Source organism: Brachionichthys hirsutus, chromosome 4 (genome assembly GCF_040956055.1).
Source record: "Brachionichthys hirsutus isolate HB-005 chromosome 4, CSIRO-AGI_Bhir_v1, whole genome shotgun sequence".
NCBI classification, from domain to species: domain Eukaryota; kingdom Metazoa; phylum Chordata; class Actinopteri; order Lophiiformes; family Brachionichthyidae; genus Brachionichthys; species Brachionichthys hirsutus.
The window spans coordinates 14,837,156-14,900,358 of record NC_090900.1 but is presented as its reverse complement, the minus strand read 5'-3'; the positions used below and the strand labels follow the sequence as shown (position 1 = coordinate 14,900,358).

General features: G+C 49.7%; 3 protein-coding genes across 5 annotated transcripts in view; 1 reads left to right on the top strand and 2 right to left on the bottom strand.

The window, feature by feature from the left end:
• The first annotated feature begins 44,135 nt into the window (after nt 1-44,135).
• On the top strand, nt 44,136-45,063 carry zgc:153044 (uncharacterized protein LOC751678 homolog). Its single transcript, XM_068738385.1, has one exon. It carries the CDS (start codon nt 44,243-44,245, stop codon nt 44,786-44,788), a length of 546 nt encoding a protein of 181 aa, XP_068594486.1. The 5' UTR covers nt 44,136-44,242; the 3' UTR covers nt 44,789-45,063.
• Nucleotides 45,064-45,375: 312 nt separating this feature from the next.
• tgoln2 (trans-golgi network protein 2) lies at nt 45,376-50,122 on the bottom strand. Of its 3 annotated transcripts, XM_068738366.1 has the most exons (6): nt 49,961-50,122; nt 48,418-48,489; nt 47,648-47,674; nt 46,974-47,614; nt 46,366-46,449; nt 45,376-46,277 (listed from the first exon to the last, which is right to left on the bottom strand). In XM_068738366.1, exons 1-6 carry the CDS (start codon nt 50,013-50,015, stop codon nt 46,272-46,274), a joined length of 885 nt encoding a protein of 294 aa, XP_068594467.1. In that variant the 5' UTR covers nt 50,016-50,122; the 3' UTR covers nt 45,376-46,271. The 3 variants fall into 3 exon arrangements, with proteins under 3 accessions (XP_068594467.1, XP_068594465.1, XP_068594466.1); XM_068738364.1 differs by having other exon boundaries at nt 46,974-47,674; XM_068738365.1 differs by having other exon boundaries at nt 45,376-46,274; nt 46,974-47,674.
• A 3,641-nt stretch (nt 50,123-53,763) lies between these two features.
• The window catches only part of tcf7l1b (transcription factor 7 like 1b), a 16,398-nt gene continuing 6,958 nt past the window's right edge, over nt 53,764-63,203 (bottom strand). The window contains 14 exon segments of the mRNA XM_068760604.1: nt 53,764-54,481; nt 54,484-54,534; nt 54,537-54,659; nt 55,083-55,134; nt 55,234-55,287; nt 55,290-55,343; nt 55,426-55,542; nt 55,544-55,586; nt 55,688-55,769; nt 55,772-55,827; nt 56,891-56,974; nt 57,372-57,475; nt 57,570-57,701; nt 61,595-61,678. Of these exon segments, the coding sequence (XP_068616705.1) occupies nt 54,222-54,481; nt 54,484-54,534; nt 54,537-54,659; nt 55,083-55,134; nt 55,234-55,287; nt 55,290-55,343; nt 55,426-55,542; nt 55,544-55,586; nt 55,688-55,769; nt 55,772-55,827; nt 56,891-56,974; nt 57,372-57,475; nt 57,570-57,701; nt 61,595-61,678 (1,296 nt within the window). The 3' untranslated portion in view covers nt 53,764-54,221.

Genomic DNA, 63,203 nt, shown 5'->3' with positions numbered 1-63,203 from the left:
GAGAATGCTGAAATAAAATTAAAAAAAAAGAATACAGTATATCACATCCCTTTTGTAGATTTGCAGCTCCTCCTCTTAGCGCTCACATTTAGGATGAATGGGAAGCGCCGACACGGAACGGGCCTCTCCGGAGCGGGCCTCTCCGGAACATCCTGAAATGACTCCTCTTAATGTCAGAACCTCACCTTACACCCGTCGGGATGCAGAACAAGCAGGCAGTTATCTGCCATTTTTTCCGCGGCGCTTTACAGCGACTCCATTTTGCCGTCCGGCGCTTCTTGAAGATCCACCGTAATTGTGCTAAAGTTCGGGCCGATGCTCGCCGAACTCAGCGGGACTCTAATTGGCTTAATCTTTTGGCTTAACATTTTGCCGCCTCGTCCCGGGAGCTCCGGCCAAAAAGCGGCGCCGCAGTCGCATCTTCTTTCACAGCGCCGGATGATTAGAAATCATCGTGCGCCTCCGCAGAACTTTTTATCCGGATTCCGTTTCTCCGCCGCTCTCAAAAAGAGGAGAGGAAAAAAATATCTGCTGCAATCATCGGCCTCCATCAGATTTTTGCTTCTCAGGTGAAAGGGTGCGCTTCTTTTATCCTTCAAAGGAATGCAAATGCTGCCCGACTGTCTCCCGCCCTGATTCCAATAAAGCGGCCTTATTAAATGCATTAGGGGGAATCAAAGTCGAGCCGCGCTTCGAATGCATTCAAAGGAGGTTTGTGATTGGAGCTTGAAAGGGGGAGACGACGGGGTCCCCTCTTTGCGCAGCTTTATTTAGCTCCAATTAGATTTTCAGCTCCCCCTCCCACTGCCGACGGAGGGTCCGCGCAAAATTAGGCACTAGATCTCCATTTCGAGCTGCAAACCAATTGATTTGGCCCCTTAATCAATTTATTTCATTAGTTATACATTCCTCATTTTTTGCTTCTCCGCCGTCTCGCCGTGAGGAGTGACCTCTCTGGGGCGCGTGACACGGAGGAGAGCGATTTGAATGATAACCGAATAGCCGGCGCGGCGGCCTCGCCGGCGTTTAAAGATCATATGTAAATCAAATGTCGTGGAGGGGGGGGGAGGGGGGGGGGGGAGAGAAATTGCTTGGTGGGATTCTGTCAGAAAACAATTTAGTGATCGTTAAAAGGAAGGCTCGCCGTCGTGCAAACCTCCGCAAATTAAATCAATTCAGCCGCCGGTCTCTGCCCCCCGCCCCCGCCGCCGCCATCTTCTCCCGCTTCCATCGGGAAAGACAGGAAGTGTGAGCCAAACCCTTAAAGATGGCCCACGAAAGGAATTTTGCCACAGTGTAAATAACACAAAGGGACAAAGCGTGGCACATGCGTGGTGACAGGCGTGATAATGGGGTTGAAAGGAGATTGAAACAGGCCCCGCCCCACGATGACGTCACCGCTGAGAGGCGGCTTCTTCGTCACGACATCACAGGGAAATAAAAACGTGGAAAAACGACTGTTTATCGGCGTGTGGTTTTTTTCTTCGTACCACAGATATGTTTTCACCTGTGAAATGAGGATGTGGCGGGGGGGGGGGGGGGGGGCATGTCCACGCTCTTAACGCACACTGCGAGGCAGAACAGGACTGCCCCGTGTTTTGTCTCTGAGGCTTGCAACTGCCCCTTTTGTTGAGGATAACCCACGCAGACACACAAGCAGAGGCTGCCCCCCCCCCCCCCCCCCCCCAGCTTGTCAAACGGCACCTGATATCCGCCAGCGCCTGAGAATCAAATTAAGTCAGCGAGGCCTCCTACTTTTTTTTTTTCCATCCGCCATGCCTGAGCATAATTAATTTTATCATCAGCGTCATTATTATTGTTAAATTGTTTTTCATATTTCTTCTTTTCTACCCCCCCCCCCGCCCCAACCCCTCCCCCTCCCTGATTCGCCTGCCCGGAATACCAATTGTATGCTAATGTGTTTTGGAGATTGCCAACGCCGCGCGGTGATAGAGAGCCGTAGAGATGAATGAGAATGAGCGAGAGAGAGAGAGAGAGTGAGATGAAGAGGAGAGGAAGGGAGATGGAGGGGGGGGGGGGGGGCATTAAGTATTCCACCGGCGTATTTGGAACCCAATTAATCAAGCGGAGGAGAGGAGAGATGCAGAAAGGATGAGATCGCCCTTCACGTTGATGAGGCCTGGCCGGGGCAAACGCTCAAACACCTGAGCTCCTAACAGCCGCGCCGACACGCAGGAATTATGGCAACACCTCCCCTCCTCCTCCTGGAACACACACACCTCCCTCCCCTCCTCTTTTCCCTCATCCCTCGCTTCGTGATAATGCAAGTCTTCAGGGGGAGGAGGAAGGTATTTACATACTTTTCACCCGGTGGTGCAAAAAATGTTAAAAAGTTTCTAATGTTTGAAGTCTTTGAATGAAGGGATCATTTTCAGGTTCTTTTTCAGGGGGGGGGGGGCACCTGTTCAGATACCAGAGATCGTTGGGGCCGGGATGGAGGCCGACGGATCCGGGATCTGCATCGCGCTCTCCTCCGGGTCTATAAATATTGACGCTCCGCTTCCCGTGTGTGGCGTTAATGAAGCATTTGGTATATGGAGGACCGACGTAAAGCCCCCCCCCCCCCCCCCCCTCCCTCGGTCGGTCAATGCCCCCCCCCCACAGGAAGACACCGTGCAACAGATACGGCTTCTTAGCCATGACCAATTTTATTTACTGGCCTTCAAAACAAAAACCTGTTGCTTCCTGCTGCTGTGAAATTAAATGTCATGTCGGTGGACGAGGCAAATATCTGCAATCAAAGACGTGACGCATGTAAAATCGACCACTAAAAAACGACAACAACAACATTTAGCCCACTACAAACAGGCGCCGGATCAATTCCCAGTGGAAGCCTGAATGCATCACCAAACAGGAAGTAGATCAAATGCACGTGACATGTGAGAACTTGTTTTAAGAAGTTGGATGAATGGATGGATGAACTACAAAGGTTTTTGGCAGAGTGAGACATCTTGTTTCACCGGGGGGGGGGGGCATGCTCGCCTTTTGCCCCCCCCCCCCAGCAGAGATTCCCATTGGCCTCTATTCCATCGCTCCGGCGTGAAGGACAGTTTCCTGAAAATGTCCTCCTGGAGTTTTCTCTCCATCGCATCGCCTTCCACATCTCTGCTACCCCTCCGTCTATCACCCCCACGTCTCACCTGTCACCCCCCCCCCCCCCCGACTCACAACCAAAACACCCTCCATCCTTTTATTTTTTTTTGAGGGGGGGGGGGGTGAAATTATTTTGTTGTGGGTCCCCGGGCGGTTTTGTAATTTCATGCCTGTGTATGATAATTTTATGCTGTCCTGCGTCGCGTAACTCAGGGCTGCCAAACGCTGACAGGTGATAAATACGATCTTTTCCGCCCCGTGTGCAACAGACCTGAAAAAAGAAACGACAGACATGAGGGGGGGGGGTCTGGGGTTTGGGAGCTGAGGAGGGGAGGGACTCCTATTGCAGGAGGCCTTGGTGAACGCCGGGTGCTCAGTGGCGTCGCCGATGTCGGAGCAATTTCACGGCTTGCCCACCCGACGTCCCTCACCCACACACTTTCATTCACTTACAACCTGCCTCCCCACATCTCCCTTATCTCCCCCTCTCTCTCCCACCATCTCTCCCCTCCCTCCATCCGTCACAGGAGAGGACAAAAAAAACCTTCAGGTAGCCTTGAACGCCCGGGATAGCGATCAGCGCTACTCTCAGGAATAAACATGCAGAGGGGCAGTTTTCCACCCAATCATGGAGGCATTTATGTGGTGAAGGGGCAGAAGAATACAGGGGGGGGGGGGGTAGAAGGGGGTGGCCCAAGCGTGGAGGACTGATGGTTTTCTGAGTGACGTAATTATTCGCCTCCTTAGAATGAGGACATCAGGAGGAAGGAGCGAGTCCGGGTGCACGTGTCGCCGGCGACCTTCACGCCACGCCTGCGTTGGCGCTCACGTGCGCAGGCGGACGCGGACGCGGTCTGAAACTCACCGGAACATATTAATTATCTTCAATGCTTTTTAAACTGGCAGTAACAGCAGAGCCGAGTCTCATCCCTGCTCCCAAGCACATCCGTGAATTCTGCACCACGTCCGTGAAATCCACTCAATCAATCCATGGATGTGGGCGAGGGGGGAGGGGCTTCTGCACCGCCGCCGCCGTTCCGAGTCATTAAGCAACCAGAAATTAATTGACTTCACGGTGCTCATGTGGCTGAGCGTGGGTTTAACCCAGCCGCTATTAGCATTGTAGCGCATGAGCGTGGAGCTGCAGAATTGAAAGGACGCGACGCAGTCCCAGTCAGCAGAAATCCAGTCCTGGTGTCCCATACAGAGTGATAGATCGCCATGGCGATGGACTGTAGACGGAAGGCTAATAGTACACACGTATGCAGATGATCTGAGCCGTTACGTCACAGAAAGACAGACGTCACGGGAAATATAACGAGGTTTGTCATCAGCATTCTTTTGCCAGGAGGATTGACCGGAAGCTTGTGGTCACACACGCATGCACACACACACAACGAGGAGCGTCCTCGAGGCTTTCTCTGACCTCTGTGTTCGATCTCTCTTTCAGAATCCAATCAAGCTGGAGTCTCCAGGGGGAGAACAAAGTAGAAGAGGAGGAGGAGGAGGAGGAGGTGAGGTTAGGAGCACAGCAGCAACAGGAGCATAACGCATGTTCATGCATGTCATTAGAGCTGGGTGGATGAGTGAAGGGTGGTCAGTGTGTGTGTGTGCGTGCGCGCTTCATGCCTCTTTGTGAATGGGGCCTCGACGGCAGCTCAACTCAACTGGAGTCGACATTTATGAATGAACGGGAGGATGAAGAGAAAACAGACGGATGGAGCGGCATTTAAAAAAAGAAACGGCTTCAATATCGGCGGAGGTGTTGCCGAATCGTGTTCAGGCTAAAATAGGCCGACAGTCAGAGGTGAGCGGATGAATACGGGGTGCAGGCGGATCACAGGCATGACTTTTTTTTTTTTATCCAATCACAAGCAGGAAAATTGTCCTTTAGCCAATCATTTGTAAGCTGTCAAATTTGGTCAATGTCATTCCAGCACAAACCTTGAGCTCTGCTAACCCCAAACCGGGCTCGTTGTTAAAACGGTAGCACGAACGGCTAGCTCGCCTCCAGCTGCTGCTCTGCATGGAAAACTCATTTATTAGTAGATAATCAATCTGTTCAGCTGTTTAGGTGTGAAGACGTGCTGCAAATAGAATGAAATAATAGCACACGATGCATCTATACGGCACGAAGAAGAAAAACAGACGATCAGTCGAATGGATTCCGTGCGAGGAAGATCTGGCTCTACGCCGGGACCCATGGAGGACGGCGTTTCAACGGCGCTGGCAGGCCGGAGAAATCATGAAAACGATGTCGAGGAAACGTCCCAGCGAGCGTAATAAAGCAGTACGATTAAAATTCAAGCAAGGATGGCGGTGGCTCCACCCACAATGGCGGCCTCGGGTCCGGTCTTCCACGCCTCGGCGCTTGAGAGAACAAGGTTCTTTTTTTTTTTTTTACATTCAACTTTGACAAAACAAGCTGCTCCACGCTTCTACACGCACCTGAACGCATCACGCCTTTTCTTCCGGCGCCACTCTCTCTCCATCCTCTTGCTGTATTCGTTCACTTTTTTCACCAGGGGAGGGTTTCGCTCTCAAAAACAAACCAAATTTAAATGAGCTTGGATGTCAAGGCGAGCAGCGGCCTCTCGCTCCACCAACTCGTTTTTGCTTTCCATAAATACGAACGTGCGAGCACCTCCAGCTCCGCCCGGCTGTAAATCAGAGGCGATTTGAAAGGCGAACTGGGGGATCTCTTTTCACCAGGGGGGGGGGGTTGATGGAGGCTTTGTGAGGTGTCTGTCCAAGTGTGTGTGCGCACACACGCACACACCGGCGCGAGGGAACTCCTCAACGCATCGGGTCGCTGCTGATCACATGGCAGAGATAATGGGCCAAACAACCTTGACGAGAGTGAAAGAGGTCTCTCTATTTAATTAGAAACTTTAATATTTCATTCTCTTCCATGCCTCATTAGAGCCCCTCCATCACGCCCCCCCCAACACATTCCTCCGAGGGCTCTCGTTGGCCGGATTTTCTGTTCCCGTGGTGACAAAATCAAACTGAATTCGGAAGCGATGCGCTCCTTTGAATCCTGCGCATCGGTGTTAGCTTAGCTGCAGTGTTTGTGATGTCATAAACACACGCAGCTGATTGGCTGGCTGCCTTGCCTGCGTCACAATTAGATGATGCTGAAAAGGTGCCGCAGAAGTACGGTTTAACATTTGCAACTCGGGAATTGAGTCAAACCAAAAAGAAGCGGGACGCTGGCCGGGGTTTTGATGCTGCTGGATTGCTACCGTGCTAATAAAGCTAACAGCGCCGTTAGCTTGCCTTGAATGCAGGTTTTCCTGGGCGCAACTCATCTCATTCACAACCAGGTTCACTAAAATGTGTCTCCTAAAGATTAAACCCACAGTGGGTGTCGTTTTTGAGACGACGTTACAGCTCAGTTGGACGCGATGGCCACGCTAGCTGATTAGCATGCTAACGGCAGCGCAGCTGACCCTCCTCCGTTCCGTGCCGTTCAGGTTTCTCCGTTGCAGGAAAAGCCTCGGCAGTTTTTGAATATTCGCTCTTCTCCAGAGGCTCAGACGCTCGGCCGCCGCCGCTCAAGTATTCCACTCAGCTCGGAATTCTATAACCGCCTCCGCCACGGGACCAATAAGACCTCATCTATTCGTCCTCCTGTTTCATCCGTCTGGCATCGCAGGGCGCCCGAGCCCGGTTAGGAGAGGGAAGGCTCTTGCCCCGTCGCTCTCTGTTGTCCCGGCGGTCCTGGTAATGGGAGGCAGGAATGTGATGACAGGACGCTTTAAGGGCGATTCCGTTCAAGGACGTGTCACTCCATCGCTGACAACACTTTAATCCCGATCAAGGTGTTGGAGCGGCCGTCGTGCAAATGATGCGCACAAAAGCGCACGACGGGCACAGTCGTGCGTCGGGAGGAGGCGACGCAAATGAAGATTTAATCGGCCGGGATCAGGATTAGATTATGATAAATAAATAAAAAACAATTCCTGAATAATGAACGTTTTTACCAAGTAGTATTCCTACTGTGTTTTCATTAGATTCTCTTTTGCATGGAAATGTCGCTTCCAGTGGATGGACATGTGTGTGCGTGTGGGGGGGGGGCATAAATATGAAGGATAATTACCAGGAAGTGGTTGGGATTCAGATGAAAGGCCTCGTATTGATTCTTGAAAGGACCTGACAGCTCGCCTGAATGTTTCATTTCCTCCGCATTGTTTGTTTTGCATATAAAGGATTCCATTTTCCTGTGAATTTTGATTGCAGTGGAGACGGCTCACCTTTTGTTTTGGGGGGGCGGGGGTAGGTAGCTGTTTAAAAGGCAGGAAAAAGGGGGACGTACGTGACCCCTCCAACGGGCCCTCTACCTGTCAAACCACCAGCCACCGGAGGGAGACGACGAGACAGGCAGGGATGTATGAAAGTGGCTCAAAACAAAGGGAGGAGGAGGAGGCGGAGGAGGCGCAGACACCGGGACCTGATGTGTTCTCCAGAGTTCAGAATCCTGCAGCATTTACACATGTTTAGGTAATGAAAAGTCAAGCGTGAAAACGTGGATCTGGATCCGGCGAGCCCACCGTGAGCGCTGGAATGAATCGGCGTGTAGCGTCCCGGCCCAGAATAAACAGCCGGCACACGTGTGTCCGATTCCCAGCCCGGAGCCGGGGGCCCTCCGGCCCAGCGTTCCTCGCCGTTAGCAGGCGGAGCGGATTCCATCATTCATTCCTGTCTTCAATTAACGGAAAGAGACGAATCCACGTCTCATCTCATGCAGGTTTAGATTTATTTGTGGGTTTTTGCTGCTTTTTTCTCAAAAATCTGCCTCAATAGCGACGTTTTTCGCTCCTTATTGGACCCTAAATGTTTAATCACCCTCTTCTGTCCCGGCAGCGAAACGGCTGACGGCATAAAACTACAGCCACGAAAACCAAATGAAAACGTCAGTTTACCAAACGCACAATAAACAGAATTTACAGCTTAACGCTCGGCCCCTGGCGCAGTATCCGTCAAACTTTTTCCCCATTTTGAGGTTTTTTTTTCCCCCGTCTGATTACAAAAGAGCTGGAAAGGAAAGTCGTTTGAATTTTGAAAGAAAAACAGAGGAAATATTTCCCTCCAGGTAAATAACAACAGAAGTAAATCTGAATGATTCAATTAGCACGTTTTGCAGGCTGCTAGCTCAGCTAGCCTTCCTTCACCCGGTTTACAACGAACTGCCGTTTGATTTGCATCCCGTCCCCTCACTTCCTAATTATTTCCAGGTTGGATTTACAGCTCTTTGTTTCTCCGTGTTTCCGCATCGATCTTTAAAAGGAAATTCTGCTTTTCGCTGATGCAGCAGGGACAAAGGTCCGGGGTCGGGCCGCCTCCCGGGCTGATGAGGACTCGGCTTCTTCCTCAGAGGAACGGCGTCACGTGTAACGCGTGTACCCGGAAACCTGAACCAAACGTTGATTAAAATAACCTGCTTGTGCACAAATAGCAGGCAGTTTGCAGGGAGCAAAAGTCATTCCAGGCTTCTGTTATCAAAAGTTCTGGAATATAAGAAGTTCTCCAGCCTTCATTTCCATATTTAAAAAAAAGAAATGCATGTTATTTAAATTTGTAAACGATTTACAAACTATTAATTTCTCATCCATGCTAGAAAATAATATATATATATGATAATTATCATCAGGAATTACATGAAGCAAAAAAAAGATGACAAGAATAAACAGCTGACGGGAAAACAAGTGGGATGAAAGTGATTCGGGAGACAACGGATGTTCTAACTCTTCCTGATCCTGATCCCCGCCTGAAGGAGCCTCGGATCACGCTTCTTCTACTTTTCCAAACCCCCTGATTTTGCTTAAATTCCCAACAAAGCTCCCACCATTCACAAAATGTCACTCCTCAACCTTTTGTGTCCCCCCCCCCCCCCCCCCACGGAGCCATTTTGCTCCTGGGCTCAGAATCGAATCGAAACAATTTTCTTGCAGGGAATTATTGTCCTAAATTGCGATGGACACATTTTCCCGTCATTCCTTGAGGTTTTTTTCTTTCCACCCCCTCCCTGGGTGGAAACGTCGCCGAGCGTGGGTTCGTCTGAAAGGGGTCGTAATTACATCCTTCAGCGTGCTCGCCGTCGGCAAGGATTTTACGCCTCCTAATTATTAAAAGGCAGATTCACTCACTCTCCGTGCGAGTGTGTGGATTGTCTCTTAAAACGAGGGGAGAAAAGAGTTTGAGCCTAAAAAGGAAGAGAGACATTTTGTTTACCGGGCAAACAATCGGCAAAAGTGACGAGACGTTCAAAGAAAGTCGGTTTGATTCCAAATAATCCATCGGAAAAGCCGGCAAAGTGTGATTTGGTACGGATCCGATTTATGATGTTGCAGAAGAAATAGTGAAACGTTTTCCACAACTGATACGGAGACACGATCGATGCTGGCGAAGGAAGCCAGCGAGCCATCCCAACAGGATCCCAACAGGATAAGCGCCGCTCGGCTCAGCTTCCCCTTCGGAATCATTTCCCGATCATAATTATATTGTCTCATTTACAGCTAGATAACAATTCCTCCCCCTTCTCTCCCCCCTCGCCGTTCCACAAGCTGAAGACCAGGAAGAGACTGGTCATCTTTTACAGTGATGTCACCCTGCCCCCCCGCCCGTCTGTCTGTCTGCTGCTGATAGGAAATCCTGCCGGAAAACCAATCAGCCAAACAAATACTTTACATTTTTGTAAATTGCAAAATACTTAATACCTTTTAATCTTATATATATACACATATATATAATATAATTAAATATATTAATCCATGTGTGTTTTCTTTTTCGAATCTGCCTTCATGAATATTTATGATTTATTAGTAAATAAATAAGTGACATTTTGATGCAGTTTAAAGCTTCTTCTGTTCGCGTGACCTGAAACGATACGATCGACGATAACTGACCGCCTCTCATCTCAGGCCGGGTTCATCCCCCCCCCACACACACACACAAAGCCCCCCCGCAGCCCCGCCAAGACTTCATTATGCAGAGATAACACTTTACGTTATTATTCTAGCCAACATGAGAGCCAATAATTAGACTGCACCATTAGACCCCCACTCCTGCTAATTGTTTTACTGCACAAACTCTCCCTACGTCTTTAGCTTCGTGCTCCGTGGCAGTTCCCACGCACACGGCTAACTACTCCCGCTCCGTTTACATGCTCCCCAGCCCGAGTCCTCAAGAACTCAGGAAAAATAATAATAATCATAAAGCCGTTATATTTCTGCACATTTAAGTTCGATCATCTTTCTACATGTTTTACAACTATGGAAAGAATTTGAAGGTAAAACTTAATATCTGAATTCTAAATTTCTTGAAATCTTGTGAAAGCAAACTATTTTACTTCTGTTGGAACTTTTTCCACTGATCAAAGCTGTTTCATGGACGCTGTAAAAAATCTATTGATCTTTTAAACTTCTTAAAATGGATGATTATGTCATAATTTTTGACCCGATGTCTTGCCCCCCCCACCAGAGTCAAATATTATCTTCTGAGAATTTGAGCTCCTCCACATTCCTGGAACATTTTAACCACGTTTCTATCACAAAAGTGAAGCATTAGAAAACGCACTCTTAAAGTTTTTATAACTGCCTCATTTTGCAGGCAGGAACAGAATGTGTGCATTACTTAACACCTCGTAAAAACACAGACGGGATAAACCGACGTCTTTGTTTCGGGCCTTAATAATAATCCTCGTATCCCCTTTAAACAGCCTGTGGCTGCTGAAGAGGAATAATTAATCAAATAAAAGAATTAACTAAAACATCGTCAAGGTTTGTTTCAGTAATTCAAAAGAAGGTAAAAGAATGAAGTGTTTTCGTCATAAAAACTATCGAGTTGTTATTTTTAACTTTTCCCACAAGCAGGTTTTTAATCACAATTGTTAGCTTTAGCTTTTAGCTAACCTTTGTTTTCAACTAAATATTCAAACCGTAAACCCAATAAAAGCGTCTTTCAGGTCACGGCCTGACGTCGCCTGCAGCTCCAGTGGCCTTAAGAGTCGCGGATGACGCCGCCGCCGTGTCTGAGCTCACCTTCATAATAAACCATTAAACCTGCAAAAAGTGTGAATGATTCCATCGTTTTAATGAAAACTCCTGCGTCTCTGGGGAGAACCGAACACCTGCAGCAAAAAAACAACAACTTTGGCTCTCTTCTGCGGAGCGCTAGTCAAAAACGCAGTGTTTAGTCGTGTTCTATTTACTTCACAAATGTGCATTTTTCCAGAAAAAAAAAAACACAATAAAAGCAGGAGGAATCAAGACTTTTCAGTCAACACCCGAGTTGGAAAGTGGGAGAGAAGTTGAGGCGTTAGATCTCGGTAGCATGCGCTCCCCAGGGGAACGCTGCAGCTCGGGGTACTCATCCTTCGCTGCTGTGGAGCCATCTTAAAATACTGTTGTCACGTAGCGATCACAGGCTCCCACTGATGGTACACAAATAGTCCCCTCGCGAAGCTCTTAAAAGCCCATTAGACGTCACCGCGTGCCGCGCCGGAGACGCCGGCGCTAAGTGCTCCTGATGCCGAGGGGAAGGCATGAAGGCAGACCTGATGCGCGCAGAATTCCTGTTTTCCCTCCCGTCTGAACATGTTTGTTGACTTTTTAAGCTCGCTTTATGTGGTAAATATCAGAGTGGCAGCAGGATGTGACATCTCGCCGCGTTCACAGCGTGATGGCTGCGCCGGTGGATTTCTCCGCCGGTGTTCCACTCTCCGCTGTCAGCTCACGCCTCCCCCACGTGCGACGCTGCGGAGCCCAGCGTGATGCAGCAGAGGTCGAGGTCAATCGCGACCGCTGAGGAAGCTTTCTGCAGGAGAGGAAGCGGCCCGTTAGCGCCAGCTCTTTATGCAGCGTGTGAAAGCTAAACAGTGCCATCTGGTGACTTTAAAGAATCGGGGTGCCGAAGCCAAAAGAGGACGGCGGGTAGCAAACACGCCATTTCAAGTTAAGACGGGTGTTGGGTCTGATTAACACGAGTTTCAAACGTTCGCCTCGCATCTCGGCGCGTTTTAACGGCTTTTGCAAACACGGGCTCGTCGGCTCTGGAGGAGGGAGATGCTCAGGTGAAGATATGAGAAGCAGGAGGAAGAGGAGAAGGAGGAGGAGGAGGAGGGCGAACGGCGTGTGCACTCTGCGTGGAGAGCTAGGTGAGAATAAATGGAGAGCAGAACTCCGAGTGTGAGAATGCTTTGGCAGCCTCGGGAGCTTCGGTGATCACTCCTCCAAACGGTTGCCGTGGGGATTGTGGCTCCTGGAAGTGGAAAAACTAACAGGTTCTAAAGAGGCGCGAAGCCGGAGGGAGGGAAGCGGTGCTTCCAGCCGAGCATCGGCCCAGTCGGCGCCTCTAATTGCACTTCATTATCTCATATTGATTTAATTAGCAGCTGCCTTGCCTTGTGCTCTCAGGGTTATGGTATGCCTTCAAACGAAAGACGCGTGTAACCCGCCGCACCGGAAAACCGGCCCGGAAAAGCGCGTCACGTGACAACACTTAGCCGTGTCACTATAATTAGCCCTGTGCGATCGTGCACGCACGGACACACAAAAAAGAAACGCGTTTCGACCACAGGCCGCGAAGCCGGGTCAAAGAGTTGAAACGCAGCAAACCAACCTTCTCCACCTCACCCCGTCCTTTGCATCGTCGTCACCCACAGTAACCCGATATCCACCAGCGCCCTGTGGGTTAGCAACGCTAACGGCGGCCGTTGTAAGCCCGGGCCTCAACTGATCCGGTATGACTTTCATATTTAAGGTTGTTTGGATATGCAAAGTTCTACGCCGGATGCCAATCCGGCCTTTAGAAGGGGACCTCTTTCTGACGCCTCCTCCACTCCTCGACTCCTTCGAACGCTCCAGAGGGAAGGAGCGACAGCTCAAATCAGTAACAGGTTCGGTTGGCGGTTGGCTCCAGTCCCGTCCTCGACCGACTCCTTCAGGGAAACCAAACCTGCGGCCCTTTGACCTCCGACCTCTCCAGCATACCGTTCCTTCCTTCTTATATTTGATCCTCGCCTGCCTTTTGCTTGAATTCTTGACGCACAGAATCGTGTGAGGTTCTGGTACCAGTAGTGTGTGTGTGTGTGTGTGTGGGGGGGGGGGGGGCAAATAAAAGCAGCGTTAGTTAAGGAGTGGGAAAAAAGCCCCGGCAGCAATCTGCTAGCATTTACAGCAAAAGCAACCCGGGGTCAATTTCTAAAGCCAAAGACTTACTTTTACAGACAATTTCATCCACTTTGACTCGTTAAACAAATAACGGTCGTTTCTAAAGGACTGGGGAAGGTAAGATTCTCTCTTTTTTCTTTGCATTCTTTTCTCCCTGGCGCTCCACGCCCTCCGCCTCCTCCTCCATTTGGCATAAATTCCCAGAGTGCGTTCCTGTCTTCTGCCTCTCTCTCTCTCTTGGCACGCCGAGGCAGGGATAGATGGATGGAGTTGGCAGGCGCTCTTAGCCAGCCTGGTAATGTGAGAAAATCTGATGCCAATACAGCGATGGTACAGATGGACGTGACATGTTGCTGTTTTCCGTTCGCGTCCAATATTGCCGTATTCCTTTCCGCGTCTTTCTCCTCGCATGTGTTTAAACGCGCACTCGCTTCGTTCTCGGCTCATATAGGCGGAGGCTGGTCACTAGGGTGTACGTTCAAAAAGGACAAATCATCAACGGCTAATTAACAATTATTAACTGTTCTGCCGCAAAAGAAGACAAATTATCATAAATGACCGCCTAATTAAAATGTGATTGCTGGCTCAAAAGTTATAAATCATTAATTTTTAACACCCTTATCACATGCGAACGGAACCGATTCAACAAAAAGGTCTATTAGACAAAAATGAATTTGCTGGTTTCTTTCAACACACCCCACTTCCTGCTCCCCTCCCACTGCAATCATTAGCCATAATTACTCGACGTAACACACTGAACTGAATCCATAGATATGCAAGAACAATTATACCACATCCTAATTGCATCATGTGAAGTCTTGTGTGGTGACCTGACGTTAAACAATAAATGCATGGAGATGTGCGAGTACATGGTAACCAACCAGAAGAGAGCAGTATGCAAATAATCCGACACGCAGCAGTGAAAAAAAAGTTATTCAATCCTCGGGTCGAGCCAGAACTCGGCTGAAATGTGGATCTGATACTGTTGTTAGAAATAAATTACGCCAAGAGATGAGGTCAGAACCAAATGCAGAGAGAATGAGCTCAGCTGATGTGTTAAGAAAGGTTGAAAAGTCTTTTCACAACATCGCAGAGGCTGCGTTCAATGCAACGTCGAAATCCTGCCAACGACTAAACCGTCAATGTCTTCGCTGCGTAAACAAGTATGATCGCTTTCAAGCACGACGAAGACATGGACGATGTTGGAGTTACTTGATGTAAAAGTGAAGATAGAAAGGTTTATCGCTTTCATTAAAAAAAACAAGATGATACAACAGTAGCAGCATAACCCATATAGCAGCAGAGATGCTAGCATAGTCCAGCATGAAGCATTACAGCAGCAGATATGTTAGCACATTCCAGCATGAAGCATACAGCAGCAGAGATGTTACCATAGCATAGCATGAAGCATATACCAGCAGAGATGTTAGCATAGTCCAGCATCAAACATATAGCAGCAGAGATGTTAGCATAGTCCAGCATGAAGCATTACAGCAGCAGATATGTTAGCATATTCCAGCATGAAGCATACAGCAGCAGAGATGTTACCATAGCATAGCATGAAGCATACAGCAGCAGAGATGTTACCATAGCATAGCATGAAGCATATAGCAGCAGAGATGTTAGCATAGTCCAGCATCAAACATATAGCAGCAGATATGTTAGCATAGTCCAGCATCAAACATATACCAGCAGAGATGTTAGCATAGTCCAGCATCAAACATATAGCAGCAGAGATGTTACCATAGCATAGCATGAAGCATACAGCAGCAGATATGTTAGCATAGTCCAGCATCAAACATATAGCAGCAGAGACGTTAGCATAATCCAGTATGAAGCATACAGCAGCAGTTTGTTAGCAAGAAGCTATAGTGCAACAGGAAGCATACAGTAGCAGACATGCTAGCAGCTACTTACATTCAGGAGTAAAGGAACAGGAGCAGCTACACTTCGCTGTGAGAGAAATCGGACCAGCTTGACTCCTGTTGAAGATACAGTGTGAAACCAGATCCGGCTGTTGTTCACACCGACTCTGGATTTGAACCCTTTCATTCCATTCCATGGACTTCCTGTGGATTCTCTACTACAGCCTGCAGAGCTCACATGTGTGACCACACCCACACACACACACTTAAAGTGTGGTACATACTTTGGTTTATAATTGACCACTAGCTTTAAAAGGTTTTGGGATTCGTCCACCAGGCTGTGCCACTCAACACGTGTGTGCGTGTGTGTGTGCTTGTTTTTGTTTTTTTAAGTGATCTGACATTAGCTCTCATATACTTTTAAAAACACTCGCAGCTGAAACTCATAAAAAACAATTAAAACTCTTCTTGGCTCATCTTCCCCTCGGTCTGGAAATTACCGGTTCTTTTTGGTGTAAATCATCCCTTAATTCACCGTGGAAGCGTCCTGGATAAACAGCGGCCTCTGGCCCGACTAGGACTGATAATGAAATAAAATCCGTCCAAATGGGATGGAACCCGGCCGTAAGGAACGGAGCAAATAAAGCATCTCCCAGTGTCGTGTTGACTAAACTCGCTGTTCAAACAACATTAGTGTGCTGGCTCCGGACTAAGATATACATCCGTTACGCTTCTGTTTCGTGTCTGACATAGAATCAAGTCTGAAATTATTCAAATTGGGGTTGCACTTTTAAACTTTTTTTGTTGGTTTAAATATTGTTGATAAATAAAGGTTGAGATCTGTTGGTTTAAATATCGTTGATATATAAATGTTGGGATCTGTTTGTTTAAATATCATAAAATAAATAAAGGTTAAGATCTGGGTTTAAATATTGTTGATAAACAAACGTGGAGATCTGTTGGTTTAAATATTGTTGATAAATAAAGGTTGATATATGTTTGCTTAAATATTGTTGATAAATAAAGGTTGAGATATGTTGGTTTAAATATTAATGATAAATAAAGATTAAGCTCTACTAGTTTAATCATTATTATTGTTTAAGTCTGTTTCATTAAAATATAAAGGTTGAGCATTTCTAGGCAGCAAGAAACTATATTATATTTCATTGAATAAAAAGCATCAGGTTCTTTCTGTAGCTGCGAAAATGTGAATAATTGTCCTATAATCTGTAATTTGTACATTTTTGTCCAGACATAAGGAATCACCCGAGTCCACCTTCGCATGTGTTGTATTTATATTTGTTATCCCAACGCTCCTGTTTGTGGGATTTTCCCGTCTACTTTCCTTCGCCTTCGATCCCTCTTCCTTCTCTCCGTAACGAGCCAGCTCCGGGCCGGGTGAGGTGAGCAGAGGTGAGCTCGCGGGGGGAGGGGGGGGCGTGAGGTGTGTTGTTTAGACCTTCTTCCTGCTGACATCCAGGTAAATGGATAAATGTGCACCCTCATCCATATTCCAGCAACCCTGGCAGAGGCTTTTGGCCAGAGCGTGGTCGGGGCCAGGATATGAAATATTAAAAGGATAAAGTGAAAGATGGAGCACCCGGAGGGCTTCTGGACAGTTAAACAGCTTTGTGTAGATGCGCCTTCACCTCGTGTATCCCCACCTGGCATCCACCTGAGTGGGAGGCAGGGATTTCAGTAAGACTACATTGTGTGCTTCGGCCAAGGTCAGCGCTCAGCACGCCAAGCTGGAATCAAACTGAGCCCTATGATCAGGTCTTACCGTTCTCCTGCACCACAATGATGGACCGCGTTCACAGCGCCCCGGCAGATCAATACCGGTGGACTGAAAAAGAGAGTGAGCCCGGGAAGATGTAAAAAAAAAAAAAAAAGTGAGTGATGGAGCTCTTTCCAGTTTTTTTTCTTCCAGCTTTACTTGGCAGGATGAAAGCCATCCTGCTGTTGGACGGTTGGACGCCAAGTAGGGACTCAAATATATCAGATTTCAATTAACCACAGTTCACGAGGGCCGTGCACGAGGGGGTGACACGGCCCTCACGCTCCCTATGCCCTCCTCAGCTTCAGCCCCAGGGAGCAGGTAATGAGATGGCGTTCTATCTGGTTCTCCATCTCCTCTCCATTACTGCACTCGGGGGCCGACGGCGCCGGTTGACACCTGGAGCAGGTGCTTGGCCTATTTGGCTCTGGCCTGCAGCCTCAAAGCGTTTATGCAGTGGCCACACAGTTTGCCCCTCTGGACCGCTGTAGGGGGGTAGATAACGAATCACCTGAATGCAGGTTTTTGCAGGTTGGAGCTCATCTAGGTTCTCTCTCTCTCTCTCTCTCCCTCTATGAATTATAAATAGGTAAGGAAAACCTTTATTTATTTATTTTACATTACAAACTGCTTCCACAGGCTCTTCTCTCTAATAATTTCACTATTCGGTAAATCTCAACAACATTTCCGGTGGATGTTGGAAAACAAAGGAAGATCCCGGCGGTGGCATCCGTCACCGGCGGGAGACAAGAGGCCTCCAAACCCGCAGTTCACTGCTCAATCACTTGAGCCTAATTTGTATGCCGATCCAATCACAGGAAAGAAAACAAAGCAAGGTGCAGAAAAATGACAGCCAATCACTCAGACGGTGAGAAGAGGAATCTGTGGCAATCCTTCAAGCTCGCAGCAGAAGATTCATTTAGAGTTATCTGTTGCTGATGCCTGTCGATTGTGGGCATGTTGCGATGTCCCCATGGTAACCCAGCAGGATGTGAGGGGGAAACAGAAGTAAAGGCGAGGGAGCCGTTTCTAATGCCTTTATTTTGCCATTTAAACACAATTCAGACATAACGACGGGTGAACAGTGAAACAGATATTAGGGTAAAAAAAAAGGAGGCGGTGAGGCCGGCCATGATGGACGGCTTAGAGACAGTGGCTCTGAGGAAAAGACAGGAGGCGGAGCTAAAAGTGGTGGAGATCAAGATGCTGAGGTTCTCCTTCCAGGTTGGACAGGATTAGAAATGAGACAATAAGGGGGACAGTGAAGGTTAGACGTTTTGGAGACAAGGTCAGAGAGACCAGACTTCGATGGTTTGGACATGTCCAGAGGAGAGACGGGGACTATATCGGTAGAAGGATGCTGAGGATGGAGCTGCCAGGGAACAGGGCTAGAGGTCGGCCCAGGAGAAGATACATGGACGTAGTGAGGGAGGACATGAGAGTGGCTGGTGATGGGGAGGACGATGCAAAGGACAGGGTGAAGTGGAGAACGTTGGTTCTCCACTTCGGAAGAAGAAAGTACAGCAGTAGTTGCGTTCTTCTTGCTTTGTTCAGCGTAAACAAATAAAGCCGTCAGGCAGGGATCTTTTCAAAGGTTTTTAAAAACCTAATTTGATGTCCTGTTTTTGATGCTTCCAAGTTGAATGTTTTTTTTTTTTTTTTTAATGGTTTAAGCCAGAATTCCGCCCTAAACAGAAGCCAGCAGAGAGAATAAGACCTGTCCCAGCAGTTCCCCTCTACGCCGGCAACATTCCTAATCTGATTGGAGCAGAGAGTTGGGAGGATGCAGCAGTACATCCGTCACCAAGAGGAATGGCGGTGTCATCGCCGACTGTGGTGTGGAATCACAGGCAGTCGCTCTGCGATACACTTTTTTTATGGAGGCACTTTTTACATTCTGCTGAGTAGCCCTGGAAAAATAAACGCTAAATCTCGGCTGTCACCATCGCACTTCTCCGCACTATAACACTGCCCGGCGCCGGAGCACCAAACACAGACATTCAACCGATGCTGCATGCATCGCACAAGAAAATGAAAAGGCTGCTGTGTGTGTGTGTGTGTGTGTGTGTTGGACAATAATAAGGATGAGAGGGACTCAGCATGGCTGCACGGCCGTTTCGGAAAATCAAATGGCTGAACAGTCGTTAATGAGGCAGACAACAGAAAGTCGGCCAGACCCAAAAGATTTGAAGGGCAGACGGAGGAGAGAGGGAGGGGGAGATGAAGGGATGACAAAGGGAGGAGAAAATTATTGAATTAGTCAGACAGTAACAGCAGAAAGAGAGGAGAATCATTTGAACATGTAGTGTTTGTGGGGGGGGGTATCTAAAACATGAAAACATGCTAAGAACTAACATCTTTACTGGAATGTCGCCATTTCCCAGTGAACAGACATACAATGTGCAAGAAATAACGTAATTCCTGTTAAGTGCGACTTTAGTTCTTCATATCGGGGGGGGGGGATAATACAGCGAGCTGCAGACCACCTTGAAGCTACGCTAGCGGGAAGACGTAGCTCGACATATTATGATGCTTCCTGTCTTCCGTCTCCCCGGGAGCCCGGCTCTCCGGTATTCCTGGAAGGTGGTGATGCGGTGTCAGATTGTCGCTTCCTCTGATCTGCAGTCACATGGCGGATTCCCAGGGAGCGTGTCACCGAAGACGGGGTAGCGGGGGCTCAAATGCTCTGCTCGTTACTCTAAACGCTGCCTAATTAATAATGTATCAGAGGACACGCTGAGACACGCTCACGCACACACACACGCACACACAAGCCTCCCCCCTTACCTCACCCGACGCTCCTCTCAATATTCAGATTCAGAAGCAGGAGAGAGAGAGGAGGTGGAAATAGACACCAGGATCTGAATGCATGCATGTGGCGTGTTGTTGGCGTGTGCTGAAGCCCTGTACCTGCACAGGAAGCTAACCAGCTAACAGGAAGTGACCTCAACCTTGTTTGGGATTCATCTCCGCTGCACCAATTATAATGATCTGTGATCTAATAGGGGGGGGGGGGGACTTGTGCAGGGAGGAGTTGGGCGAGGTGATGGAGGTTGGTTCCATCCCCTCCCACTCACATCCAGCCTGGGTGGAGAGACCCCGGCAGGTGGCGCTGTAACGGCGCCGTCCGTCCAGGTGAGTCTCTGTTCAGGTTTTCACATTTATACATCTATTTCTTTTGTTTTTTTAATCCAATCTTCACCAAAAGCTCTCAAGCCGGCTGCCATCTGGCGTCATCACGGAGCAGTTTGGCTTTAAGCAGCTGCAGTTTGTCTAAAGTCTCACAAATAAATAATAAATAGTCTTATTATTATGATAGATAAAGACACGACTAAGCACTGGAGCCTGTCGAGGAACATTTCATCATTACGGCATCCATATATTCCCGGATGGTCGGGATGGCTGCAGTGTTTTAGACACATAAATGTTCCGAGGCCGATAAATATCCCAGTTTCTTCCTGCCATTTGATTTATTTGCTTCTTTGTTTGTGTTTGTCGTACGGAGAGATGTAAATTTAGACACCCCAAGGGAGAGCATCGGCAGGAGTGACACAAAAGAAAGACTGGAAAATAAATTGGAATAACATAAGCCACAAAAGTGGGGGGGGGGGGGGGGGGGTTGTGGATGAGAGACAGGGGAGGAGGGCGGGCAGGGAACAAGGAATGGAGGCTTGAGATGCGCAGGACTCCGTAACCAGTCGACGCGTGGGCTGGAAAATTAGCGCTGCATACATTGTGCCAAGCGTGTCCTATTTTCTCTCCCTCTTTTCCTCGGCGCCCTCCTTTAAAAAAAAAAAAAAAGGTTTCCGGATGCAGGCCTGTCAGCCGAACGCCACACAGGCGTTTTTTCCGACTACGTTTGATCCCGGTCTTTTTCTTTTAAACACTTCCCCGTTGACAGAGGGCGAGGCAGAAAGGAGGTCGCGGTGGTGAGCGAGAGACGAGCAGACAGGAGACACGTGTAGACAGACGCTCGCAGTCATCGCGTCGCCGTTGACGGCGCCTTCGCAGACCTGCAACCGGCACGTCTTCCTGGGATTTTAGCGCCTGAGAGCCGCGTCAGCACCTCGGCGGCGCATCCTGATCCGTGTTAGGAACGACACGGCTCGACGCCGGGTAGCACGGGTCAAAAACACCGGAACACAGACGTTAAAGCTCTTCCGGTGTGGGGGGGGGGGGGGGGGGCATAATGAAGCGCGTTCCGGCGTGATCACGTGTCCTCAGGGGAGAAACTTCAGTGGGGCGGAAATGAGATGAACGTCACTTCTTACAGCGGAAGAAACGAAATGACTCGTCATCCGGGGTGGGAAAAGACAGATCTCCGAAGAACATCAGAAGAGCATTCCGGGTTTGTGCGCCGGTCGATCGGATCTTTCGACTCTCTCGTGAATTACTTCTTTTCTTCCTCCCGCGTGAGACGGTCCCATTTTTTTATGTTTGATCCATCCCAGACAATAATCCTAACGTGTTTCTCTCTCTGCTGCCATAAACTTCCTCCTGAGTGTCAAACTGCATCTTCCTCCGCTCGCTTCACCGGCTAATGAATTCCAAACAGTATGAAGAGCTGGGGGGGGGGGGGGGGGGAGAGAAAAGAAACGCCGTTCTTCTCTCGTTGCTCTTTCTTTCTCTCCCGATCACAACAACAACATTTCCATTTCTAATTTCGATTGTTAATTTGCATGAGAAAAATTAGTTGGGTGACATCCGTGATGTCTCCCCCCCCCCAAGCTTAATTTTCTCACTAATTATAAGCAGCAATGGCACATTATTTACATAAATAATTGTTGTTCCTTCTGCTGCTCCTTTCTGTCTTTGTCGGGAGTTGTTTTGGCTTTTGTCGTCCGCAGGGGCGATTCTCCTCCGAGATCGTGTTCACATCTCTCCCGCCTGAAATATCTCGGCGCCGGAGTTTTCGCCGGGTGTTTGTTGTGGTGTTTTGCCGTCCTTTGTTCAATAAATAGATTCATCCCACATTACTACTTGCCCTCCAAACTTCTGAGCGCTCATAAATAAATATGTCAGACGTCTCGACTATTTTTACATCAAGACGGATCACTTGATTGATTTTTTTTTTTTACACGGGAGGCTGCGTCGCCATTTTGCAAGGATATGGAAGAGGGGTGAGAATTTGTATGATTGAATACGATTCCAGTGCGGGTCCCGTTTTACATGTTAGGAACGCGTCACACAGAAAACATCGCAATCAATTCCATGAATCGTCCTATTTAATCGTAACTTCGTTAAGGAACCCTTAAAATAAAAATCCGTCTGCCTGAGAGGAGCGGAATTCCTAAGAGGAAATTCAGCAGGAATTTTGATGCTTTTAACATTTCTTCTAAGTACCTCAAAGGTTATCGTAGCGCGAAAAACATTGTTGACATTTGCGAGGAACGATAAGGAACGTCCTGGAGTGGCTGAAGAGCAGGAAGTGACTTGGAACCAAAGCCTGGACCCGGTACCAGGAGAGAACTGGAGGCACGGGCAAACGAGGGGGGGGGGGGGTACAGGTTTAAACGTCTGGCATGTCTGTCCAGTTTAATGAAAGTGCTGACATTGTGGTTTTCGCTCCGACGTCGGGTTGGTTTTAATTTTTCGGTCGACCCAACTGAGCCAAAACCAACGTTTGTGTTCTGCTGGTCTCATTTCACAGGAGATTTCTCTTCTCATTATCTGATGAAACTGGCTGAATGATGAAGAACGCAGCTTCGCAGAAACTTTCCGATGATGTCAATTTAAGGAATGCTTCCCGACTTGGAACACGGTCCGATTTGCGTATTTATTTTGGTCTGCGACTCGCTCCGAGCCGACGAGTCGGGCTTCTCGCCCGTCTGGAGTTGGAGGATAGGTTGAGACGATTTTAGCCCCGAGACCTCGTTCGAAAAGGAACCGTGAATCAGCGCCAAAATAAACTCCCTTCCCCGTGACCTCCTCGTTTGTCCGCCTCGGTGTTCCATAAAGTTTAGCAGGACCATCAACGCTGTTCCTGTTCCCCGGCATTCCCAGGCAGCGCTCTTCTTCCGCGCTAGTTCTTCCTGTCTTGTGCTTCGGAGTTTTCGCAACGTGGAAGAAACTGACACCTTCACGGAATTCATCGCTGGAATTTCAGGGCGGAAAAAACGCGCAACAGGCCCGGAATGGGCTTCCTGAGTGCCGACGATCCCGAGGGAACCTTCAGGTTTACTGTTGTCACGTCCTTGGAAAAGAGCGAAACCACAAAGTGTGAGTCTGACCTCCGACTGGCGAGGATGGGTTAAGAATCCCAGTCAGGAATTCATCCTGTTTGTTTGCACGTTATGATTCTGTGCGGACAACGACAACGAAATCATTAATTCAGCCGCCGCCTCTGACTCCGCCTCCGACTCCTTGCGTGCTGGCACCACTTCTCCATAGACCCTCGCCACTCCTCCTATTGGCACCCGGAAACACAGATTCCCACTCGCATCCAACATGAAATCACCCGCAGATACTTTCCCCTGCATCCTCGCTCCTCCAGGAGCAACCCCCGCAAGGCTCTCCTCCTCTGACGTGGAATGGCCGGAGTGCAGCCCCCCCCCCCCCCCCCCGATTCCCGGATTTGATCCCTGCTCCCTTCAGAGAACACTCACAGAGGGAATTGAACCATCGGTTCGATCGCTTCCTCTTCGATCCGGCGTCAGAAATCCTTAATTCCTTAACGATGCAGACATTTTGGATTTGTGTGCCGGGGTCAGAGCGAGCGCTCCTGACTCCTTATAGCTCCGGACACATACGTTTCGGCTAGCCCCCCCCCCCGCTGGAATTTAAAACAGAGCCTCCCAAACTCATGATGAATGCAGAGCCCTTGTGAGGGTGAAGGTCTGAATGAGAACGGAACAAAGAGGAGAGTCGTGATAAGAAAGGAGATAAGGACGGCTTACGAAGGAGGAGAAACCTAATTGTGCAGGAGCGACAGCTCCTCCGTGAGACGGTTCGTTTACAAGACCGGTGGAGGGAGCAACGTGACCGGCCGAGTTTGAACCAGTTCCATCTCCTTCTCCCTCTCTCCTCCTCTTCCCTCCTGGACACCTCCTTCATCCACATCCCCTGCAGGAGTGATTCAATCCGGGAAGCAACTGGAGGAGTTCCACCTGGATGCTCCGAGCGACACCTCGGCATTTAGGAAGAAAGATCCCGTTATTGTTTTCAACGTTTTCATTTTCCATTGAACCCCATTTTTACCCCCCCCCCCCACCATCACCTCTCCGTTCCTCATTGCCGATGCAGGGAGCATCGCTGCAGCTGCGTGGAAACACCCAGCAGACAAGAAAAATGACGGCCAGCGCAATCTCATCTTCTGAGGCTGCAAGTCAGGCAGGAGGCGGCCATTATTCCATCGGCATTATTCCACTGTCGGCATTAAGTTATTTCCTTCTCTAAATACGAGAATGTTCATGAATATCTATCGAGTTCCAGGTGCGAGCGCTGGAGGTTTCGTCTCCGCGCAGCGGGATGATTGCGGCCCTATATTCTGCCCGCTGCCCCCCCCCCCCCCCCCCCCCCTCACTTCTGAGATTGAAGTGAAAGACAATGGTAGTGGAAATTGGCTAATAAATCCAGAGGAGGCAAAGGGCTGCTTGAGCAGCACCGCCAGCTCATGCATGCTTTTTAAGAGGAGTAAAACCTCCTGGCGCTCCTCACCAGCTCCTCACGCTCTTCTAAAAAGGAGGTGGCCAGGTTAAATCTCCTTTGCCAAAAAAAACCCGGGGCGACGCTCTCGCCGACTTCGATTAGGCTTGTCGCGTCGGGACAATCGGGACGGACGCAGCGGCCATATTTCTCAGCGATCGGATTGGACGTTTCTGCCTCTAAGCGTGACGGGAAGGATGAGACGGGAGCACGGCGAGGGAAGGGGAAGAAGGCATCTGCGTTTGTCCTGCGTGCTCCTTCGCTCCGTTTATCACCAATCAGAGGCGTGAAGAGCGAAAATCCGGAGGAGGAAGTCAAGAGAGGAGGACAGGAAACGACGAGCGGTTACCTCCCACCGCACGGCGCCGGCGTCGGGCCGCTTCCGTGTGTCCAGTCGGAGGCGGTCCATCGCGGCGAGGAGACGGGGCCAGAATTGATTGAAGGCGGTGGACCGTAAATGAAGGTATCGATTTCAGGGTCAGAGTCTCAGGATGAGGTCTTGAAATAAATTGAAATAAACATATCAATAAATCACGTGTATTACGGCGAGGACGAACGTCCTCTCGCGGGTTTGCTGCAGCAGACGGTTGATTAATGCACATCTAATCGCTTCTATGGATAACTGGCCGAGGCCGTCGCTCCCGATTAGGATCGGATCACATGCCAGCAGATTTAAGTGCATTTGGGATTATGGGATTTAATGAGGAGAGATTTTTAATCTCTTGCAGTAATGCAGGCGACACAATGCGGAACGCGTTTCTTCATACGCTCGTATTATTGTCTGTTTGAAATAGATTAGCCTTTTGTGAGCGAATTAACATCCATTTACGATGTTCTCTCCTCACAAGTCGAAACCGGTTCGGCGACGAAGACGGTCGAAGGAGACGCAGGTGGGAGCGACACCGGTCACTTCTTTTTTTTTTTTATGTTAAAATCCGTCTCATTTGCATGATGAAGGAATAAAAAGAGCGCTATAAAGTGAGCGCTCAGGAAAGGTTAAAGCACTTCCAATTTATGGGTCAGGGGGAGACGCTTTAGCTGGGGGGGGGGGGGGGGTAGAAATGACTTGGCTGGGAGACCAACAGGATCTCAGTGTGAAGACGCGGCAGCCAATTAAAAGAAAGGTCAGAACATAAAAGAGGAAGCAGCGCGGGAAAGGCTGCGGCGGCCGCCGTCTCCTCTTCTCCTTCTCTCTGCTGCTCGCAAAACGTCTTGATGTCTTTTTACAATGATCATTTGGGGGGGGGGGGGATCCAGCCTGGACGTTCCTGATCTCTAAGAAAAAACACACCGTCTGTACTTTGTTCAGGTATGAATATTTGAAAGGAAGACTAGTCAGAAAATCATCCGTTCGTTCAAGCCGCTTCGTCCGTTACCGGGTCGCGCTGGAGCCCCTCCCAGCAGTCAAGAGGCGGGGTTACACCCTGGACAAGCCGCCAGTTTATCGCAGGGCCACACACACAGGCACAAACGCCTACGGGTAATATACTGTAACCAATTCACCTCATTTGCATGTTTTTGGTGTCGGGAGGAAGCCGGAGAACCCGGAGAGAACCCGAGCAGACACGGGGAGAACATGGAAACCGTAAAATGTGACCTTCTTACTGTGAGGCAACAGCGCTACCGCTGCGCCTGTTCGAAACGTAAATAAATAAGGGGACAACACGCGTCCTGATTGGTTCAATCTGTGGTTTCGTCTTGACCGACACTGGACCGGATTCTTTCCGGTCTCTTGCTGGTGAACGTGTATGTTTGTGTTCATGCATCACCTCCACCTCCAGCGTCAATCCTCTGAGCTTCAGCGACAGGAAGTGACATCATAACGGTCTCGTTTGGAAGGCTTCTGGTTCCGTCTTCCCGCTCCCTCGGACACGGCCGCCAGCCGACCGTGGTCGCCGTCGCCCGCTTCATTTGGCAAATATAGTTTCTGCTTTATCCATGCGGTGACAGGTGGAGGTGACGGGTCCAGGGAGTGTGTGGCGAGGGTGGGATGGGGGCCGGGGGGGGGGGGGGGTCTCATCGGGAGCATAGGCACTTAGAATCATGGATTACATTTGCCGAGGTAATGAGACAGAACATTAAGCTGTTCAAACCTCGCATGCTGCACGCCGTTGAGGCGGAGGAAAACATCCAAAAAATATATATTTACTTTCACAAGTACAACAAAAAAAAGTCTTTTTTTATGCGTTTTAAAAGAAAAATCAATGCTTGGCTGCACAGAAACATTTCCAGACACTTTGCATGAGTTTCTTTGAATGCATGCATTTATTTGGACGTTTAGTTTTTGCATGGCTAAAAATAAAAAACAAAAAAAAGTCCATAAAGGATTTGAACATCAGCGACGCCTCGCCCCGTCCGAGCAGCTGGCCGGGCGCACGGTCACGGGAGCACGGCATGAGGAACGACGTGGGTAATGGGAAGTGGCGTGACAATTATGGTGCTTATTTGGTGCTGGAAGGGCAGCCGGGATCCCTGCTGTACAGGGAAGTGGCAAAGTAAGGGCCGAAAAGGGAATGAAATATGGATCACGTCTTTTCCTGTGTGGCTCGGGATGAGCCGGACAAAAGTTTTCTCCACAATAACATCAGCCAGGAATAGAAAATGTCTCAAGTTGCTGCATGGAACTACTTTAAAGGTGTTTTTTCACCACAGAGGCAGCGCGCGAACACGGACGGCGAACCGACAGCCGGAAAGGACGGAGCAATTCAGAGTTACGGAAAGAGGAAAGTTACCAGAATATGAAAGTTAGAAGAAGGTGACTGAAGAATCCGAGGGTGTGTTTTTCCCCCGGAGGTTTAGCAGCTCCCGGCGGCTCTTTGACCTTTCCTCTCACCGCCGCGAGGCTCTTGATGCTTGGCGGTGACAGCAGGCTGACACGCCGCCGCCTCTCCCTTTCCAGGGAGCTCCTCCGCTTTATGTTCCTCTTCTCTGAGCCCGCGGAGCTGATGGGAGGACGACCGGCGCCGTGTGTTTACCCCCCCCCCCCCCCGTTTCCAATGGCGTCGAGTCAAACAAGCGTGTTGAGAACTACCGGTAGTTTACAAATCGGTAACTTCCAGTTCGACAATTCTGCCGTTTTGGTTCAATGCTGATTCGACCGATATCACAAATACATGTTTATTCATTGATCTTTACAAGTAAACATCTACAAAATAAAAAATTAACAGGAAACGCAGAAATGCCTGTGAGATTTAAGAATAAAGTACAAAAGCACGCGGGCAGCGCAGACCTCCACCAAGCAGCTCAGTCCCCCTATATTGTTATTTACACCAAAAATAATGGCCCGACATTTATTTTATGCTTTTATATTCCTTAACCATAAAAACAAACCTTTATCAACTGGATTCACATTGATCTTATTATTAGTTTAGAAGTTACTCACAAAAAGCACACTCTCAGTAATGGTGGATCGTGTGTGTGTGTAGGTGTGTGTGTGTGTGTGTGTGTGTGTGTGTGGCTGATCATGCATGTATGTTGTAGAACACAAACGTCGCTCACAGAAAATAACAACCAGACCTCACACCTATATTCATAATTTAATTACACACATCTATACATATTCATCACACCTGACGGCCATCTTTAAATGAAATATTTTCCTGTGAATAATATTGATATTTCATTTTAACATTTTACACCAGGAATAAACCTCGGAGTGATTTTTCTATTTTTCAGACGGAGAGATTCTAACAAGTCCTCTTTAAATCCTGCTTTTTATACTTTTCTGTGCTAACGACGTCGGACATTATCAGGTGCTCCTCTCGTGTTCCTTCTTCATATGGAGGAGGGGAAAACTCGACAGGTGAAATTTGTGGGCGACATGTTGTTACGACAGACTCAAAATAAAAATCTGCAGGTCTGTAGAAACAGGATTAAGTAATATTTGGAGAAGCGCTGAAGGTCAAATATCTTCTTTGTGTGTTTTCCACTTCATAGCTGTTTAATCCATGCTAGGTCCGTCCGCTACGACGGCCGTTCTGTTCCTTAGTTAGCATAGCACGATGGGAGGCTACGCTACAGAGAGGCCTCACTCTGGGGGTCTCAGCTTTTGGCAGCAGAATGTGTTTACATTATAATTAGGACTTAATTGTCCTAATTATAATCCCCAAACCCTGATTACTCAAAGCCTCGCAAACCCGCTGAGCCAAACAACCCGACTCTGGCTTCAGCCATCAACCTCGACGCCCCGTGCAACGCCGGTGACGAGTATGAAGGGACTCCTCACCGCCGTCCTGGGAGCGTTTGAAGAAGCATTTCCTGGCAATGCGTTTCTTGCCTAAGGCTGGGTCTATGTTAGCGGAGGAAATCACGTGCGCTAGCTCAGATGCAAAGCCTTTGTCACAAGCTGCGTCTTACTGGAAGCCGCTATTGATTTTTATCGAGCAGATTTTTACCAGATCAATTTGCATTCCATTGCTGCACGTTTTGCTTCCTTTGTCTCGCTCTCTCCGTCCGATGTCCCCCTAACCTTTATCTGAGCCTCAGCCTTTCCTGAGATCACTGTCAACGGAATCCGTCCTCCTCCGTGTGAGACAACAAGTGGGACACAAACACACCTGTCCTGCCCACTGTCACCCCCCCCCCTTTACTTGCCCTCATGGGGCGGCTGGGCAGACGGCCCCCCATCAGCGGTTCCATCTGAGCCCCGTAGCCGGCGCTGCCAAGCCCAGCTCCCAGTAGAACTCACTGGGCTGACACTCTGAAAGGTATGCTGGGATATCAGGCGTTCCGCCCGGACGACTGGCTGCTGCAGCTGGAGGGACGCATGTCAAACCGCAGCCTGTCTCTCCTGGGGACGGGCCTGAGGTGCCGAAACGATCCACAGCCAAGTCCTCAGAGGACATTCCATCGACGACGGCGAGGAAAGCGCTCAGAGGGTGAATAACAAAGGCCTTTAAAGTGGAGCATGAATGATCCTGATGAAGTTTGGCACCATCTGATAATCTGGATTTGAATATTTCCGCTGCATTTTTTATTTAATTTTTTGCTACTTTATTAGTACAATTGGATCAGCAGCATCATTGTACCGTGCTCAAACAGTCAAAGCGCTTTTTTTTTAAATTCCATCCTCATATCAGAGCTCATGAAAACACATTTCCTGGTTTGAACTCACCCGACAGGAAGTAGGATCAGCCAATTAGCTCGCTTGCCCGCGACGCCTTTCATTTTGCACATATCTCCGTCTCAGGTCGGTTCAGGGTGGAACGCATTTCCGTTTTCTTCTGCAAAAAAAAAACACTGAATGGACACCGAGCGACCAGCGTCTCGGTGTGCGATCCGAGCTCCGCCCACTCCGCTCACTCGCATCATTTAATGAACCAAGTCCTCTCGCTAATGAGGCTAGCAAAGGACTCGTAGGTCAAGTTCTCTCCCACTCTCACTCACACTCACGCTTTGTCTCCACTTGCACTCATTTTTCTGAGTTCTTTGTAAAAGAAGTAGCTCTGAAGATTTAAAGGCTCTTAGTTAATTAGTAAGAGCGGCTCGGCGCCTCTTCATTAGACTCACGTTCATTAACCTCCGATGACATCCGGCGACAGGATCGTCTCCTCCGACAGCTTTATGACCTTCGAGAGACGCTTCCTGCTATTTTAGCACGATCAAAGTTAAAACTTTCAGATTAGAGTCGCGATCAATACTGGTTTCAGAAGGATCAGCAGAGTCGCGGTGACACCAGTAATTATTGATTACAGGCCACGTGGTAAAAGAAAAGTAGCAGATATAAATTGAAGGGATCATCGTTGATGCGGTATTCCCGGTTTTGATCACTTTTTTTCTCACTTTATCTCGTTCATGCTGTCCGAGAGGTGATCGGCCATCATCTAGAGGTGATCGGGCATCGTCTAGAGGTGATCGGGTATCGTCTAGAGGTGATCGGCCATCATCTAGAGGTGATCGGCCATCGTCTAGAGGTGATCGGCCATCGTCTAGAGGTGATCGGGCATCTTCTAGAGGTCATCGGGTATCGTCCAGAGGTGATCGGGCATCGTCTAGAGGTGATCGGGTATCGTCTAGAGGTGATCGGGTATCGTCTAGAGATGATCGGCCATCGTCTAGAGGTGATCGGGCATCTTCTAGAGGTGATCGGGTATCGTCCAGAGGTGATCGGGCATCGTCTAGAGGTGATCGGGTATCGTCTAGAGATGATCGGCCATCGTCTAGAGGTGATCGGGCATCTTCTAGAGGTGATCGGGTATCGTCTAGAGGTGATCGGGCATCTTCTAGAGATGATCGGCCATCGTCTAGAGGTGATCGGGTATCGTCTAGAGGTGATCGGGTATCGTCTAGAGGTGATCGGGTATCGTCTAGAGGTGATCGGCCATCGTCTAGAGGTGATCGGGCATCTTCTAGAGGTGATCGGGCATCTTCTAGAGGTGATCGGGTATCGCAGGTAAGACTCCTCAGCTTTAAGCACGCTGTCCTCTTATGTTGTGTACTTGCTGTTTTGCGGTTGTTTTATCTAACCGCCCAAGGACTACAAAATAAATTAGCCGCGGGCTAACTCTGATGGGACTTATTCGAATTGTGCGCTTGATAGCTAGCTTGCTAACAGACGGGTCCTGTCTCTGGAATCTCTTTGCAGCATCGGAGGAGGATGTATATATAAGTCAAGCAGAGGTTCGTTTCGTCCTCTGGTCCGAGGCAGTCACTGAAGGCATCCTTCAGGAGGCAGCGCTGACACGCCCACACACGCTCGCACAATCACGTCCTCCATTTCTGCAGGTGCTGTCATGGACCCGCTCCTCAGCCTCCCGTCTTTTCCCCGGCTCTCCTCTTCTTCCTTTGTTCCCAGGCTGCACACCAACATGTCCAGGTCTCGCCCCTGGGGAGTTTAGCCTGGCAGGAGGCTTGTTTTCAGAGCTCTACCCCCACCGCCACCCTCCTACCCACCCACCCCTTCCTCCTCTTCCTCTTTCTCCTTCCTGGGTTTCTCCTCTGTACCGGTGCTGGCTAATTACCGGCACATTCTCCTCCTGCCAGGAGCGTGCTGCTGCTGTCGAGCACCTTACCCGCCTCCTCCCACCTACCTTCCCTCCTCATCCACTCCCCGCCACCCCCCTCGCTTCCTCATCACTAGGAGAGAGTGAGGAAAGGAGGTGCAGGGGAGAGCCGGGGTACAGATGTTTATTAATGAAGCGGTGAAGGGCAGGAGGTGACTCATGGAGAGGGAGGGAAAGAGGAGCGAGAGGCGATTTGCATGCAGAGACAACGAGATTCACCACTTCTACGACGCCGTTCTCTCCGTCAGCCGCTTTCTCTCTTTCCATCGGCCCGCTTTATCTCACTTTCTCTCGCTCTTCCCCTTCTCCTCCTCTTCCTCCTTGCCGCTCTCCTTTGCTCTCCGGCTTGCTGCCACTGCTGATCTGAATAATTCAGCACAAGCCGGTATTCTCCAGGGCCCCATTGTCTGTGCGTGGCAGGAGAATGAGAAGGAGAGAGAGAGATAGGAAAAGAGAGAGCGAGGGGGAGTGGAGGAGGTGCATCCGTGGAGGGGGGGGTCCATCCTGGCTGCTTTCACCTCGCTGTGGCGTAAATCAGCGCTAATGAGGTAGAGGAGGAATACCTACGCCTCGTAACACGCTAACGAAGTCATTGCCATGCAAGTGCGTGTGGATGCGTGGTTAGCAGTCTGCAGGCGTGCACCGCCGCCGCAGCCCGGCTATCGACTTGTTGCTAACCCCCCCCCCCGTGTGCTCCACCTCGACCATGTTGGATGGCGTCCTGCGAAGATATCGGAAAAGAGAGCAACAAACCCGAGACACAACCAGCGCACCGGATCAATAGCGGTACGGTTGAGGTCAGGCGTAAAAGGGTTAATATGGGCGGGCCGTTTGGGTCACCTGGTGGAGCACGGGCCCTCAAGCTCCTCGCGGTGACCCCTCCATCCACGCAAGGCCGTGGAGCCGATCGCAGAGTGAAGACATGCGTTAAAGGGATTCGTCTGCATATCACAAGCGATAAATCTATATCTATTGATCACTGGGTCTCGGGTGGGGATCTTTATCTCACCACCGAATTTCATCCGGATCGGATCCGGATTGCAGATACTGTCGTGATCCTGATTTCCACATTTACTTTTCATATCTTGTAAAATATGCGTTTAATTCACTCGCCAAAATTCACAGTCATAAAGCGTCAGGTCAGGAAAAAATATTACATTTTAACATTAAAGCCCATTTATGGATTAAAAAATCTGTTAAAAATCAACATCAACTCTGATTCACTGTTGGTGTATAAAGAGACCCAGAACAATCTAGAACCTTTTGGTGCTGATCCAGATCACCATGTGGACGGTGTAGATCCAGTTAGGAGGGGAACGAGCTGCTTGGGGGAGGTCTGCGCTCTCTGAGTGCTTTTCTCTTGCTTTAGTCAAAGACAGAAACGTCCAACGGTCCCTGAAGTGTTCCTCGCACAGATGCAAAGTGGGCTTACTGTGACTCAGAATGTAGAAGTGTTGTGATACGTGTGAAAAGTATTAAAAAATATAACACCTGCGGTGGCGTTTCATCCTGACAACTGGGCGGAGTCAGCCCCGACTCCTCCTCCTCCACCTCTCCAACCTTCTCCCCAGAAATAGATCGAACCCCGAAGGACCGGAGGCCCGAAGCCGACGCCACAGACGCCACAAACCCCCCCCCATGTCTTACCTTCTGTCCACCCGTCCCGACTCTCCTGAAACCGTCCCACCCGCCCGGAACGTCCTCAGATGGGACGACACAAAGACCGGACTCGGACCAGCCAAACGCAGCAGAGCCCCGGAGACCCCCCCCCCCCCCCCCATACTGGTGATTTGTTCCCATAAGAAAATCTGTCAGTAATATCTCCACCTTCATGAATATGGACCGATGCGGGCCTTTGTTCTGCCGGCGCAGTGACTTCAGTCAAACACCGTTCTCTCAGGAGATGACGTGCCCGAAAAAAAAAAAAAAAAAGAGCAAAGAAAGACAAACATAATGTCTAGACGGGAAAGGAATGACGCAAATATCGTGAAAGGGCTTTCGTTTTGTCGTTCTCGTGCGCTTTAAGACGCGCAGGCGAGCGGATTATTATTTCTATCCGCTCCGTATCGGAATCCTGTGGGTGAAGAACCCAATAAAACGCGATGAGTATGGGGGAGACATGATCACCGTCTTCTCTTATATTCCCTGGGTGCATTTTACAACTGTAATAATGTAATCTGGGGAACATTTATGGGGTTGTTTATCTGAAATAACAAGGTAACACTGTGTTAGATAGGCTCAATTAACCAGGGAATCACGGAACCAGCGCAGCGTCGGCGCCTCCTCGTTTCCTCCTTTCTCAATTTCTGCTTGTTTGCCGCCCCCCCCCCCTCCGAGTAGTTAAAAGGTCTAAAACCGTTTGGAGAAATATATCAAACCTCGCAAGGATGAATGAACTCACATGGTCAAATAATCAGCTCCGGGGATCAAAGTTCTTTCCTGGGATGCCTCAATGAGAGGAGTGACGAGGGAGTAAGTTTTCGGCGCCGTCGCTCCCGGGGGCCCCTCTCGCCATATCCGAGGCGCCCGGCGTGCCGAAAGGGTCGAGACGAAGAAAGGGTGGAATTTGAGAGAAATACCAGAGCGAAGTTTAAAACAGGGAAAACTTATAGCACTGTCAGAGCGCAGACCTCCCCCAAGCAGCTCGTTCCCCTCCTAACCGGATCTACACCGTCCACACGGTGATCTGGATCAGCACCAAAAGGTTCTAGATTGTTCTTGGTCTCTTTATACACCGACCAGGAAAAGTCAAAGTGAATCTGAAACTGGTTTCTGAATCCGTAAAATGTCATATTTTTTCCGGACCTCATTCTGGATCAGAACCGGAAGACATTTTTTCGGACCCCTTTACGACTGTGATTTTTGGTGAGCGAATTGAATGCGAGATCGGAGCGGAAAAGCCAGATTATTATTTTTAACATCCTGTATCCGGATCGCTCTCAAAATTTAATGGGATCCAAGTTGGACCAAGACTCATCCGGAAGTTTTTCCGTAATCCCGCTAACAGACGGACGCTAACAACAGAAGCTCCTCGGTGGAGGTAACAAAACCGTTGACTCAGCTAAACGACAACGCTTGTTAGGAATTCCTAAACACTCACCAAAGTTTAATCAACTGTTCCTGGTAGCATTCCCAAAAATCTTCAGGAAAATGTCATCAAGATCCGTCTGTAACTTTTGGAATCGTCTCGCTAACAGACAGACAGACAGACAAACGCCAGCAAAAACAGAACCTCCTCGGCGGAGGTCAGGAAGGATGACGCCAGTTTATCCGAAAAGGGAGGATATCCAAAGAAGGGAAAGGAAAGGAAAGGAAAAATGAAAAATGACATCTGCTATGCAGCTGGGAGTGTTCCTGAGGGACGGCGGGAGAAAATGGGAATCAAACCGATGGAGGAGGACCTCAAGGAAGGCTGGAAGAGGGGAGAGGATCCAAAATGGTCGGTCAGACTGGATTAAAATGGAAGAAATGGACGGAGCACCTTCTCACCGTGTTTACGCCCTCGTCAAAACGGGCGGATCTGTGCACGATTATCTCCGTGCGCCGACCTTTACGACGGAACCTCTTCCATTTTCACACCTCGTGCGACGTTTCCTCTCATAAGCGGTGAATCCACGGCGCGGCGAGCTTCGCGTAGCAACAAATTCAAAGTCCAGGACGAAACAGGGGCCACACTTTCACCCGGGGGCCCTGCACGAAAAGGAACCGGAACCGAGCCCGGGAAGAGCCCACAGTAATCGGGAAGAGGAGTGAACGCTGAGGAAGTGTCAACAGAAGCAAACCCCGTGCTTCGTTCAGGCCGGATTGAACCGATGGCTCATTGCCGGTGACATAATTTAGACGAATGGCGGCGCAATCCGTCAGAGGAGTGAGGAAGAGGAAGAGGAAGAGGAAGAGGAAGAGGAGGGGCGCGACCCTCTCCGTGTCTGGTTGCCGGCGGGGATGCCATTACCCTACACCTGTTAACAACACCAATCCCCCCCGTACAAACAGTAAAGCGATCCTTTTTATCGAAAGGAGGAGGACGGAGAGAGAGAATGCGGAGAAGGAGTCGAGAGGAGAGAGAAATGTTCCGTGTTTGGTTTTAGAGACGAGCACCTCTGGACATGATGGATGAACGCGGGGGTCTGGAGAGACAAGTCGTCCAATCACAGCAGAGCGGCCCCCCAGACTGAAGCAAGAGGGACATCTAGCGGTGCAGGCGGGAACTGCGTGCAAAAAGCAAATCACTTAAGAATAGTTTAAACAAATGGAGCAGATTTTGTTTATTTTATTTAACGTACAGTTCAACCTTTGATGGTTCCTCATAAGTAACACTTTCACAAATCAGAGCCGACCCGCTTAGATTTACTTTAGCCGTAGAATCCCAAAGTTTATTTGTGTTAAATTTAAGTCCAGAAATCATTTGTAAATCTGTTTTTACACATTTTTTGCAGTATTTATTAAACATGTTCACTTACCAAGGGCCTTAGTTGCCCGATATATGTGATAGTGTTGTCTCCTTCACGCATTCTCCGTCAGCAAATGGTTTTCCATGTTTCACTAGCGGCTAACGGTTAGCCGATACGCCAGGAATGCTACACGAGGTGCATTAATGCGCTCCGACCTGCTGGGGTTGCGTGTAAACCTGCGTCACCAGTGTCAGAACCACAGGAAGTATTTTTTTCCACGATGCCGTCATCGGGTTCGTGGGAGTCAAAGTGGCGCAGCGCCGCGGCGACTTCCTCCCCTTCGCCTCTCTAACGAGTCACGTCCATCCGGCAATTATTATGAAATTAAAGCTATTTTCCATGGCCGGTGTTTGCCCTGGTAATAACCGCGCAGAGATAGGCTTCATTCATTTCACATTTTAGTTCAGCTCGATTCCTGTCGCATTAGCGAGGGGAGCCAAATCGCGAGTGTCACTCAGATATTCCGCTTAATGGTTTAGCGATGGCCTGGCCCTTTTTTTTTTTTTTCAACCTCCTCTTCCTTTCACAATCCTCCTAACCCTATCTCCCTGCCAATTACGCTGTTTAATCTATATGTAGATAATGGCGCCCAGGACCTCCCTGTTGAAATGTCAGGTGTGAAGAGGTTATTAGCTAACTTTTAATTACTGTCCATCATTCAGCAGCCAGCAGGACAGATTGTCTTCCTCCGACCGGCCACTTATCTGCTCTCTGAACGTTAGCTGCAGGCAGGCAGGGAAACCAAAGGCGTTTAGGAACCGCCGGCTCTCTGACTTAATGTCACCATTTTCACACTATTAACAGGACTTAGCGTTTGGAAAGAAAAGGTGCAGGAAGGCCCGGCGGATCATGCGTCAAATCCTTTTAATGGAAGTTAGATGGCTCAACGCCGCGGAGAGGTCCCCTATCGCACATTTAACACAGCAAGGAGGGCGCGGGTTCGAATCCGACTTGTGGCCTTTCTGTGAGGAGTTTGCATGTTCTCTCGCGATGAACTGGCGGCTTGTCCAGGGTGTAGCCCCGCCTCTCGCCCATTGACTGCTGAGATGGGCTCCAGCTTGGCCCGCGACCCGGTGCCGGACATCAACGTCGGCGCGCTCCACTTCCATGTCTGCTCGGAAACACGCCTCATAATAAGATCCGTCATCCGTGAGCGGCGGATTTCAAAGGATGGGAAAGACGGAAAAAGGAGCGCCGTCGGTTTTCTGATGGGAACGGGTGCATATTCTCCCGCCGTGTTTAGAATGATAGGTTCTCACGTCTGATCGAGCCTAAAATAAGGTCCCACTCCAATCCAAAAACCCGAGGAGACGCGCTCAAACACAAACACACACACACACACACACACACACACACACACACACACACACACACACAGGTGGCGCAACCTACCTTCAGCCCTTGAACTGTCTGAGCGGATTCCCCATTTTAAACTCTGCAGGTTTGAGGTCTCTTCTTCTTTTCTTCCCTCTCTTCCCATCTTCCGCAGCACACAGACGGATTCCATCGCAGGCCGCTAGCGGGCTGTTATTGGGCAGACATCCTCCTCGGGATGGAGGCTCCGGTTACTCGGAGCCGCTTCTGGATCACACGCACACACAGACGCTCACTTTTCTGCGCCGGCGTCCTTTTGACTCGATGAAAGGGTGAAGAAGAAATAGAATCGGTGAGAATTGCCGACAAGATGATTTGGGAAATGCATTCCTGCCTCTGTGGCATCCCGGGCCCGAGAGCCCGGGGGCCCGGGGGCCCGGAGCGTCTGTGTGCTTTTAAACTAAACTAACATTCAGTGGAGAGCGTCATTACGCCGATTAATGCGCCTCATCCCGGCGTTCCGGCCTTTGAACTGGAGTCTGTGTGATATTTAAGACTTTAAGTGGAGCCTCGCTGCTCTTTGAGGGGTTTTGTGTGTGCTGAGGTTCTGCTCTCCGGGCTCTGCGGTGAATTACGGCTGACCCGTGGAGACCCCGAGCCCCCCCCCCCCCGGTGCCCCTACCTTCAGAAACCCGCCATCTGGATCACATCACCCCCCCTCTCCGTCCGACACAAGCGAGGGAGGAGGAGGACGAAGAGACCAAGGTCTGCTGAGGTGTGTGATTCTTTGTGCAACACAACCCCCCCCCCCCCCCTCACCCCCACCCCCCATAAGCATTTATTTAGCTGAGAATAAAATGAATAAATGCATCACCGCTAGCGGTGACCTTTGACCTTTGTATTTCAAACCAATAAGAGAGGGAAATTAGCCGACATTAGATTACAGCCCTCTTTAGGAACATTTCTGTTAGTCAATTACGGTTTAATAATTACAAACAAACTATTTAATAATTCCAAACATCTACAGAATATCCAAATTCTTTCTTACTTATCATGGAAAATGAGTGCGAGACAACAAACAAACGCTAATTTTGATATATTCTCATTAGATTTAACGTAAAGTTGCAGATTGCATCATCCAAATAAAGCGCGAGGAGTGTGAAACCGTTACGTCATCGATTTCACGAATTTAAACGGAGCCAATAAACGGATCTCCTCTCAGCCGGGGAAAGGCTCCCACCTGCAGGACGGCAGCGGTAATGCAGGTTTTTAATTCCTGCAGCCTGAAAACTTATTTTCGTGGTGATTTACACTGATTTCTTTTAAGCTATAACAATCAGCACATGTTGTCATAGTAACAGGGAATCAGTCTGATCACAGAAAGTCAAATGTTTGCTGCTTGTAATAAATAGAGCTTGTAATGTCCTTTCTGGGTGCAGAAAACATGACAAGTTATTGTGAACAATTTCCGTATTAGACGTCATGATTTAATTTATATTTCAACTGGTTGAGAACAAAACAAACAAAAGTACGTGGGGAAGAAACAAGTCGATAAAACACAAAAGTGTACATTTAATTTATTTCTGTGTTTCCACGCTGCATGTTGTTTAACTGCAGGCTATGAAGTGTGCAAAAGTAAGAAGTTATTACACCGATGTTAGTTATTACACCGATGTTATAGTTATTACACCGATGTTATAGTTATTACACCGATGTGTTCGACTGATGCTCGAAATAAAAGCAGATGGATTTGTTTTGCACTCACACACACACACACGCACACGCACACACACTCAGGGAGCTTCGTGAGCTCGCCCAGTCGGCACAATGTTAGCATGGTTGGTTAGTTGTTGTTAGATCATTAGTTCATTAGTAGGTTAGTTGGTTAGTTTGCAGAGAGCTAATGAAAGCTCCTCAGTTAGTCTCTAGTTATAGTTTAAAATCCAGCTTTTGTTTTCAGGGCCTCGTGTTGAAAATGTTTTACGTGTGCGTCCCCCCCCCCCCCCCGTTTGTGAATTTTTGTCCTGTGAAGCAGGACAGTCCGGGATTATAATTTGGAATCAGGTCACATGTGAGAGGGCGGGTTAGTAACCGCCGGGTCGTTCAGAGGACGGGTTAGTAACCACAGGGCCGTTCAGAGGACGGGTTAGTAACCGTCTGGCCATTCAGAGGACGGGTTAGTAACCGCCGGGTCGTTCAGAGGGCGGGTTAGTAACTGTCTGGCCATTCAGAGGGCAGGTTAGTAACCGCCGGGTCGTTCAGAGGGCGGGTTAGTAACCGCCGGGTCGTTCAGAGGGCGGGTTAGTAACCGTCTGGCCATTCAGAGGGCGGGTTAGTAACCGCCGGGTCGTTCAGAGGGCGGGTTAGTAACCGTCTGGCCGTTCAGAGGGCGGGTTAGTAACCGTCTGGCCGTCCAGAGGGCGGGTTAGTAACCGCCTGGCCGTTCAGAGGGCAGGTTAGTAACCGCCTGGTCGTTCAGAGGGCGGGTTAGTAACCGTCGGGCCGTTCAGAGGGCAGGTTAGTAACCGCCGGGCCGTTCAGAGGGCGGGTTAGTAACCGCCGGGCCGTTCAGAGGGCGGGTTAGTAACCGTCGGGCCGTTCAGAGGGCGGGTTAGTAACGGCCGGGCCGTTCAGAGGGCAGGTTAGTAACCGCCTGGCCGTTCAGACGGCGGGTTAGTAACCGCCGGGCCGTTCAGAGGGCAGGTTAGTAACCGCCGGGTCGTTCAGAGGACGGGTTAGTAACCGCCGGGCCGTTCAGAGGGCGGGTTAGTAACCGCCTGGTCATCAGAGGGTGGGTTGGTAACCGCCTGGCCGTTCAGAGGGCAGGTTAGTAACCGCCGGGTCGTTCAGAGGACGGGTTAGTAACCCCCGGGCCGTTCAGAGGGCAGGTTAGTAACCGCCGGGTCGTTTAGAGGGCGGGTTAGTAACCGCCGGGCCGTTCAGAGGGCAGGTTAGTAACCGCCTGGCCGTTCAGAGGGCGGGTTACTAACCGCCGGGCCGTTCAGAGGGCAGGTTAGTAACCGCCGGGCCGTTCAGAGGGCAGGTTAGTAACCGCCTGGCCGTTCAGAGGGCGGGTTACTAACCGCCGGGCCGTTCAGAGGGCAGGTTAGTAACCGCCGGGCCGTTCAGAGGGCGGGTTAGTAACCGCCGGGCCGTTCAGAGGGCAGGTTAGTAACCGCCGAGCCGTTAGCAGACATTAGTGATGTTAGATATTAGTGATAAATTGTTAGTAGAAAGAAGTCAGACCTGGGTCTAAAACAAAAAGCTACTTGCACATCATTCTTGGCATTTGCTTCCTGACGCGGCTGCAGAGCGACGACTCGTTAGACGTTGAATTAATGCCAGCGAGCGTCATTTAGAAATCCACGCGCCATTAATCTCCAGCAACATCCTCGTGGTTCACTCAACCACCAGAATCCCCACTTATACTGCTGCTTGAAACAAATGCTAAGAAACATTTGCAAATACTATTTTTTTTTATCCTTTCTCGGGTCCATCCGGCGGCTGAAAGGCAGCGATGAGAGAATCGTTGAAAAGCAGCTGGAATGTCTGGTTTAATCAGACAGACGTGATGCGCATGCACACGCACACACACACACACACACACACACACAGGGAACATGCAAACGCATGCATGCACGCCCACAAAATGCGGTATCCACCCCGCGCGTTAACACACACCTGAGATTATTTATAACATCACGCAGATTAAAAGATATCTCGCTCGCGCTACCTCTCTTTGATCTAAAGCGTCTTGCGCAAAGAGAAGTGAACGGGGTTACCATGGTAACAAAGAGGAGTGTAGGTGATGGCTACAGTGTCTCAGGAACACATGCACACACACACGCACACGCACGCACACACACAGTGTGGGTGGATAAAGCTGATTTAGTCACACCCAATTAAAACACGCACGTTCTAAAGAACACTGCGTGGGTTCGACTCAACGCGTCACCGGTGGAACGATGCTGACTCGGTGGGGGGGGGCTGGACGTGGGTCGCCTCCTCCTTGAAGGTCCGGGGACAGCAGGAATCCGTCACTGCAGGAGAAACGACACGTCACAGTCAGAAAGGAGAGAGTCGATCCAACGGAATCATTTCCCCGGGATGATCTGCGTCATGTCGAATAACGGATCGAAATCGATTTAGTCCAGATTATCTAATCCGGGAGAGGAACTATGGATGTGCTAATCTCGCGTGTTCCATCTGTTCACCAATTTATCTCGCAGAGAAGCTTTGGAGCACGCGAGAGGCGCAGTCCTGACTGCGGGTTTACATCAGGAGGCGCCGCGGTGTGAAACGACACCGACTGATCCGGTACCGACGCCTCTCCTCGGGTCCCGGTGGATCCATCGGGGTCACTGGACAGGAAAACAAAGCAGCAGAACGGTGGGACGCAACAAATCTGCCCCCCCCCCCCCCACACACACACACCAACACACCCCAGCAGCTACTTCTTCTGCTGTTTATCAGGATAGAAAATAAAGCGAACCTCACCGGTGTCTCCATCAAAAGTAATGATCCAGCCGGCACACCTCACCTGACCGGTGTCAGCTCCGGTTTAATCCGGGGGGGGGGGGGGGGGGGGCATCCACGCAACGTGACCGCGCTACAAAATAAAAGCATAGCGCGTAAGGGTGTGGAACACATAACAGATGATCATTCATATTTATGAATGACTAATTGATGAATCGCTGCATTATGTTTGCGTCTTTTGTTCTAAAAAAAATACGCGCAGCCGTAAATTTAGAGCAAATAAGCCTTTAGTTAAATCTTCATGTTGCAAAGCAGAATAAAAAAACGCTGTAAAGTAGCTGCAGTTCACACCGAGGTTATAATCCACAAACACAACACGTCCCAGATTACGCACCTCCATTCTAATCTGGCACCAGAAATAGCTTTTCTATAAGTAAACACGTTTTAATATTCATAAATCCTGCCGGGATGTCAGATCAAGGTCTCAACCGAGGCCTTCCTCAGCAAACAACAACAACAACAAATGAAGCAGATTGATTAAAAACCTCGGAGGGAAAAGAGGAGCAGGTTTTTGGTTTTATCCTACCTTTTTATCCGCATCTTCTTCTCTCCTCGCTGTGGGCGTGCCGCCGAACCTGGATGGAAACGCAGCGGTTACGCCTGCACTAAAGGATCTGTGCGCACCACGCACGCACCAAACACAGACCGCGGCTGAGCGTCGTGTCTGGCTGCCGAGCCGAGGGAAGCAGATGTGGGAGTCCAGTCGGGGGGGAACCAGGACAAAGCGGAGACGGAAGCCTCGGGACAAAGACACGGACGCCCGGTATTCAGAGGACAACAGCACAGACCTCGGTCTCCAGCTGCCGCCGCAGGTTTATAGGCTTTTGTATGCGTGCCCTTCATCCACCATCTGTGTTTCCCGGGCAACCGCGGACTGCCTCCTGCAGGCACCACCAGTTTACACACACAGCAGGAAAAACGGGATAGAATGACTTAAAGAAACACACTGTAGGGTTTGTTGGGTGGATGTTAAACTTAACATGAACGATAATGATACAAATACCATTTTGTCATATACAGCTGATAAATGTTGACATTCAATCACCGGTTTCTCCTGGGGTTCAAACTCTGAAAGGACGTTAAAGACCAAAAAAGAAAAGAAAAAGGTGTTAGTGTATATGCATGAATTAGATTTTTAACCTTCTTCATGTGGGTTGGACACAGAGAGCCTCTGAATGGGCTCTTAGTTTGGGTAGTTTGGCAAACTTTGACCTGCTGATGGCGCCACATGGAAGTTGCTAGTTCTAAAATATGGAACTGCTGCCCCAGTCCTGTTTAGAGTTTATTTACGCTCCCCCTCCGCCACTTTTATTGCCCCCTATGCTTGACTGAGGAATTCTTCAGACCTGCGGTTCTTCGTTCATCCACCAGATGTCGACAGAGCGCCAGTCTAAGCAGCCTGGTTTATGTTCCATCTGCTCACCTGTTTCTTATTCCATCACCAGATCCTCGGAGAAACCTTTGTTTTCTGTGAGACATCAGAGATTATTATCCTTTATTATCTCCTCTATTATCCATCTAGTAGCAGACTATCCTAAAACATCGTTATGTTTTAGCCAAAATCATGCCGTTACATTAATTTCAGTATTTTGAGAATTAAAGATTGTCATTTTCCAATGTTTCCGTCGCAGCACTTTGGCAGCATATCAGAGCATTTTAACATAATCTATTCCTTAAATATTTTGTAGAGATGTGCCATTTCCTAATAGCTCTTATGCTGCCCTTCTGAATTGTTTTTTGTTACTTAATTTAAATATTTACATTTAATACTATAGTTTATAGATCCATCTATCCGTTTTCTTGCAGACGACATCAGAATCAGAATACTTTATTAATCCCAGGGTGAAATTCCATCAGCAATATTGCTCCACTCAACAAAATCAGAAATACACATAAATAAATATATATATTAAAATAATTACCAAAATGTAGTTACAATTTAATTTTGTCTATCACCTACTGCTTAAGATACGTTTATTTTTGTTTTTTTATTTTCTATTTAATGTAAATGAGACATTAAGGTTTGATTTTATACCGGCTGTGGGCAACAACGTTAGCGTTCAATCATGTTTGTCCTTCCTGACTTGCCGTACAAACTGTACGAAGGCCGCCTAATTTTTACTGATTGGATGGTGCTCTCTGCCCTGATTCGTTGTGAGGGTTCGGTCTCTGAGTGACCAATGATTTGATTGGGGCCTAAAAAAAACAATATCCAGATAAGCCAATCGGAGACAGAGGAAGGCGGGACATACGTTTGTCAGGAAAAACAATGTTTTGACTCCCCGTCCCGACTGATGGAGGATCGGTTAACTCGTTTCTATCATCCCGTTAATCCAGTCTTCTTATAACGGGGATTTCCGCGTCGTTTATGAGTCGGCAGGGCCGTCGCGGCCTCTCGGGTTTGTGCCGAGTCACCGACCACCTTTACCTCAGTAATGCTAGCGCGGCTAACGATCACCGTCTGCTGAAACGCCACAAGCTAACCTGCGTCGTGAACGCTACCGAGGCCGGCTGCAGCCGCCCTCCTCCTCCGGGCCTGGAGTACATCCACATCCCGATCTCCGACTCCCCGGAGGCTCCTCTCCGCGATCACTTCGACGCGGTGGCGGACAAGATCCACGCCACCGCGTCGCTCGGCGGCCGCACGCTGGTGCACTGCAACGCCGGCGTGAGCCGCTCCGCCTCGCTGTGCGTGGCCTACCTGATGAAGCACCGCGGGGCGACTCTCCTGGAGGCCCACGGGTGGGTGAAGGCCTGCCGACCCCTGGCGAGACCGAACCGGGGCTTCTGGAAGCAGCTCGTCCGCTTCGAGATGGAGCTTCGCGGGTGCAACTCTGTCAGAATCGTTTCCTCCCCCATGGGGGAGATCCCAGACATTTACGAGGAGGAGGCCAGAAACATGACGTCACTGTGACCACGGGGGGGGTCATGTCTGGAAGTGGAGCAGAGCTTCCAGTCATCCCAGCGGAGCATTTGGTTCTGCAGACCCGGTTGAACTCGTCTCCCTGCTGCACCTTAAATGAGTTCCAACTGGTCACTGCTGATAATCTGCTGCGGATTCAGATTATCTAGAAGGAAAATGCAGATTTTTTTTTACATGACACCAGTTTCCCCAAATAAATTTGCGCATGAAAACTGCCGTCTTTTTTTATATATATATATATATATACCGAGTATCTTTGTACAATTACAAGCTCAAAAACGAGGAAGGACACACCAACAAGAAGGACCAAAGTGTTAAAAATGCTGGATTTTATTTGCATTTTTCACAAAAATGTATCTTTTTTTTCTGTGGAATTTATTATGTACAGAGAAATACTTGGATTAAGTTTTCCTTTTTACTTAAAGTGGTCTCCGTATATTCTGACTAATGCAGACAAAAAGACAATCACGTCTATTTGGCACAAGTCTGTCATCTCTGGACACAAACACGAATCTACGCAAGAAAGATCTGATTTTATGAGAGGTCAACCAACCCCCCCCCCCCCCCCCCCCCCCCCGAAGGCGTCTTCTCCGATGGTGCATTCCAAACAGTCTAAACAATGTCGGCCAATTTCCTGTCACGGAATCGCCTTTAGTTTAGAACGTTTCAGAGTACAAGCAGCCACCCCCCCCCCAAAAAAAAAACAACAAAACAAAACCACAACAATTTCACAACTTTGATTTCAACAAAAACATTTTACTTTCAGACCGAGCCAGGCTAGCTGTGTCTATTTCCCGTCCTTAAAGCTAGGCTAACAGACACGTGTCCGTTGCCAGGACGATACTCAGTAAAAGTGATATTGACTTTTTCATCATGAAAGCAAGTGTTGTTGCAAACTACTGCTTTAAAAACAGCCTTTAACAGATTTGTAGAAGGATTAGCGGGTTAGCGTAGCGTGGCGCTAACATGGGCTCTGGACAGTAAAGGCTGCCATTGCATTTCATCTGGCCAGCAACACGTAGATGGAAGCTTCAGTACCCTTTAAACACACATTTGAGATTGTGCAGAGCCAACATTGTAGAATGTTTTTCATGGTTTGGGGGGGGGGGGGGGGGGGGTTCCCCCAAACCAGGAAAAACAATCTATTGTACAAAAAGGTACTGCAGCCGGCTCGTATTTCTACCTGCTACTGAAATCACCTGAGTCAGGGCCTTGGTCACATCAAATTACAAGATTGCTTTAAAAAGTGAAAACACAAGTGCAAAAACAGCATGATGACTTCACCTTCACTGCATGTCACAAATCCGCCCGCCCCCGCCCCCCAGGTAAGGCAACAGTGTCATCTGCATAGTCAGACGGTAAGCATTCTGAAGGTACTGAAAGAAGGATGTTCACTTGACACAGGAAGATATTTAACGGCAGCATCCGTTCATCCGCTTCTCACGCGAGTCAGCGCTTCAGGGAAGACCCGAAATCACTTCTGAAAGAAAGAAGAGAAAATTCACAGAGAAAGTCTCGTTTAGTTTACAAAAAAAGAAAGGGAGGGTTTCTTTTCATCGGTGACTCACGTGCTGTTCAAGCTTCTGGTATTCTCCGTGTTTTGGTCGCCGTGCTGATCTTGATTTCTTTCCTTCCAAAAGGAAGGCAAATATCTGGGGTGGAAAAAAAGAAAAGACAGTTCCTTTCAACTCGCTCTTGTTTGAAGTATGATCCACAGAACAAGTAGACCAGGGCAGCACCTAACAACACCCCGTATGAAACACAAACGCACGGAGCGCCTCGGCAAAGCAGGTCCAAATAGATCCTCAATCGCATTGAAGCTTTCCGGCCATGAGGCTAAACGCAGCGTTAGCTTTGCCGACCTTTGACAAAAAGTTCCGCTGTTTTGGGAAAAGGGATCATCAAGGGTCAAAGACAACTTTCAGTTTATCTTGAATTCAAGTCGTCGCTGGGTAAAGGTGCCAAATATTCAGCCGTTAGCAGATGAGTGCTAGTCCTCTCCCGCGAAAGCACCAACGTGGTTTGATCCACGTTGACTGTTTGGTTTGGTACAAATTCAAAAAAATGACAGCTGACATCATTTGTTAGAAGAACCCACGGACATATTTGCAACTCAAACGTGTGTCGGGGGGAAACGAGCAGGAAGTATCAGAGGTACGAGTCAGAACGGAAGTACCTTGCGCTTGTTGTGGTAAAGGATGTAGAGGACTGGAACCAGAACCACCGCGAAGATGAAGTAGGCGAAGAAGTGGCTGCTCTCTGAATCATGGTGCTCCTCCTGCCTTTCGTCTTTTTCATCGGTTTTCTTCCCTGGTTTTTCATTGCCGGTGCCGTCGGCCCCTCCCTTTACGTCGCCCGGGGCCGCGCCTCCTCCCTTTCCGTCGTCCGGGGCCGCGCCTCCTCCCTTTCCGTCGCCCGGGGCCGCGCCTCCTCCCTTTCCGTCGCCCGGGGCCGCGCCTCCTCCCTTTCCGTCGCCCGGGGCCGCGCCTCCTCCCGTTCCGTCGTCCGTGGCCGTGCCTCCTCCCTTTCCGTCGTCGGTGGCCGCGCCTCCTCCCTTTCCGTCGCCCGGGGCCGCGCCTCCTCCCTTTCCGTCGTCCGTGGCCGTGCCTCCTCCCTTTCCGTCGTCCGTGGCCGTGCCTCCTCCCTTTCCGTCGTCCGTGGCCGCGCCTCCTCCCTGTCCGTCGTCCGGTGCCGCGCCTCCTCCCTGTCCGTCGTCCGGGGCCGCGCCTCCTCCCTGTCCGTCGTCCGGTGCCGCGCCTCCTCCCTTTCCGTCGTCCGGGGCCGCGCCTCCTCCCTTTCCGTCGTCCGTGGCCGTGCCTCCTCCCGTTCCTACTGGGTTTACCTTATTGCTGTTCTCCTGGTCTCTCTCTGCTAGCACTGTAAGGGAAGACAAAGCCAAATTTACCAAAGACCAGCCAAATTGCTTCAAGTAAGTTATAAAAGCCCGGTGACGGTGTTTTAAAGTAACTTCTGGAAATACAGGGGATGTCAACTTACGACAATTGGTTCAGAGGGTTTTGTCGTATACCGACTCGGCCATAAGTCGCCCCATGTTACATTACGGTAAGTATATTACGCCGCGTCACGATACGGAAAATATCAGTGTAGAAAGAGACCATTTCCTCTCGGTAGACATCGTGGGTGTGACCATAGAAACTGTTGCAACCGGTACGTCACAAAAACACCTCGTAAACAGACAAAAACAACGACAACAGACGAGTGTGGTCGGAAACAATGGCGGGGCGTATAAGTCGTAAGTCGACGGCCCCCTTTAATCAACCTCCTAGATTGAAATAATAAATAGAAGAATAACTCAAAGCAATCGATTGCTTGAATGAAAACCAGAGGCTAACAGAAAGACATTTGGTCCTGATTTAAGAGAACGTGCCCAACTGGGAACTACAGGTTTTATTACATTTTTATCTGGAGTCTTAGCTTCTCCTTTTGGCTTTGTGCTTCTAGTTTCTTGCATCTCTCCTGATCTTTATTGGTCACAGCGATTCGGGATTTTGTCTCCTACAGACTTTCCAATGCTAGTTTCAGAGTTGTGACTTCTTGCTGACTTCTTGCTGAATGTTCAGTTTTCCAGTAACGCATTCATCTTCCCCTTCCAATATTACCGTCTGATGCTGGAGGATCACTCTCGACCCCTTGCCGGTCTGATGTGCTCCCAGGAACCGGAACTGAAGCCCCTGTAATAAAAAATAACAGGTGAAATTGTAGAGTGTTAATCATCAGAACAAATAACGCAACCTAATAATATCCATCGTGAATGAGGCCATTGTGAATGCAGAGCGGTTAAACTAGAGCTGCATTTCCTCAAGCGTCTTCTACTAACAAAGAAATGGTTCGTACTCGTTTGTCAGGTTCGACCTTGCCCAGACGTCCTCTTCTAATCACCTTCTTAAAAAAATTGGCCAAAATGTCTTCATGAAATTCAAACTCGGGGCATCGTACAGTTCAATAAAGTCCTGTCCAATAAGATGTCAAACTACCTCACCAAGAGAACGCCGCTTTTTAATACTCCGGCAGATGAACAATGTTTTCTTGTAACTGACATACACACCTGACCAATGGTATTTCTTACCGTAATGGATCTGTACCCTCAGGAAACTTTATCACATTTGGTTTCGAACCGTTTAAAACCTCTTACAGCGAAAGAAAACGCCAAGAACGGGTCATTAAAATAAACGAAGGTGGTTCCAACACTGTCGGCCAACATCGTGCAGACGGGCCCTGGGCCTATAGCGTTAAAAACGGTTATAGGTAATGCTCATGTTGGACAGAACAATCTCCACCATTTGTTTGTCTTTTAGTTGGCAGGATTACACAGAAAAACACCTGACAGGGAAGAACTAGTTCCATTTTGGACTGGATCTGGATATCGAGTAATTATTTTCAGCTTCCTAAACATTGAAATATATTCTTCTTTCTCTATTCTATTCCATTAACTATAAATAACATCCGATGGCTTTAAAATGAAACATTGGAGAAGACTTGGGTTCATAACTGGGAGGTCTATTCTTTGTAATTTTCCACTGGTTTTTGGGGTTAATTGTGTCAAATTACAAATAAACTCCTTGAAGGATTACCATTGAAGTGGATGGAGGATTGGCGCCCGCACCAAATAAATGAATCCTAATCTCTGGACTAGATCCAGACAACGGTTCAATACCCTGAGAACTGTCCACGCTGCTACAAGCTAGACAGAATCAGTGTTCCTGTTTCTGCAGGGGAACCTGCGGGGGAACCTGCGGGGGAACCTGCGGGGGAACCTGCAGACCGGATGCTGAAGCTCAGATCCGGTCTGGCGTGTTGCCAACCAGACAGGTTCTCAAATTCTAATAGGCCATACTTGTATTCGAATATTTTCACGGAACAGGAATTCAAACTCAACCACATGAATCCATAATTTAAATGAATTCTGTGCGATTTAATCACAATATGTGCACGCGAACGCCACTGACGTGATTTTAATTAATCCTCATCCTTTCTGTCGTTCTTCCTTTTCGAGTGGAAAAAGAACCGGAAGTCTTGGGAACAAAATGGAATATTGATGAAGAGTTGAAGGTGTCGCGGATGAGTCAAACGGAATAACCTGTCAGACACATTTTTATTTTATTTTTATTTTTTTGCTTCGTTACGCAGCGAAACTCCACTTACCTCCGACCGAATGGAAACAGAGAGACGCGGCGAGCAGCAGGAAAAACGACTTCATCGCGTCCGCGAAGAAATAAACAAACCAATATTTTTAATCTCACTCCGGTTAACGACTAAATCCGCGTTGACAGATACACACCGACAAGCAGGGACGTACTTATCTAACCTACTTCCGGTTTATTTCTTATTCGTGGACATACGGAGGCGGGCTCTACCGCCCCCCTCTGGTAGAACGCTGACACGACAGGGCTGTTTTTCCCAAACCAGCTCAGTTTTGTGGTTCTAAACCAGTTGTGTTATTTGTAGTGGGTTTGCGGGCCCTGTCCATTCAAATATTCTGGATTGCCACATCGACATTTTATGGGAATGTTGTCGTCGTCTCATTTTTGTCAAAGTGTTGTCGACTTTTACCCATGAAGATAGATGCAAAAATGCTCATTCAACTTCCTCACATGCATTTTCGCAGGCGCCTGACAAAACAATGGGGCACATATCAGGTTTTTATGCATGCCTTCACCCAAGCTGTCCAGTTGCTTCCTGAAGGCAGGCGTCTCGTGTAACACCTTTTCTTTTCCGCATATATGTTTCACTGACAACCAAGGAATAAGTAGGTCATTGTTCTGCTGAGTAAAACAGGTTGAACATGTTCTTAAAAGGATGGATCGTGTTATAAAGGCTGAACAAGTTGGGTTTTTTTTTTTGCTTTAGAGTCTAATTTTCCACTTTAAATTACATTTTCAATCAGATTCAGATGCAAACATTAATTGTTGTTTAATCAGTACAAATGTTTAAATGTGCTTCAAATAGAATAGAATAGAAAGCCTTTATCGTCATTGTCTGGCAGGTAGACAATGGGATTTGGGGGGCTGCTCCGCCTGGTGCTTTAATAAAATTCCACAGCAGAGTTTAAATGAATAAATATTGTTTCCGATTTTTAAAAATGACCTGGATTTTTAAAGATAATGGGAACAGAATTAGAGATATTTTAAATGTTAAAATAAAACAATCTATTTAGTGGTTATGTTGAAAGGGCCCCAAATATAGGCCTGCTCTGTCTCTCCTGATGACGCAACTATTTGTTTTTTCTTTCATTTCCTGGATGAACGGATGTTGTTACTCCTGACAACGTGTCATATTTGTGTCGCTACCGCCACCTGCAGGCAAGGCAAGGGAACACGATGGAGTGATAGGCTCGTCGCGGGGGGGCGTGTCAGTGTTCTGATCCTATCAGCAGATGGCAGTGTTGATAAACAAACCGGTCACCACTGCTTTGTGAGTCTTAGAGGTTCTAAAATCTCACAGCTTTAACTGACAGGTATAAAGTGGTGTTTATTCTGACAGTATAGAAGAAGAACACAAATTATTTATTCTAACAGTAGAAGAAGAACACAAACATCACGACTCGGCAACGCGACAAACAACTTTATAGGAGGGAATTATGAGCAGAAGCTATCCAGAGAAGATAAACATCAAAATGCTAATCGGGGGTGTTTTACATCTCAGCTGGGTGTGTGTGTGTGGGGGGGGGACCTGGGGGGGCTCCTGTAATGAATACGTCTTAATTGTTTTTTAAAGGTCCGATGATCCCCCTCATTCTTGACACTCATTTGCATCTCCATCTTTAAGGTCAAACGGGTATGAATAATACATCGAGGTGGTTCTGAAGCACAGCCGGCCGTACCTGCCTCCACAAAGGCCCCAGCTGAGCCGCGCTGAGCCGCAGAGAATGTGAGAGCAATAATCACTTAATATCAATCCGAGTGTCCGCAAACGAGGCGGCCTGCTATTAACGGGAGCGGAAGGTCATCGAATCAATGGAAGATGTAGTCTTAGGTCCTCTCTGATTGAGAGATCCACGTCATCATCGAGAGGACGACGTCAGCGCGCTGGGTTTTACGCGCACGACTCCACGAAAGGGTTAACCTGGAATGAATTCAGGATCAAAGGAAGACCCGAAAAGGAAGCTTGGCAAGAGATTGGAAGAATTTAATGAGCAAAAAATTAACATGTATTAAACCTGACCTCGTGGCAGATGCTGCAACCGGATCCGTTATTATTACGGATAAACAGTCGGAGCCGCGGGGATTGATCCTTTCCGCCTCTCCCGCATCACGTGATCTCCTTGAGTAAAATACAGTTTAAATAAATTATAAAGCATAAATAAATATATATAAGCAAGTTCATATAAATGCTTTTAGAACAGTATAGAACCAGCATTCGGTGGGTGGTTCTGCCTGAAGTTCGGCCTCGAGGAGACGGAGACTCATTACCGGTCATTTCACCGACGGGTCGCCGAAGCGATCCCCGGTATAGGAAAATGGCACCGGAGTGCGCGGTTTGTGCTTGGAATGATGTAAGAGAGGACAGCAAACAAGCAAAGACTTATTATAGATGATGATTGCTTAAGGCATGGCTGGAGAGACTTGACAGTTTGCCTGGGGGTGAGGGGGGGGGGGGGGGGGGGTTGTCTTCTGACCACATGTTTGAGAAAAGAAGGGTTTTATTTCACAGTAAATAGATTATAGACTATGTACTCCTGACAGTATTAAAAATGAACAAAATTTTACTGCCAATTAAGAGTCAGATTAAAACGATAATTTCATTTCCTGTTAAAAAACACAAAGAACGCTTGTCACGCAAATTAAATTATTACCCCCCCCCCCCCAACTCTGGTATTTTTAGGGAACATTTGGAAACTGGAGGCGACAAATCCAACACCCGCCCCACAGCAAACCCGTCCTCCATTCCTGCGGTGATCCTAGATTCCTGTTTGTTGTTTGTTAGGGGAAAATTATTTGTAGGAAATTCTAAATATGTTTTAAGTATAGCACAACTTAATTTGTCTGATTTAAGTTTGAAGAAGAATGGCCACCCTTCAGACAGAAAGCAGCACCAACACAAACAAATGTGTGAAGTTAAAAATAAAAAATAAAAGATACCATGCTGCCATGGATTAATATTAGTCTGGCGGCGCTTGATGTTAAAGTTTTATGACTTTATCTTTTTTAGTAAGTTAGGAGGATAAGAAGAACCTGTGGAGAACCTCCATGTTCTAATTGGAACGTACAATGAAAGAAAACAGCGGGGTAATAATAAAATCAGAATTATAACTCTACTTCCTGGTTACTGGTGTGTCGGGTCCAATCACATCTCTCCGTCAGTAGCCGACGGGATGACGTCAGTGGGCTCCCCCGCGCTAATTGGACGATCCCTGGCCACTGACTCCACCCCTCCCGCCTTGTGTGTTTCCCGCTAATTGAAAAGCCTAATGAGGTCCCGGGGGCTCCGTCCCGTTACCTCCGGGTTCATTAAAGCCCGAGGCGCGCGCCAAACGGTGAATAAAGAGGCATTAAAGGGGCGGGGGGAGGGGGGGGGGGGCTGACCCGCTTCTCTGTCATTGTTGTGGGACGCTGCGCGCCAAGACGAAGCAGATGTCTATTATTATTATTTTATTTTTTTATCTGTATTTATTTTTGGGCCTTTTATTTAGTTGCCGCTCCTTTTCCGGTGTGGTTAACCTAATTCTGTTTTTATTAAATATTAAAACCAGCAAGGATTTTATGAATTTGTACCTCATTTTGAACTAATACTCTTTTTATATATATATATATATATATATACAGCAGGTGTGTTTTACGGTTTGTAATAAAATCACACCGCTCATTAAATCTACATTCTAAGCAGCAGCTAAAAGCTCGTTATGCATTGTGGTTATAATTATGAGCTCTAGTCCAAACCACGACGCATTGTTTCCTTATTAAAGGACAGAAACTCACAGACAAAATGAGACTTTTCTCTTAAGAAACAATTTCAAATGTTTATTTAACATGTCAAAAAAAAAAGGGGGGGGGGCAAACACTCGTGAATTGAAAAGAGGGATGGGAGGGGCTGCAATTATTAGCCAGCACTATGACTTAAACTTAATACTAACATTAATCGAGTTTGGGGCTAAAACGAAAACATGTTTTTGTTCCTTTCTGTTTTTATAAAGAAACTTTATGTACATTGCTTCTTTTATACAAGAGGTTCATTGAATAAATGCATTTAAAAAAAAAAAGAAACCAGTTCTGCAGTAAACTTTACAAAAAAATACATTTTGTTTTCATTGAGCGATGTAGAAAAGGAGCCGGTCAAATATTGACCAATAATATTTCTTCCTTTTCATTATTTAGAAAAAAAAAAAAAAGTTGTTCTAAAAGCTATTTTTTTTTTAAAGAAAAGCAATTTACAGCACAATAAACGGGAGGAAACGGCGCCTGCGGATTCATTGGGTCGGTTTGGTGACCAGGGAGAGGGGCTGCGACTGGAACAGGGCGTGGTGGGAGTGAAGGGCCGCCTGGTGGAAAGGGGAGGGGGGGGACAGCATGGAGGGGTGCAGGGAGGTGAAGGGGATCGGCCGGGTCAGGATGGGCGTGGCCGAGTGGCTGCTCGAAGAACCAGCTGGGATGGAGGAGGAGGAAGAGGATCCAGAGGCCTTCCCGGGTAGAGAGAAGTGGTGGTGAATGCGTCCCTCCGGTTTGGTGTGAGCGACAGCGGCTGGGCCTGCTCGGAGTGGGTGGCGGCGGGCGCGGCCGGGACGCCAGCGCCGCGGAGGGCGTGGCCGGCGAGTCCAGCATGCTGCCGTGGGACGAGGCGGGGCTGTCGCACATCTTCTCCGAGGGCAGGTACTGCACGCACTGCTTCTTGCTCCTCATGGAGAAGTCTGGGGGACAAACGGAGGAGAAGGAGCTGCGTCACGGAGCCGCCGCCTCACGTCTAGTTCACATCCCTCCACGCCACTTTAGCTGGCGAGCGACCGTTAAAAGCAGCGAGGGCGACGGCGGCGAAAGACAACTTGGACAACAGGATGGTCGACACGTTCAACGCGGCATGCATGTCGCAAGGCAGAAAGGACAGGGCGTGACCCGCGGCGTTAAAAAAAAAGGCGCCGAGGCGAGGGAGAGGTCGCCAGTTCGGGCAAGCCGCGGCGGGGATCGCCACAGCAGACGTACCTGCCGCTGTTAGCACGGAAGCTCATAAGCTGCTGCCGGAGCGGAGGAGCAGGGAGAGAGAGGTCAGGAGGGCGAGTTAGTGAAGGGCGAGTCGGCGGAACGGTGACGGGGAGGGGAGGGGAGGGGCCGCTTACCTTCGGGCTTTGAATCCGGCTTATTGTCCCTCTTCCTCTTTTTCCGCTTCCCCTGCGGTTACAAAAGCCCGTTTTTTTTTTTGTGTGTTTTTTTACCACCCGCGTGCAAAAACAAGTTCCGGCGTCACACCCCGAGGAGCGGGCGACTCACGTAGTTGTCCCGCGCCGACCATCCCGGGTAGAGCTGCGAGTGCAGCTGCCGCTCTCTTTCCTCGCCAGCTCGTAGTATTTGGCTTGCTCCTCTCGCGACAGGGAATGCCACTGCGGACGGAGGCGGAGGACATGAGCTTGTTGCACGCACACGCGCGCACACGCACGCACGCACATGCGCGCGCACACTCACCCGTCTCCCCAGGATCTGGTTGATGGCGGCGCTCTCCTTCAGGGTGCACTCCGCCACCACTTTGGCTCTCATCTCCTTCATGTACAGCATGAACGAGTTCAACGGCTTCTTGATGTGAAGGCCGCTTGTCCTCGTCTTTCTTGGGAGGGACGGGGGACTTCCTGCTAATCGGAAGACGTAAAAAAAAAAAAAAAAATGATGCTATTGACGAAGGAGGAGGAGGAGAGGAGCGGCGGACGCGGAGGGACGGAGGACGGCTCACGCATGCATGGAGGGGCTGAGGTCGCCGCCGGGCTCCTGCTTGATGGCCGGGGAGACGATGGCGGGGTGAGGGATGCCGGTCTGTGGAGGCCGTGAGGAGGCGGAGTCACCATGTGAGGGGAGAATCGGCTGGACACCAAGCTGAGGGGGGGGGGAATCCAAAATCGTAGTTTTTATTCGAATACAGGCTCTTTTCTAAAGCCTCTTTGTGGAGTAAAGTGGAGTGTGTTGTTGCCATGGTGACAGCGTGGTTGAGACATATGAAAGCACTTTTCTTAGCGTGTTCCAGACCACGGATAGCGTTCCCGCAAACACCTTCACAACATTACCAATCGTTAAACACAATGGAGCACTGTGATGGCGAACGGGGGGGGGGGGGGGGGGGATTCGCCGCACGGCCGTGAGCGTGTTCAACCCGGTTCGTCCGGCTTTTCTGTTTCTGATGCTTATTTTAGCTCCTTAATCAAACGCCGACTCAGCGTCACATAAAAGAAGAAGAAGTGAGAAGCATCCGTCAAAATATTTGCTGTTTAGGAGCCGACATGCAGCTTTCCTGCATAATTCATGCTTCTCCAGGTGATAAAAAGGAATATCCCGGAGCCCCCCCCCCTATGAGACTAAATTCGTGACGGGGCGTGTTGCGACCGCGCCCGCTATCGATCGCTGTCAGCCACGCCCCCGCTATCGATTGCAGGATCCCTTCCGAATATTTCCTCGCCTACACACGGCGGAAGCCTCCCTACAAATGTAGCCCGAGAGAAGGTGAGCGAGGCGAGTCCGATGGGAGGTGTCGGTTCAGAGGAGCTTTGATTCGTCCTAATCGCTCCTCGCTCCTTTCATCTCTGCCTCGCGTGAGCGGCGGGAACGCCGGCCCGAGCCGAGGAGTCAGGCTCGGAGAGAAAGGCAGGAGAGGAGGAGGACAGAATGTCAAATACGCCTCCTCTCTGTTTAAGAAGCTGCACTCGTCTGCGTTACACTTCTCATTCCATTCCGCCGCCGCCTGTCCGGATAACTTTCCTGAGGTTTACCGGAAAATCAGCTTTAACGTTAGCCGCTTAAAACGCCGCACGAGCCATTTATCCGAAAAAAGCTGGGGGAAATGTGATTACGGCGAGTCACAGAAGCAGCAGATATCAGGTGCCCCCCCCCCCCCCCCCCAGGGCCACGCCCAGGGTGGGCGTGGCTCTGAACCCTATCCACTCACCTGGACATGGATGCATTCATGGCGAGCGCCGGATAGGGGTGACGGAAACCACCCGGAGGGATGGAGTACATGGGCTGGCCCTGCCTGGGAGACGGGAGTCAGAGTGAGGAGGAGGAGGAGGAGGAGGAGGAGGAGGAGGAGGAACTGATCCTCCGGCATCGTTTTCAATTACACCATCAAAACCACAACTTTATTTACACACACACGCACAAAAAAAGTAACTTCTCTGTCAAGAAACGGTTAAAAACGTTAGTTTCAGCTAATCGCTAAAGAGCTCACAGCTCATTTAAGCTCCATCGATGTGAGGAGTCAAAACTTCCCGTGAGGACAGTGAACGCATCGCAGCTTATAGATGAGTTATTCCCCAATGCCGTGATCGACATTGAACGCCCCGTCCAGAAGTATCAGTCAGACTTATTCGCCGGCTTTCAGATGAATTTCCACGTTTCATAACTTCTTTACGGCTGAATGTGACTCTTACTGCGGCATGAGCCATCCCAGGGGGCGCGATGGAGCCCACGGCCCAGGAGAGAGGGGGTAGTACGGAGAGAGCTCTGACGGGTGGGGCGTCCGAGGAATACCTGCAGGGAGAAAGGGCAGCCCTCAGCACGCAGATCAGGTGACCTCACTACCCCCGCCGGGGCTCCTTCAGGCGAAACGGGGGGGGGGGCGTTACCTGTCTTTGGTCGAGGATCTCCGGGGAGAGGTGCGAAGGAGGCGTGCCGGGGGAGAAGTGTTCGTTGCTGTAGGTGATGAGGGGCGTCAGCGGGTGGACGTGGTGGGCGTGCTGCACCACCGGGACTTTATTGGACTGTTGGACAGGGGGGGGGGGGGGACAAGGGAAGAAGAAAAGCAGATGTTACGAGCAGGAAGCGGCGAGCGTCTCGCACGCCCCTAAAAGATCGGGCCGGCGACGAGGACGAGGACGAGGACGAGGAAGACAAAAAAATCACCAGCGTCTCTGCTTTCATCGCTCGGCCGGGCTGAAAGCAGCGCTTGTTGGCTCAACTTGTCACATGGGAGGGTCAAGGGGGCGGGGAGAAAGGAGTCTTGTCCCCCCCCAACAACCTCTCGTCCCTCCCCAACGTGGTCCGAACAGGGAACAAGGTTCGCTTTGAGACTCCCCTCGCCGCTCCAGAATTGTTCGTTTATTTTCTGCCACTTTCGTTTAGAGGAGGGGGGCCGACCGTTTTTTCCTGCTTTAAAAAAAGGAGGCTTTGATTCTCGGTAACGTCGGACGGAGGGGGGAAAATATTTACGGCTATATTTAAGTCCGCTTTGCAAGGGGGGCTTGATGTCTCGGCGGCGAGGAGCGTTCGAGGGTAACGAATACGAGAGAAGTCGACTTGACGCGACACAGAAAAAAGGCTTTGATGAAGCGCGGCGGCAGAAACGGCGCCGGAGGCCGCGCCCCTCACGTCATGTATATTTGAGCTGCGCTTTGTTGTTCATCTCCGTGCACGACGTGCACGAGTTCTCCCTTTATTGTGAATCCTGTCGGAGACCTTGGACCTGGGTGCCAACACATTTTTTTTTTTTTGGGAAGCGCTTCAGTGAGAATTTCAAATGATTCTTTTTAAATATTCATATCCTGGAACACACCAATCGACATGTCCCGAAGTTTGAAAGCGGCCGTTTCAGATCCGGGGGGGCTCGGCCGGGCCTGACAGAACCGGTTCTTCGTTTCAGATCCGGGGGGGGCTCGGCCGGGTCTGACAGAACGGGTTCTTCGCTCAAATATTCCGACCTGCCGCGTCCCGCGTTAGCGGCCGAGCTAACTCCTTTAAATGAGGACGTTTCTGACTGAAACGGGGAATAAAGAAGCCTCGTTTCTCCAAACTAAAGGCTCGACTGTGACTTCAAACTAAACACTCGCGCATCAATGGCTTCTTTCACGGGCTTTATGAGCGCAGGTTAGATTCCCTTCGCCCGCAGCCTCGAGCTCTGACTTCACGGCCCACAAGGAACGTGCAACAAGGAAACCCACACGGAACCCGAGGCGTGTTTTATGAAACGGCGTCTCAGTGACAGGACAGATAAAGCGCCACCCGGACCCAGGCGGTATCTGAAACGGGAACCGGCGCCCCGAAAGGTCGCACGGCGGAACAGGAAGCTTTTGGGCGCCGCCGAGCCGGCGGAGCGAAAAGATGTCCGTCTTCCTTAAGAGGGTTGGAAAGTCAAACGGCGGCGGTGCCCGGCTGGAGCGGCGCTAAGGAAAGCACAGTCTCTGGTCAGTGGGGGGGGGGGGGGGGGGCGGATTTCATTCAAGCAAACATGTTTTTGGATCCCGCACATCTGAGTCGAATTACTAGGCAAACAGCCGACGGGGAAGAGAGCGAGCGCAGAGCAAACTGAATGACCCCCCCCCCCCCCGCCCGCTTTGTGTGTGTCTTCGTGCTCGGGGATTCTGGGTGGGGGGCTCAGATGAGGCCTTTTCAAAAGTCCAGGAAAGACGGGCTTGAAAAGAATGCCTGGCACGCTGAGAAACCCAAGCCTTGTTTGCCGCCACCGACAGGAAGCGGACGTGAGACTCGGTGGGGGGGGTGCGTGTGCGTAGCGTCTGGTCATCGCCTCCGAAAAGGTCAACGCCGGTCCTGCGTTCACGACGCAGGACTCCCAGGGGGGCAGGATGCACGCAGCTCGCCGGAACACGCGGATGGATCCTCGTCGCTTCGATTCGCCGACCCGTAAGTCTCCCGGATGCGCCGCTAATGCAATCACAAAACCAAAAAAAAAAAAGGAGCTCCTCGTGCCCCCGTCGGAGGACATTTGAGCCCCCGCCAGGCCGTGACTAACCGACGGACGCACTCCCCGTCAGCGAGTCACGGCAGAACGAGTCAGTCAGGAGGGTCACGACCCCGAGAACAGACTGAAGGCCGGGTGACCTCAGAGAAGGTCGTCCTTTCCTTCCTCGTTCACATCCCTTTATTCTTTTCATTTCCCTTTTATTTTTACATTCTTTACCTCCTCTCCTCTCCTCTCCTCTCCTCTCCCTCTCCTCCCCTCTCCTCCCCTCCCCCTCCCCTCCCCTCTCCTCCTCATTGGTCCGGCTCGGTCACTCCTGATGGACTGAGGTTCCATCACCTGGCCCTGCAGCATCTTTGATGTATTATTCATGAAGAGGCAGCCTCTGAACAGGAGCTTAGGTGTGTGTGTATGTGTGTGTGTATGTGTGTGTGTGTGTGTGTGTGTGTGATGCAGTGTTTCATAGAAAGGCTTGTGCCCCCCCTTCCCAGTCCTCCCACCGTCACCACTATAACAAACAGCAGTAGCGACTGAATGCTAAACAAACCCGTCTGTTGAACAATGGAGGCTCTTGGGGGGGGGGTCGGCCCTCATTAGCATACAGGCCTAATGGACCCAACCCGCACAGAGACGGGATCGGGTCTCGCCCCCGCCGCATGCTTTGATTTGAAAACCCCGATCAGTCGTCTCAGGAAAGTTTCCGACGTTAGCGTAGCGCTAAACGTCGCCGTCTTCCACGCCACGCCTCCCAGGACATGCTGCTGGCACCTCCCCAGGTCTCTCCACCCTGGGCAGTAATCCCCCCCCCCCCCACCGGGCGTGCCCATCCGCTCCCCCTGCTCTCATTAGAGCAGCGCTAGGGCCTGGGGGGGGGCACCTTCAGGCCTGGGGAGGGCGCCTGCTGCTCCTCTCTCCTCGGCTGGAGTAATGAGCTCAGCAGCAGAGGGCATGTGGGCTGCTGGCCCAGACTGGGGGGGGGGGGGTCTTTCACTCTCTCTCCTCTGAACCCGATGTACGCCGCTTCCCGCCGCACATGAACCCCCCCCCCCCCCCAACTCGCAGGTCACCAGATCAAGCATGGCGACTTCCCCTTCGACCGAAAGCCGCCACTCTGTCGCTGAACTTCCTCATTTCCCAACCTCAATTTTTTTTTACCTCCGCCGAGGAGGTCAGCGTGTCGCCGCCGTTTATCCGACCGTTAGCAACATAACTCGAAAAGTTAAAGACGGATCTTGCGGAAAAGTTTCAGGAATTTTTTAGGGAATGTTACCAGGAAGTGGTTCGAGATTCCTAACAAGCATGAATCCAGCTGCTAAAGGTTTGTTTTCACGGTTAAGGATTCTAGAAATAGAGATAAAATAAATGTTGGACAATAATCTTTGGTGTAAATGACGATATAAGGGGGGGGGGGGGGACTAAAGGTCCCAAAGCAAAGGTCAGCAAAAGTCAGCATTTACTCTAATGAAATATCTTTACGTGTTTTCCATCTCGTCTTCAGCAAGTCCCGGATTCCCAGCGAGCAAACTCAGTCCCGTGCGCAACAACTTCCCGTTCGCCGCGCTCAATGATGAGATTGTCAGAGTCACAACGGGCCTTTCTCCGCCGCCGCCGCCGCAAGCGGCGTTCTCCTCCACGCGCCGCCGAGCACGACTTCCTGAGCAGGAAACGCCCTGATACGATCAGCCAGGTGAGACGCATGACGGACGCTCTCAGCCCAACGCTATCTCGTGTTTTCAATCCCTCAAACAAACAGGCCGCGCTCAGGCGCCGCATTGTCCAACCCGGGTGGGACATTATGACGACTGCAGCTCACACCTGTGTGGGAAACTTCAGGAATGGGGGGGGGGGGTCATTGTGGTGAAACCCGGACGGCGCCGCTATCTGATGCAGAAATGCTCTGAGGACGCCGAGCTCGGCTTTGGGTTCGTCTGTGTTGTCCAGCGGGACGCGTCTACTTACTAAATGTCCCGGCGTCGGGGAGCGAGAGTCTTTCAGTCCTGCCGATCCGGGGACGTCCAAAAGAGGCCATTTCATCTGCAGGTACTGTGGGAGGAGAGAAAAAGAGCGGGATTAAGCAGCGGAACCTGTCGGAAAAACACTTCAACGTTATAAAGGATAGTCAATGCAAATTAGACGGCGCCGGGGGACGGTCCAGCAGATGGCGGCGACGCAACACTTATGGATCAACGGCCATCAGATTCAACAGGAGAAGAAGAAGTTGGGAAGTCAGAAGTCGTCCGGCGGTCCCGTAAGGGCGTGGCGTCGCGTGGAATCGTGTGTCGGTCGGAACATTTCTGTAAAACCGGCCTCACGTCTGGAGAAATCGCCGCTCCTCTGCTCGCCGTTCCCACACGACCTCACCGGGAAAACGTTCCGGGACACTTCGGGGATACATTGCACGGGCGAAAGGGGCTTACGATTTAACGCTATGGGAACCGAGCTAAGCTAAATCTTTGCCGAGAGTGTGCTGAAATGTAAACGGCGTCGAGCCTGCGGGAGTCCGGGCGGGGAGTTCTGGCGCCGGGAAGCGCTGGGAAGAGCGATTTCACACCGCAGGCTGCCGTAGCGGTGTGAAATCGCCGTTTGTCAAAGGAGAAACAAGCCGCCAGCTGCGGGCGAACATCGCCGAGACAGCTGGAAAGGAAGCCGGAGCCGCGGACTGGAATCTGGACTTCCCGCCTCAACGCGATCCTAGCTCCGCCTCCTTTTGCCATCGCTATTATTTCACACCTGCATCAAAGTCATCACATTTGCTGTCGCGCTTTTCTTCCACCCTCACGCCACAAAGATTTCCTTCCATAATACGGCCGCCCTGAGCCGTGTTGTGGGACGGGGGGGATGATTGATGCAACAAACTGAGCCCCCCCCCCCCCCCCCCAGTCCGCGGCTCGACTCGACCATCTGGTTTATGAATCAGCCTGAACACCGGACGCAGCAGCCTGTCACGCATGTGGATGTTTCTCTCTGGTCCAAAATGAAATTAAAAGTCGGTTTAGAACGACACTTCCCGTTTGACTCGCCCGTTCCCAACCGTCGGAACGCCGTGAAGCGTCAAGGTGCATCATGGGAGTCGGACACGCAGCAAACACCTGATGAATAGCAAACAGCAGAAACCGTATCGAAGGCGCAGAGATTCGTCTCCACTTCCCGACTTGACTTGGGATAAATGATGACGATGACGATGATGATGATGATGATGATGATGATGACGATGATGAACGAGCGAAGGTGCAAAGGTTTTTTTGAGTTGTCACTCAGGGGTTTGTGAGCAGGAAGGAAGCTTGGATGGTCGTGGGTTAAAAATGGAAAAGACATTATAGCAGGAGGGTTGGAGGGGGGGGGGGGGTAACAAAAACACACACATTTTCAGGAACGAGTTTGTCGGAGCAGGGAGAGGGTATTGTTTCCTGACAGCTGGGGTCCAACAGAGCACCGAGGGAGGGGGGGGGGGGGGGGGGGGGGGGGGGGGCTTTTCTCCCTTCCAAAGGGGGGGGGTTCTTGGAGTTGCCATCAAGCCCTCTTCATTTTCACTACAGCGCTCAAGGCTGAATCGCAGGTTCCAACTAAT

Coding starts and splice junctions, on each gene's coding strand:
- tgoln2 (XM_068738364.1), bottom strand. CDS start 50,015: ATGAAGTCGTTTTTCCTGCTGCTCGCCGCGTCTCTCTGTTTCCATTCG. Junction 47,675..48,417: donor TGATCCTCCAGCATCAGACG/GTAATATTGGAA, acceptor CTTCCCTTACAG/TGCTAGCAGAGAGAGACCAG. Junction 46,450..46,973: donor TTTACCACAACAAGCGCAAG/GTACTTCCGTTC, acceptor TTTCCACCCCAG/ATATTTGCCTTCCTTTTGGA.
- zgc:153044 (XM_068738385.1), top strand. CDS start 44,243: ATGAGTCGGCAGGGCCGTCGCGGCCTCTCGGGTTTGTGCCGAGTCACC.